The 72,089-nt window shown below is 43.0% G+C and overlaps 2 protein-coding genes across 2 annotated transcripts; both read right to left on the minus strand.

Annotated features, from left to right (window-relative positions):
* Positions 1-14,049: 14,049 nt before the first annotated feature.
* cspg4ba (chondroitin sulfate proteoglycan 4ba) lies at positions 14,050-42,156 on the minus strand (the record flags this gene model as incomplete). The annotated part of the gene is made up of 10 exons (XM_079269606.1): positions 14,050-17,829; positions 18,634-18,817; positions 19,334-19,506; positions 22,526-22,657; positions 24,182-24,380; positions 30,387-30,563; positions 31,094-31,567; positions 32,150-35,722; positions 38,063-38,226; positions 42,069-42,156. The coding sequence occupies 10 exons, from the start codon at positions 42,154-42,156 to the stop codon at positions 15,770-15,772; spliced, it is 7,224 nt and encodes a 2,407-aa protein (XP_079125732.1). The 3' UTR covers positions 14,050-15,769.
* A 2,701-nt stretch (positions 42,157-44,857) lies between these two features.
* Positions 44,858-51,070, minus strand: LOC306779136 (uncharacterized protein). The gene is made up of 9 exons (XM_079270924.1): positions 50,993-51,070; positions 48,586-48,613; positions 48,338-48,487; positions 48,123-48,243; positions 47,708-47,920; positions 47,439-47,522; positions 46,456-46,597; positions 46,076-46,238; positions 44,858-45,991 (listed from the first exon to the last, which is right to left on the minus strand). Coding segments are annotated over exons 2-9 (1,110 nt in total). The 5' UTR covers positions 48,588-48,613; positions 50,993-51,070; the 3' UTR covers positions 44,858-45,756.
* Between the last annotated feature and the right edge of the window lie 21,019 nt (positions 51,071-72,089).

A 72,089-nucleotide genomic window follows, 5' to 3' on the forward strand; every position in this document is an offset into this window, starting at 1 on the left:
ATGTAAAGGACACAAGAGATTGAGTGTGATTTTATCGAGGCATTTCAGCTCCAATAAGAAACATCACATGTCCAAAACAAAAGGTGCACTTAGTGGAGTGCAGATCTCCACCAGGTGGGTCTGCATCGACCATTGCTGTATCATGTGATTAAATAATACTCCCGGATTGTCCAACCCCGTAGACACTGATGAGCTGTAAGGTGTCGTAAAACACTCAAAAACAAACTGATGGATGTAGGCAATCGGCTCAATGTCAAAAACATTGCCAAAAACAAAATTAAACTCATCAATGCTGTCTGTCCACCCAGCAGCGGCTGAGTGGTGGTGATGTACTCAACAGTGCATGTACTGGCAGTTCCGTTAGCTGCATTAACTTTGTGGCGGAGATAACTGCTTGGTCCTCATTCTTTTGGACTTGCAGTGGCTCTCTGGAATTCACTGATTGTAACCCAGAAGCACACTGTACCTTTGTTGTCAGTAAGGTGATGACCCAAAAATGAGAACATCTGGCAGAACCCCGCCTCCCAGCTGTTCTCACACAAGTAAAAAGGTAATAATGCGACTGTATGCTTTCACCTCGATCATAGCTGAGAAGCAGTTTTCAATCAGTTTTTTCGACTTCTTCTAAGAAGTGTTTACACATTACACCATCTAGAAAAGGGTTTGTTTTCCCTTTGTTTCAATGGTTGGCACTGAGAGGCAGTTGAGAGCACAGGGTTTCCCCCTCTAATGACCCGGCGCTGACGCCACATCCAACCACATTGTTTTCATAAGGACTGATTCAGCGTCTCGAGATTCTCGTCTAGAATTCCTGTTGCACTCTCCCTGTGCAACACTCACCTCTGATTCCTCAGCAAAACCAAGAAACTGGGACTAAAACCTCTTGAATTGGGAGTTGATGCTCATTTCTGTTTGTAAAAGTGAACCTGCTCCTTCAAATCAATCATCTCTGCTGAGTTCCTACCACAACACCCATGCATCGTTTCACATCCGCTTACTAATACACCCTCAGCTCACCACCTCGGTGCTTAGAGCGCTTCAATTCCCATGACATAATTTCACACTTACAAAGTTTGACCCCGAGTTCCTCTCATTGATTCAGCTGATTAAAGCCTTCCAAATGTCACATTATAATGCCAGGAAATGCCCCGAGGCAAACCACAAAGATTTCAACCCTCATATTTCTTCATGTAATATTACTATGCTGCAAAAGGAAGTGCAAAAACCAAACACAGGATTTCTGTTAAAAGGAGATGGTTTGTTCTAGGTTGCAGTCACTTATTTCAAGCCAAGGAGTGACTAAAAACAGGACATGTTGGGTTTTTTGCACGGTGTGTTGAAACAGCTGCTGTCCGGTGCTCCCTATGCACCGGTAGGAAAGGACTCATTAGTTGTTCAAATGTAGATTTATAGTTGTACATTTCAGTGGTAGGCTACATATTTGTACTTTAGCTTGTTCAAATTACACACTGAGGATTTTGGCTCATTAATGTTGAGCCAAACATTAATAAGCCATATGATTTCATGACAGCACTCAGGTTGCAAAGTAATCTACCAGCAACATACATTGCACATATTTGATTGGCCACTGGCAGCTGTGCCTCGCCAGATATCATCGTGTTGAGCTACATTACGTTTTTTGGCCCGGGCGACCCTTTTGCCGGGAAACCCGTGTGTTGAGGCCTTGGCTGGCCTCATTGAAATCAAAAAGAGGGCTGCATTGTTTTTTTTCACGCCAAAGGGTGTTTAAACGCTACCGTAAAGCAATAGTTTACCATTTTTGGGAAACACGCTTCTTTGCTTTCTTGCCAAGAGTGAAATAAATAGGTTGCTCCGACTGTCATGTCCGTATGCTAATTTGTAAGCTCGTACCAGTAGCCAATCAATCTCGCAATCCCAGAGCGTCTTTTCTTCAGGCTTCATTCTTGCTCTTCGGTGTCATGCTCTTAATCTTTCGTGCATAGAAAATCAAACATTATTATGATCCCATTTCAGGAATTTTTGTTCTTTATTCTTATATTTTTTTACAGTGCCGGCAATGAATAGTAACACACAGGTCAGAGTGCAGTTGATGAGACATTGTGGGACCAATTTCTACCTATATGCCGTGTCTTCGCAGGTGTGAACAAGGACATTCTTTTCTGTCACATGAGACCTGTGTTCATATTAACTGTTAAACCTAGCTGTCTAACTGGACAGTTTGGTCTGTGTTGTTATCGGCAGACGGCTGATGATTTGACAGTGGCTGTTTTTTATAAACAAAGATTACGTGTATCATGTATTTGGAAGAAACCGAAAGCACCTGATTGCTTTAAAAAGCATGCGTGGAAGGTACAGTGTGTGCAGTGTGTGTGTGTAACTCCTGAAGGGTTACATTGCTCAGACAGAAGTTTACAGCTCACCACTTAACTACACTTTACTCTCTGTGAATATCAGTCAGGGGGTTTCGTCCAAAAATATTCTGTTGATTTTGATTTCTGCAATGTTCTTGTTCATGATTTGTTTGTCTTGTCGTAATATTTTTTTTCTGTGTGAAACAACAGAAAACCTGCTGAAAACCTGCTTTTAACTGAGTCAAGTCCAGATGATATTTCTCAACTTCGTTTTGAGGTTTATATCTGTTGAAAATGAACCTCCTGTAAATCTACAAGCACATCTGGTGTGTACCAAGAGCTAAATCTTCTTTTTCTATTTTCTCTGTTTCCATATGATATCATGGATCTGATTTTGCTATTACACAGTGGCCTTACAAGCACTTCTTGGTTTTGCAGGAAGCGTGATTCGACAAACGTTGGCCTGGTTAGCAGCTCACATGAGATCATCCACTGACCTCAGCACAGCAGCACCCTGCCCACTGTCGGGGGCGAGGCCCTCAGTACGTGAAAAGGCTCAGACATGCTACACCCTGCTAATAAAACATTATTTTTAGGCTAAAATCACATTTGCCGTGTCTTAAATTGTGCACTGGGCTTTATCTAACTCAGAATGAATACAGCACAGGACACTTTTTGTAGGTGGCTATGGTTTGAAATAGCTGAAGAAGCACAGTAAAAGCAGCTACTTAAAAATGTTTTCTTTCAGACAAAAATTGTTTTCCAATGAATTAGCTGTTGATATTGGTAGTCCTCAGACGCTATCGCTATCATCATCTAAAATATTCTCGTGCTTAAAATAAATATCTAAATCTAATGGCCAGATTGCTGTGGCATTTTTGTTGGTATTTTCATGCTCCCCAGAGGATGGATCTATTCCGTTTTGGACACTCCATGCTTTCCTCTTACACCCCTGAACATTCAAATTCGCATGCATTTGTTAGAGCAGTGGTTCTCAAACTGTGGGGCGGTGGTATTACAGGTGGGGCGCAGGGGGAAATGCAGAATTTTTGTATTTCAAAAAAAAAGAATATATATATATATATATATATTTTTTTTTTAAAGTAATTAATAAATAAATGGCGAAATGCCTGTACTTTCGTGTAAATGTTTACGTTACGCCGTTAACAGGTTACACTTGCGCATGTGCCACGGCCATGATCCTTGGCGACTCACATGTGTGGCTTAGTGTTCCAAATGAAGAGACATTTGTCAGGCGGGAACAGAAAAGCAACCGCAAGCGACGCATCCGAGACGAACAGCAAGCAGCCAAGAAGAACATGTGATGAGGCCTCGCTTGCTCTGGGTTTCACAGGGAACGCGGTAGGAGATGAGGAGAGACCAGTCTGTGCTTTATGTCTGAAAACTAGCTGCGGATAGTATGAAACTTGTTTTGTTTAGTTTTTCACAGGTTGCACTTTATTGTTATCTTGAAAAGATGTTCAGTGCGAAACAGGTTAATTTCAGCCAATTGCAATAAGCTATTTTTTGCCAAATTGTAGTTCTTTTTTGCACAGATATAACTTTATTTGCATTGTTCTAACAAAGTGATTGCACATTTTATTTGTTTTTGTCTGATGGAGCAATCTGGTTTACTTAAAAGTGATTGCAATTTTATTTATTCTATTTGAAAAAGCACAGATGGAGGAGTCACAAAATGTTGTTGCAATAAAAATTCAACATGGACCATTTTGTTACAATTTTGTTGGGGCGGTCGGGCATGAACATTTTTCTTCCTCCAAAGTGGGGCGCGACAGAAAAAGTTTGAGAACCACTGTGTTAGCGGCATGCATGTTCTTGAGGGGATATACCAGTTTGAACCAGATTTTTTTTTTATTGTGGGATGTAATGAACAGGACACCACCAGCAGGGCTACAAACATTTAGTCTTAGATGGAGCTTTTTCCTTTAGAGACATGCATTTGTATGTTTTCTCATTTTCAATCAATGGCTGTGCATCATGGGAATTGTTGTATTGTTTTCAAGTTAGAAGAGGACATGCTGCGAGTCCTATACCTGGCAGTATGTTCAGGAATGTGGGAGCACACTGCATTGTTGAGCCCCGGTTTTGTTTTTATAGCCCTGACACAGGAAGCTCACTCCGGTGGGGCCTCATTCATGTAGCCTGAAAAACGCTGACTGCCCTCCCACCCCCCACCTCTCTGGCTGCTCTCCAAGATAGACACACACAACACCAACACACTTTTGTTTTTTGTCTTTGTGGGCCAATGTGCATTCTCCCCTCCCCCTCCCCCTTCCCCATCAGAGAGGTTCATTTATAGCTCAAATTACAATAAACAAGCAAGAACAACAACTATAGGGAAGAGGCCACCCCGCTCACAGTTATTTTCTCACTCAGGAATAGAACCACCTGAACTTCTGTCAATCACATATACCAGCCAAAATGAACTGTGCATTAGAGTTTTAAGGTTACTTGTCAAGGCCATCATATGAAATGCGAGGATCCCTGGAAACATCTGTGTTTCCAATCTGCATATGCTAAACTGATATTATAATTGTGAGATATTTAACTGTATTCTAAAAACAGAATGACTAGTTAAGTTATCTGGAGTGGGAAGACTTCCTCAAGGTTACGCAACACTCACGCAAAAACATTCATATTAATGTTTCTTTTCCACCTCGAACACTTGTTTTGTTGAATTTTAGTTTTTCAATTTCGTCGTCAATAAAAAGCTCTTTTCAATGTGTTTATGTCACATCAACATAAATACTTTACTACAGAATGCCTTTGTTTTCTTGGAGTATGCACATTATAACCTTAAAAATAACCTCTTAATGAAAATGAGACCAGAGAAATGATTTCAAAGGATTCCCTTCATTTTTCTCTCTGTGCTACTTACTTGTCCTCATGTCCATGGATAGATGAAAGGGCCTACAGGCCGACATGTCTGTGCCTATAACACAGAACCACACATTGACTCTCTCGTACAACATGTAGTCTAGCACACTCACTCTCTCTTCTCAACACACAGCGTTGACCATCTCACCGCCCTCCTTGTCCACTGCCACCCACAGACCGCAGTCGAGTAGTCATCAAACACACCAGCTGACATGGACGCTGGTGGTCTGACCTCTCTTACAGCGACAACACACACACCTCCTACTCTTACAGGTCCATTGTTCACAGGCTCCATGCAGGGCACAACATCAGGCCGAGCATCTGACTCATGATGTCTGGTAATGACCACGATGTGGATGAATCTATTGACCGCCTATGCCAGGGAGTTGCCAAATCCATGGTCAGCGGGACATGTGGGAGTCGACTACACATGCGTTTGTGTATGTATGTTGTTGCTCTGTGAGAATGAGTGTGCCTGATGCTGTTAGATATTAGATTACACTGATGCACCTTTACGTCCCAGATGTTATTTATTCTGAAAAGCAACATTTTGAAGGCCTTGTTTGCAGCAGAAAAACACAATTTGGATAATGTTGTAAAATGTATTTCAACAAAACAACTTCATTAACAATGTTCCAACCGTGTTACCTATTAGAATGGATTTGCATTCATATAGCACCTTTCTACTCTTCCAAAATACACACACACACTCATATACTAATGGCACAGCCTCTAGGAGCAATTTGGGAAAACATTTTAGAGTGTTGGGTAATCTTAAGAGACCAAAAATAGGGTTTGTATTCAATTGTATTCAGTTCCAAATGGAAGTACAGATACACAGTATATGCTAGAAATTGTCATCATATACCATTTACCAAAAGCAGTCCTAAAACTTACAGATGAGAGAAATCTATCCACCAGAAAACCTTACACTAATGAAGGACCATTACCACACTTACATTTGCTGAATAAACATAGTTTTCCAGGCCTTATACTACTTTGTGCATGACCTGTTTCTCTTGCAGATCAGCCATGTGCCGAGCAGCTCACAAAGAAACAGAGAAAAGCCCGTCTATGAATCAAGCAGCTAATCCTTTCCCCAGCAGATGCACCAGGACCTAGTTTAGCAGCAGATAAAACACAGCGGCTGATACCGATGCCACTTGGGTAAAGAGCTCTGGGGGAAAAAAAGACAAAAAGAAAGATGCTAGATTGCAGAGTGGCTTTCTGTTTTACTTCATTATCAGCGCCACATCGCTTTCCCCTAAAAGTCAACCGCCGTGGCTTTCAACGCCAGCACGCTACATTCTGAAACCCTTTGCAGTATTTTACGTGCCGTGATTAGCTTTTACGAATAAACTAAATGACACTTTGTGGACGATACGTTAGTGGTACTTCAAATGCACAAGAGTTGTTATTCCTTCAATGGTTTAGAACAGGGATTCCCAAAGTGTGGTGCCCCCAGGGGTGCGCGAGCTGCCTCTAGGGGGTGCGCGAGAGGAAAAGTGTAATGGCGTCTGATGGTGTAATAATATTAAATATTTAAAAAAGTGGGATTTTTCATAAAATAAAAACATGAATTATAAAAATCCCCTTTGTATATTTAAAATTAAAAACGTACAATTTAATAAATGCACTTGAGCTCCTTCCGGCAGTCTTGCAGCCTGCCGCCAGTGTACACACTTGCCAGCTTGTGCGGCTAACGTCAGCTAACAGCGAACTTCATGCATTCAGCAACATTAATTTAAATATGCTCAACTGGCTGAAATCGGGGAAACTGTCAGGTGGGACATCTGAAGCCATCAGTCGTAAAAGAGGAGCGAGAGAGAGACAGAGAGAGGAATCGGAGGCGAGGGGAACGGAGAGGTGCGTTGGGGAGAGACCGGGAGAAGAAATCGAACTGGAGTCAGAGGAAGATGAGACGGAGGAGACCGAAAAGGAGGAAGGGATAGCACAGACAAATCGGGAGCACATCGGCCCATCGCGGAGTCAAGGTGAAAAAAGAGGAAACGAGAGTGAGCATCAGACTGGGAAAAAAAAGAGGAAATATGATGAAAAGTATCTGTGTCTGGGCTTCACTTGGATTGGCAACGCAGATTGCCCAAAGCCACAGTGCGTGGTGTGCAGTGAGGTTCCGGCTAACAGTCTGAAGCTCTTATTTACGTCGCCACCTGAACACCAAGCATGCCAGTGCAAGTCAAAAGCCCCTTACATTGTTTATATCGAAATTGGAGGAGTTACAAAACAGCCAAAAACAACTGGAGTCTCATTCATGTGTTGGTCTATAAATGACGCACTACGGGCTTCATATCTGGTTACAGAATAGCGAGAAAGGGGCTACCGCACACAATCACTGAAGACGTGAGCTTGCCAGCTGCCAGAGAGATGGTGGAATGTATGATTGGGGAGAAAGAAGCAAAAAAGTTGGACATGATCCCGGTGTCCAACAACACTGTGTCGCGCCGCATCGATGCTTTGTCCGAAGACATCCTGGCTACATTAGTCGCTCATTAATTGTAAATTAAATGTGATAATCTGCCTCTGAGCCTGTGCGTGTGTCCTCGCATCCGTATTGCTCTTTAAAAGTGACGCCTTGTGTCACTGAAAGTTATTGAAACTTTGTTGCAGTGTTTCAGGGCGTTTTCACACCTTCAGTTCGTTTGCTTTGTTCTGATTCAGGGATTAATATGATACAATGTTGCAGTTTGTGTTCACACTGCAACATTTAACAGCGGACTAAATATTGTAAACTAACGCCACGCGCGAGCAAACTGTTCTCTCATTGGTCAGATTTTTATGCGGCTGTAAATGGGCTCTGTTGCTTTTTTATTTTTTTGTTAAGGGGGGGGGGGGGTGGTGCGCGAACCCGGTCGGGATGTAGAAGGGGGTGCGCGGCCTAAAAACTTTGGGAACCGCTGGTTTAGAAGATGAGAGAGAGACTTTTTTTGAAGTCTTTGTAAAATACAACTGGCGGTTCGAAGTGATCTAATTAACCATCTGGGTTTGTCTCGGTGGAACCTTATTAAACTAAATGAGCCAAGACTGCTTTGTCTCTCCTAGTCTTGTCTAGCAGGTTGCTATTGTTCTGTAACCCTCTGCCCTACAATTACCAACCCCTAAATTACAATGATCACTCTGAGATCTAATATCTGAGGGCAAGAACTTATCTCGACGAATTATCTCTCGGTTCTGGGATTCTCTCACACACCGGCATTAGGAATTTGCATTCCTTGTACTTCAACTGTGTCAAAAGCCCAGCACTAAAGCTGTGAGTGCGTAATATCGCAGACAGCTAGCGTAATGCTAATTTAAGACGTGACTGAGTGTCCAGCATGTGACCGCTTCCTGCCAGAAGTCCACATTTGGTAACTCCCATGATGTCAGCGTTTTTCTCTACACCAGTTTCCTCTTTCTGAGACTATAATTTGACCTTTTCATGGAAGTACAAATTACTCATGCTTGCACTGTACGGGCCGAGTGCCAACTCAGTGTCAATTTGGATCAACATTATTTACAGTTTTCTTATTTATTAATGTACACGTTGCAAACAATATCTTTTTTTTAATGAGCTGTAATATTACAGCTCATTGAATGAGATGGATTGAATTCTGTACAGACATGCATGGTTCCCAGAGGATACAACCTGATGACTTTGGTGACCCTGTTATATTTTAGTGAGATTCTATTAGCATTTCAGAAGCCAACAATACTTGTTATACCTGGACGGAATGGTAAATGTGGCTACAGCCAGGTAGCATGACAGAGACAAGCACCCAGGTGTCCGTTAAACAATGCTATGTGCACCCGACCCTGGCATACTGGCATCGTGTTTATGTAGTGTGTTTATGTAGCCTGTAGGTTGGCTATGCATACAGCTAACTAGCTAACTATTTTGGCTAGCTAACAATTAAATAAATAGGGGAGCATATTTATGAATCAGCTGCAGCTTTCTGACAGACTTTTTACAGAGACCTGTAAACACACCGTTACAGTAGTCCAGTCTGCTGAAGATAAATGCGTGGACAAGTTTTTCCAAATCCTGTTGAGACATAAGTCCTCTTATCCTTGATATATTCTCCAGGTGATAGTAGGCTGATTATGTAATTGTCTTGATGTGGCTGTTCAGGTTGAGGTCTGAATCCATAACCACACCTAGATTTCTGGCTTGGTTTGTGGGTTTTAACGTCAGTGATTGAAGCTGAGCGGTGATTTTCAATTGTTCATCCTTGGTACCAAAAACAATTACTTCTGTTTTATCTTTGTTTAATTGAAGAAAATTCTGGCACATCCAGTTGTTGATTTGTTTAATGCAGTTACCCAGCCCTTTTATGGGATTATAGTCCCCTGGTGACATAGTTATGTCAATTTGTGTGTCGTCTGCATAATTATGATAACACACTTTGTTGTTTTCCATAATCTGAGCTAGTGGAAGCATGTAGATGTTGAACAGAAGAGGCCCCAGTATTGAACCTTGGGGAACACCACATGTCATTTTAGTCAGCTCTGATTTGCAATTAGCTACAGACACAAAGTATTCTCGGTCCTTCAAGTAGGATTCAAACCAGTTAAGTGCTGTGCCTGAGAGTCCCACCCAGATTTTTAGTCTTTCTAGGAGTATGGCATGGTCGACCGTGTCGAATGCAGCACTGAGATCCAGTAACACTAAGACTGAACTTCTGCCATTGTCTATGTTTAAGTGGATGTCATTGAAAACCTTAACAAGAGCAGTTTCAGTACTGTGGTGCTGTCGAAAGCCTGACTGGAAAACATCAAAACAGTTATTTACGGCCAAGAAGTTGTTCAGCTGTTGGGAAACCGCTTTTTCAATTATTTTACTTAAAAAGGTTTGATATTGGCCGATAATTTTTCATTGTTGCGGAGTCTAAACTAGCCTTCTTTAGGAGCGGTTTAATAACTGCAGTTTTTAGGGCTTGTGCGAAGACACCTGAGAGAAGGGATGTGTTTACAATTTGTAAAAGATCAGTGGTCATGCAGTTTGAAATATTTTTGAACAAGTGTGTTGGTAGAATATGCAAGCAGTAGGAGGATGATTTCAGATGTTGTATAATGTCTTCTAGGCATCTACGTCGATTGAATGAAATTGTGTCATGATATTTGAATGGAGAGAAGGGGACAACACATATCCTGTGGTTGGTGTGGAGGCACTGACTGCTTGTCTAAAGACATTCCCGACAGCCTCAGCTGCACTTTGTGGTTTGTGCTAATCAGAGGATGTTAGCCTGCTAACATGGTAAACTAAGGTGGTGAACACGATTAACTTTATGATCATCACACACATGATGATGTCAGTGTTGACATCGTGAGCATGTTAGCATACTGACGTTAGTATTTATGCCCCCCCGCGCCTTAGTACAGCCTCACAGAGCCGTGGGCATGGCCGCAAACTCTGGTTGTTGAATGGGTCAACAAATAAAAGAGAAACTGTGAATGCAAAGCCTCTTAATGTTTTACTCTACTCTACTCAAAACTGTCCACATCAAAAGAAAAAGTCTCATAAACGCCATCATTCAGTCTACTGGATTACATCAACCTTGATCACTTGTGTCACTCGGGCTGTTTGAGGTGAAACAGTGGTATTAAAATCGTGACATTTTGATCGATAGGCCGCTTTGTCAGACCCCTTGGCTTCACTTTCTTACGCACTGGCTAGCCTAGCACACAGTAGCAGCAAACACAAGGTCCCGTTGTGAATTCAAACAGAAACATTTGCTTCGGTTTAGGAAACAAAACCACTTAGTTAGGTTTAGGATCATGGTTAGACTTAAAATAAGTAAACTAAATAAAATGTAAACAACGTGACATAAGTACGGAAAACACTTCACAAACATCAACAACTTCAAAACAACTCAACTACACTTTGATACACGAACACCGGTCTCCTGGTTGAAAGTCCCGTGTTTGTTTGACCCATATGTAGGTTTCTTCGGTCTTCATACTCATTTTCACTGATGGGTTTACATCGTAGTTACCTGAAAGCCTGGTGTGTCTCATACAGGCACTAAGGGTGCCTTGTGCATCCGTATCAGTTGCCGAGCAGCGCGACAAAGCGTTGTTAGTTGATGCTTTGTGAAAATGGGCTAGAGTAGTCTCATTGCCTCTTAAATGAAGAACTCTAGTCACCATGTAATATTATAGTGAAAATGTGGCCATTAAATGATGCATTTGCATCTAAACTAGTTCACTTTTCCCTCCGTGCTGTGCCCACCTCTTTTTCTTTTACGGCCTGTTGTGCTCCACCAGACAAAAGACTGTGAATGTGACATGACTAAAACAAACCATGCATCTCTGCAAATGATTCCAGGTGGTAAATAGAGAGTGAGCTGGCTTGTTGTAGTCTCTGGATAATTTTTCAGAGCATCGGGATTCCTAAACACAAACCGGCCCAACTCACCATGTGTAACAGTCGTACATGACTTCACCTCTACGCTTGTGATGATGAAAGAACCCAAACAAAGTTGGTTTTTGCCACAAAATGAAAAACAATGCTGGTTTGACAGTTTGTGATTGAGGTTGGAGCTCAGTTTTGGATTCAGACGGGAGAAGTACAGGGGAGTACAAAGACCGTCTGTCTGTCTTTGTATTTGTGTTTGTGTGTTTATTTGTGTTTGTGTGTTTAGGGAGGGAGTGGGTGATCTTCTAAATCCTGCCTCACAGAATCCCTCTCCCTGTCTGCTCCTTAACACCTCCTTCACATAGGCCGACTGTCTCAAAATGTTCTGAGAAATTGTGATTGTGCGGTGGAAGAACTACTCTATATTTTACTTAAGTAAAAGTAGTAATACCACAGCATAGAAATATGAGTTTCAAATTTTTTATAAAAAATACAAAAGAATTAGCACCCAAATATATGGAATGTATCAAAGTTGAAAGTACCGGTACTCATTATGTAGAAGAAATTATATTATTGATTTATAATCCTTGATGCATGAATTTGAACATTACTTTAGTGTAGCGGCTGGTAAAAGTGTGGCATATGTTTTACTATATCCTTCAATAAAGTATTATCTTAGGCAACAATAATACATCATAATTCATTTGTTGATTATATAGCCGAAGTATAAAGTAAAGCTGGCGGGCTACAACTGGAGTAAAATTCTTTGTACAGAGCCTTGTAAAAGTATTCACCTCCCGTGGTGTTTTTTCCTATTTAGTTGCATTACAACCAGGAATTAAAATGGATTTTCATTTGGATTTCATGCAAGTGTTCTTCACAAAATAGTTACAATTGGTGAAGTGAAATAGACCGTAAAGAAAAGACATTCATTGAAAACAAAAATAAGAAAACACATTTGGAGTTTGCCAAAAGGCATACGGGAGACTATTTTTATTCTGGCCCCTCTTCCATAAAGCCTAAAGCCTGTGGAGAGTACAGTTTAAATTGGTGCTCTAGACAGATACTCCAGTCTCCTCCAGCTCCTTCGGGGTTATCTTTGTCTCTCTTGTCTGCAGTATTGGGTCCTCTTTTGGCAGCTTGGTTTCCATTTTGTTACATGGATGTAATAATGGATTTCATGGTGCTCCTTTAGATCATGCGACACTTCTTAAGATATCTGAAGCACCAGATCTCGCACGCACCACTTTTCAGTTTTTTTAGCGTTTAGCAAGCCAATAAAAAAATCTATTTTAATTCCAGGTTGTAATGCAACAAAATAGGAAAAACACTAAGACCAACACCACAAAATGAGACTTGACATCTTGTTTGTAGCTGGTGGAGATGGGATTGGTAAAGAAGTTCGACCATTGTATGCTCATGTGAGAAATGCACTTTTTTATATTTTGCTGGTTCCCGTTAATCTCTTTCTGCACAAAGTGTGTCAGACTGCACGCTCATCAACAACTTGCCGACATTTGTCCCGAGTTGTGCTGAAATTTCCCCTCAAATAACTGACAATATTGTGGTTAACAGCAGTATCTCAGTGAAGTTCCTCCTGGTGAACTCTGTGGCCCCCCGACATCATTGTGCCAAGTTTGCACCTCGCATGTGATGCCGTGGCTCACGGTTCCCATTAGCTCATTTACTGTCAACAAGACCGTTTAGCACACCGGCGCCGATTGTGTGCGAATCCCGAGCTCGGTGCATCTTTTTGCTGAAACAATTTGCATTTGAGCGCCGGCTGTAATCTTAAATTAAAACCTGTGCACAGCACACGAGACAGACTTCCTTAATGTCCCCCGGCATTCTGTGCGTTTGCCATTGGGAAAAACTAAGTTGGTGCGATACCATCAATCACGGGGGACTGACTCACAGCAGCGAAGCTTCAGCTGCAGAAAAAGGATGCTTTGTGCTTTTCCCAAATCACATTACATGTTTTAACTTCTGGCTATCCACTCGGGTTCTTAGCGGACATTTGGAAAACATACAACACCTCAGTGCCGATCACGTCCTGTTGATTTGAGTGTTTATTGTTGTGAGGAAACCACGATTACAGTAATTGCAGGAGACTATAGGAGAAGTGATGATGATAATTAATCTTTTTCTAATTGGTCCTCTGGCACAGAGCATCCTTTGTTGCAGTGAGTGAAGTACTATTAAGAGGAGGGCAGCAGGCTGAAAGTACAGTTTAAATTACAGTGATGGGGAAAACTGCCAGAAAGTCATCGAAGCAAAGAAAATAAGGGGCAATAATGAATCCCACGCGCACGCGCACGCGCACACGCACGCACACACACACACACACACACACACACACACACACACACACACACACACACACACACACACACACACACACACACACACACACACACACACACAATAGCAGAAAGTGATTCCTTGCAAATGTTTTAAAGTGGTTTATTAAAAATACGGTATAAATAAATATGACTCTTCTGTTACATAGTAGGTTACATCATTAAGATGAGACACTGGAATACACTTGATAGACATTTTTTTCTTCAGTACAAAATGATTCCGTAACATTATTCGTGGTTTTGTGTGACCGCATTTTCTCGTCTCCCATAACTTGCCAGAGCGGTAGCTTTCATTTACAGTAGATGCATCATTACAGTGTCAACCCACCGAGGCCTACAGTAGAAACAAGTCATGTAAATACCACAGCACTCATCTCAGTCAAATAAATTCTCAGTTTCTTTTCATTTTGTCTACGAAAGACCCGTCAGTATTTATCAAATACACTCCTCGTGATTGTATGTTTTAGGGTTAGTTGCTTAATCTTCTTAAAGGTATGTGGACCAATTAGATCTGTTCGACTGTAAGAGGAACCTGTGAATGGAAAACATTAACACCTGCTACTGGAATTTGAATCACTGAGGGGAAGCTGGGTAGAATACGGAGTCGATTTGGGTCATTTTTTTAGATCAGTGCCTTGATTGTTTTCTGTACGCTCTTCTTGAAAATATATAAATACTGTGCATAGTAAAATAATAAAAAAAACAGAAGAAAAAACAGTGCTATTATTTTAATCGGTGTGACTTGATCAGGCCTATAAATAACTGTTTTTATGGTAGTACAAAAGCAGCCTTCTCAAAGTCCTGTTTCAATATACAGCCATGCTGGGATAATATTCAATGCCGCTATGTTAAACAAAGACCTCACTTATGGACGATACATGCAACCCTCGTTTAAAGGTAACATGGAGTAACTGACCATTAACAAAATACCTGAGTTACAAAAAGTGAATGTACTATAATATACATAATACAGAACAACAGTATAAAATCTGCACAATCAATTGAAATGCTCAGACTGTACAACTTTGTGCCAGTGTCAGTCTTAGTAATTCACAGTTTGAAGCTGTTGTTAGCATCACCCTCCCCTCCGACGGTCTTAACCCATAATGGAAGGGACTTCGACGTACATGAGGACCAGATAACAAGTGTGAGTGATGAAACGTACGTTTGGCACCAAACACAGGTGAAGGTTTAACCACGACGATGACCGCTTTGTAAATGCTCAAGGGAACTAAATCTGTCCCACCAAACTCAATACACAGCAGTGGCTGTACACCAGTGTTTGTGCAGATGCTGAATAACGTACTGTGGTGGTTTTCTGCTTTGACCATCCTTAAAGCTGCATCAGTCAATTATTAACAAACAGGTAGCAGAAGAACATAAGAGCAAGCTGACATACAGTATCACGGCCTTTATAAAGTTTTAAGCAAACAGTTGCCTCGTTATTGATCCAGCAGACACAGAGCAACATTACCATCCTGTTGGAGCTGTTTCTGGTTTAGCCCTCTCCAACTCTTGACAAGAAATGTCTTTAGTTCACTAAATGTTTGCCGTTATGCAGTAATGTGCGGTGAAAACCAAAACAATGAGCTAAATGAGACAGCAATAATCTCCATAGAGCTTCAGAGCCGGGTGATAATAAGTCAGTCACGTCAAGTGAAACATTACAAATGACAACGTAATTTGCTTCAGTATTAATTCCAAATATTGATTCATGCAGCTTTAAGCTGGTTCGTTGCAGCCTCATTTAAGTACAACCACATTATACTTAGGTAGTTATCAGAACCTGTAACAGCATTCTCCAACACATAATGGTTTGTGGAAGATCATACCCAGTACTGGTTCGTCTGCAGAGTGGGGGTGGCGGTCCTAATCATTTGGGAAGATGACACAGGGGAACCGTTCCTCCAACTACTCATGAGCATGTTTGAATCAATGGTGTCGTAAGGTGAGGCCTGATTCTGTACGATTAACCGATCAAGAACAGGGCTGCCTGGGCAGCTGGGGTTCAACGGAGTGACAGTCACGGTGGGAACGGTCGTGCTCCTCTGGGGCTGACCTTGGTAGGACGGACCGCTTGCAAGACCAGCGGAGGGTGGCTCCTTTGGTGCGGCAGTGCTCTGCTTCCTTTGTCTCTTGTGTCGAAGAAAGACAACCAGGACTACGAAGATGACTATGAGCAGCAGCAGGGCCAGCAGCGGTAAGATGACCAGGAGCGGACTGGAGGTTTTTTGAGGGTAGGACTCTACACGTACAGGTGTGTTCCTAAAGGGAAAGTCCTCTGTTCCATGCGTTGGTTTGCCAAGAGTCGTGCTGAAAAGGCTAGTTCTGTTGGAGTTCCCCCAGCGGTTGTGTGCCTTGAACTTTTGATGGTTTTTGCTTGGTTGCTGGGTGGAGAGGAAAGTTGTGGACAGGACTGGCGAAGCGTTTCCGGTTCTGGAAGTCTGGATCGGTGTCTGAGGAACGGATGGTGTGGTTGGGACAGGGCTCTTCGTGGTTGGAAAAAGCGCTGGATCACATGGCACGACTGTAAAGTGGAACTCTCCTTTAGCAGGTTGGATGTTCTGAGCTTTCAGTACAAACACCAGTGAGTCGTTGAGCTCTTGAACTCCGGTCATGTTGGCATTCAGCTCCAAGGCTACCGTCTCCTGCATCAGATCCTGAAAGGTGAAGGTCTCGAGTGGTACAGCTTTCCTGGACATTTTAGGGTTTGTCCGAACCACCTTCCCATACATTGGATGGGAGATCATCTCAAACACAGGGTTACTACCACTGATATTGGCCAGTTCAGAAGCGTTAAGGAAGCTTGTGTTGAGTTTGAAGGCAATCCCATTGGGAATCCTCAAACCTTTCCCAAATTGGATCAAAGGTCTGACGGTTATGTTGAACATTTGGCCGCTCACATTTGCCTCTGAAGTGAAGGCAGTGAACTCAAAGCTGTCCTCTGCCGAGGTAAAGGAGATCATGTGGTAGGACAGCCTTCCAGCCCGTAGATCCTCTTGTTCGAACTGTGTAGCCTCTTGGTTGTCCTTCAAAAATTTGCCAAAGTTAGGAGGCCTTGTAATCTGGTAGCGAATGGTGATGTTTTTCCCGTTGGTCTCAGCTGCAAGGTTGTCTTGGGTCAGTGATACCGACGTCTTGCCTTGCTCCAGTGTCAATCCAGTGTAGTTGACCAGAGAAATGGTGATTTCGGTCACTTCTAGGTTGAAGAGTTTATATATCGGTTTATGATGGCCATCCGTGACACTGAAGTAGAACACCCCCGAGACAGAGCTTCCATCATGGATGAAATAGACGCTTCCGTTATTGATCTGGGCCTGGGTGAAGGCCACTATTGACTCATCCAAATTTCCTTCAAGAGCTAAGTAACCATTGTTTGGCTTGCTAATCACAGAGAACTTGATGTCCTCAGGAGGATTGTCTAAGTCTTCAACTTTGAGATTCTCAGGACCGAGGGCTACTGTATCCCCCTGTACCACCCTCAGACTGGGTGCTTTGGTTTTTAGCAAAGGTGACTGATCATTCACAGGCGTGATTGTGATGTTGAATTGCTCCTCAACGACATCGATGTCACCCTGAGGGCGTTGCGCAGTTTTGCCTTTAAGATTCAGCCATGCACTGAATGAAAAAGAATCGCGAGTTGTCTCAGAGTTGTCGTGCTTGTAGGTGATACCATACTTGTTCACGATGAACTGGGAGAAGTTGGGTTTCTCCTTGGTGAGGTGTCTCTCACCAACCACTATGACACCGTGCTGAGGCAGAGATGTCACCTGGAACCAGACCTCATAAGAGCTCCGCTGAGGCGTCGGCAGCTTGGACATCAGGTTGGTGGCATCCAGCTTGGATTCGTCAATGACGACACTCTCCCCTTCCGTCACCTCAGCACCTAGCGTCAAGCAAACATTTCTTTAATCACCGAGGACAACATTGTTTAACATTTTAAAGTAATAACTAGAGACCATCTTGTGATGGGATCGCGACAGCTGAGACACCAAATACGCCAGGGTTCGTAAGGTGGGGTGACCAATGACGCCTTCCGTACTTCTTACCCTCCTACTTCCGGCGCACTTGCTCTGACCACACCCATCTTCGACCACGCCCTTGAATCTGATCTCAACGTCACACCTTTGAAGTTTTGAGACTGCATCTTGCACGGTTGTGATGCTATTGTGGTCACAAAATCTGTCCACAGACATAAATATAAACACCTTGCAAAGTACTTAAAACCACTTCTGTGGTAGTTCCTGCTACGGTAAGTGTCACCACATTTTGCCATGACGACACACTCACAAAGACTGACAAGGTGAAAACAATACGAGCGTCGCTGTAGCGCCTGGTCAAAAAACATAAACAAGAGTGTAGGTTTTTCGCCATGCTAGTGACTTGGCTCAATGTATAAATCTGTTGGTTGATTGGCTCGCCGCTTTGGTCCAGACTGAAATATCCCATATTGGACGGATTGCCGGATGAAGCATACCCACTTTGGCGATTCTCATGACTTTACCTCTCGCGCCACCATGAGGTTGATATTTGTAGTTTTGAGTGAAACGTCTCAAAAATCGGATGAATGAAAATTGGTAAACATCTTGTTGTATCACTCAGCATGAATTTAATAACTCTGATAAAAAAATACATATTTATTGATTCATTTCTATGCAACAACGTACTTGTGCTTTACTCTTGTTCATACCTGTGTTTGCAAGCAGGACTGTGTTGTGTTCAGGTCCAGTATTCTCATAGGAAATGTCAATTTTGAAGATCTGGCTGTCCAGAGAAGTAGGCGGTGATGCCACAGAGAAGGTCATGGAGTCCATTGCTTCCCAGCCCACGGACTCAATGGGGGTTTGAATGTACACAACCTCTTTCCTGTCCACCTGCGGTGGACAAACAACAGGGCACCTCAGGGCAAACCGCCATCCAACAATAAATTCACATCAACAAATTTGCACAACATGCAGATCAGCCACCCCCGAAAGTGAACTGATGGTTTATTCAAGTGCATAAACAGCTCAGATCTGGCCTACATAATTCTTCACCACTGTGAAAGACATTACCACGGTGTGTGTAAGATTTCATCATTAATTCAAATCTGCTATGCTCAGCAGTAAATAAAGTGCACCGAGCAGCACAGCTTTAAATGTGTCGTATCATAATCCATCAGAAATAATTGATTACGTAAAAGCTTTGCATGTTCCATTCAGCTAAAGAAGCGCAAAGGCATTTCCTAAATGAGGATGCAGAATATCTATTATTAATAGTTTGGAAATCTGGCAACTTTCCACATGAATGGAGGAATGCTTATTCTTAAACTGGTTCACATCCATTGTTTTTGAATATTCTTATGTAACCTGAGGGGAAAGTGTTGCTCTGACCTTCAGTTCTTCACTCACCATGTCTTGTGTGAAAGTGGAGATGTCCACCGTCAAATTATCCGGCTGCCTCGTCACCAGGCGCCCCAGCTTAGGATGCCGAATCACACTGAAGGCAACGACGCGGGCCGAGGTGTTGCTGAAGTCATTGGTCACTGCTTGTAAGCCCTCGTTTGTGATTGGAGTGGAAGAGCCTGGAGGAAAGGAGTGAAATTCAATCACGGTGAGTTACTGGCGAAGTGGCTCGTCGGGAGTTTTTCTTTATTGTCTGGTGTTCAGCTGAGCTGTCACCACACCGTTAAATCTCTCGTGCGGCCTGCATCCGATGTTGAAAGTTTTTCCCCACTCCAAAGGCGTTGCACATCTATTTGACACCAAATCATGCAAAACAAGCGCTGCGATGGGCCCACGAGAGTCCTTTGATGTGTCAAATTAGAGCTGCGCGGCAGACATCACAGGCTTTTCTTTTTACAGCACCGTCCGACTGCAGTTACATAAAAAATCCGAAGAAGAACTTAAAAGTGGATCGGCTCATTGCAGGCGCGGAATGCTTCCGCTCGGGGAAAATGTAAAGAGAGACATCTCTCATGTGCAGCATGACGGGGACCGAATCGTTCTTTTCTTCTCAAGATGAATGACGGAGACTTCCATAGATCAAGATTGTGAGGATCCTAAAAAAAGACTGCTGATAAATGATGGAAGGCAATGATAGAAGGGAGGAAGAGGGGTCAAAGCACAGTGAAACTCATTCATCGCATGTCGTGAGCACCCCCGCCGTCATTATTAGTCTCTCATGGGAAAGTTCCCTCTTAGAGGGAGAGACGGGCTTTCTTGTCTCTTTACAATGAAAACCTACCTCTCTCTAACTTTTGCACAAGATAGACAAGTTTTTGCTGTATTGTGAGATATTTGTGCAGCTTTTTTCGTGTAAAATGTAGAAATGCTGTCAGGAATTTTAACAAAATACTTAAAACAATCAACGTATGTTTCAAAAGCTCCTGTGAGCTGTTCAGTCGATGCCTGAGAGATGAGAGAGAGACCACACACTATAAACATTCACTCTCTGCTCATTCGTGTTTGTGAGGCATGTGGGATAATGATAAATCTATAAAATGATCATGACAGCAATCCTGAGAAGACGTGTTTCTTTTCAAAATCCTACATTTTCGGAGTTGCTTTTAATTAATAATGTGTGCTGAGAGAAATGAGCTGAACGAGCAGCAGCGGGTCGCACGGCGAACTGCCCTCAGGACCCCACAGGACCACCTTAAAGGGACAGTTGTGGGTGACGGTGGCTCAGGTAGAGAAGAATCGTCCTACAATCAGAGGATCGGCGGTTCCATCCCCGATACAAGTATCCATCTACCATTCACAGTTCACCCAAAAATCTAAACTACATATGTTTCCTCTTACCTGTAGTGGTATTTATTAGTCCAGATTGTTTTGGTGTGAGTTAAGTAATTTTGGAGATATCATAAAGAAAATAGTTCGGAAATGAAACTGCTCACAACAAGGTCGATGGATTATCTCAAGTAACCGCGTCATGATGAAAGAGACGACGCTGTTCAGTTTTGCCAAATGTCTTCTTTTTTTGCGCTTTGAGCATCGCAAGCCGAGCGCCATGTAGTCCCATCGTGTTGGAGAGAAGTGACGTCTCCAAAACTAGGCAGCTCACACCAAAACTATCGAGACTGATAAATAGTGCTACAGCTAAGAGGAACAATATGTAGTTCTGCTTTTGGAGTGAACCGTCCCTTTAATGGTGAAGGTTGTTAGAGCTCTATGGGGCCTGAAAGGAGGACTCACACACGGTAAAAAACGACACCGCCCACTTTATTTTCCAGATTAAAAAAAGATTATTTGATATATAGATATCTATATATTTCATTGTGTCCCCACCCTTCTGAGACCAGACCTGTGCCCTTTCTCATCCCCATATTTAAAGGATATCACATTTGGTTCGATGTCTGAAAAAAGTCGGTTGCTAACAAGTGGCTAAATGAGACTCCAAAACGTCATCATGTCTGCCCTCGCAGCCTCGTTGTGTAAACTCTCGCTCATGCGCCCGTGGTGTTAGTTTGTGAACATTAATCCTGCGGCGCAAAACGTCATAAACGTTTGTTTGCCTTATTTTCTGCAAGAATCCAAAATCGAATGGGAAAAATTCCATCGGCTTTTCATCGAGGGAACCGGTGTGATGCTAACTTCTTCACCTCATCCCTGCAGCGCTCTATATTCCCACCGTGACCATGTTAACAGTAACAACACGTCGCATTAATAAAAGCTTGATGTAATTCGAAGTAAATGTCCTCTCAAGAAGTCCTGTGTGGTATCAGCAGGCAACACCACAGCGACTTCCTGTCAGAACGCTTTCAGGTAATGAGGCCCATGCAGCCATTTAGAGGGGAGCCTTTGTACGGTTTCACCTACACGTTTAAGGGCTTTACTGGGAAGAAGAAAAACATCAATCTCACCTCCACGGAGTGAAAGGGTTTCACGTCACCCCATCAAAACCCTTCATTGTCAGCTAAAGCCCCCCCCCCCCAATCCCTCTGCCCTGCCTGGCACAAAGCACAGGGCTGCCTCAGACAGACAGTGGCACAGCTTTTCAAGTACCCACTCACCCTGTGGCCGGGGGAAGCTCAGCAGAGCGAGCCAGTTGGCAGTCTGCTGCCCTCACGGTATCCTCTCCTTCTAGCTCAACAAACCAGACCGCTGGAAAAGCTCAGAAAAGCGTTCGCAGACACAAGCGACGTGCCGTACATCGAGACGTTTCGCAGTGTCAGCTGATTCACTGCTGTTTGGGTGAAGTAATAACTTGGCTGTTGGAAAGGTGCTGAATTATTCAACCGAAGGAATTTTGAGCAGAGACTGCAGTCGGGTTAGGGTTAAACCTTACACGGCGTGTCACAAACACTTCAACTGAGCCCCAACAATAGAGACAAGAAAAGAGGAACTCAATACTTTGCTGATGGATATTATGAGTACAAAATGTGTTGCTTCTGTTCATTTCCAGGAAGCGCGTGTGTAGTTTCATCATGACACAGAAGCATAAAAAAAGAGGAATTGCACTTCAGCAATCGCATATTGAAGAGAGGACGGGAAAAAAAAGGCTTAAAAAAGAAAGATGATGATGCTGCTGAGCACAGGTAGGGGGTGTGGTATCGAGGGACACAGCAGCACATTGTTGGCTCTACTCAGAGGGAGAATTACCTGGAAACACCTTGAGCGGGCGGTTTGTCTCTAAACTGAGAACTAAGGCTCTGGCAGTGATGCTGAAGATCTGCCTGGGAGTGAAATTCACGCCATCGTTGGCTTGGAAGTTGAATCCTCCAGACATGGCACCTGGAAATGCAATAAAAACAAAAAATAAAAAGAATCAAAAGCTGTCTAAAGGACTCTGAGGCAAATGTGTTGGATTTGGTCTGCTGCAGAGCATAAAAGTTAGCATTGTGAGCACATATTTTCACTTTGTTCATGGCAAATAAGCTGCCTCTGGTTTCTGCTAAATATACATAACAGGGACTGTACGGTCAATCAAAGTGAAGTGTCTATACTAGTGCTCGAGTGTGTGCAATGTGTGTGACAAAGAAGGACATTCTTCAACATATAGGGTGGGATGAGTCCTTTTACACACTACCATTGCTGCCTTTCCTGTTGGTACAGGTACAGGCTAAGAAACAAGTAGATAGGAATCAGAACAGTGAGCAGACAGCTGATCCCAGACTGACACCGTCTAACGTTGACATCAGTTTCCAGACTGTGAAGTATTATCAGCTCCAAGCAGTCTGTATGTGTCGTGGTTGCGAGTCATTTAACGGGCAATAAAGAGAGTTTCACAGTGCTGCTGCGGATGACTAGGATTTCAGTTGACTCAATAAGAGAGCAACTCAAACTGCCAACAACACCCTCTAGTGGACGCCGATGGAACAACAACAACAACAAGTGGACTGGAATCTACAAAAAACAAACACATGAATCACATGAAACAAACATTACTGCATTGAATCCCAAGCATGATGGACAATAAAAAGATGCTCATCACCTTTGCAGCAGTTCATTACAGGTTATATTTAGGTATTATTGATGAAATCAATGTCACGATATTAAAAAAATGATCTTTTTCCAATGATGCATGCAACAGTCCGACTGCTGCTTAAAGGGACAGTTCACATACGTTTCCTCCCACCTGTAGTGCTCTTTATCAATCTGGATTGTTTTGGAGCTATCGCACATAAAGACGACTGTCTTCTCTCAAATATAATGGAACTACATTGTCATTTGGAGTTTTTTAAATGTTTTTTTTTGGTGCTTTGAGCACCACAAGCAGAGTGCCATATATTTACATGATATTGTAGAGATGGCCAATGTCTCCAAAACTAGACAACTCACACCAAAACTATCTAGATTGATAAATAGCACTACCGGTAAGAGGTCAACTGTGTATTTTTGGATGTACTGTCAAAAACTTCACACACACAAAACAACAGCTGTTTTTGATTACAATTTGCTTGGAATGACAACATGATAGGACCGAACTATCCAAATAAAAATCAAATGAGAGTCGATAAATGATAAGTGCTGAATTATGGCCCAGCACGATTTGTATGGCAATAGTATTTTCTTCTTCAGTATCCAGCTCCACAGAAACAGATGAAGGTTTAAATTATCACACATTATTTTTCTGATATTTTGCGTCTGCTGTTATTTTATTAATAGTTTTTGTAGTTTGTTATTTGGGGGGGGAGGTCCACTATATACGTGTATGGCTTCTGTTGTCTGTTTTTATGCTGTTTGTATAAATGCAAAATAAAAAATGAAAGACAACATTTCTGGCTTTTGTTATTCAAAAAGAAAGTAGTCTCTTACCTCTGTGGACAAACAGCAGCTGTCCGTGGTCTACGTGCTCCTGGGTGAAGTTGAGCACCGCCTTCATGGGGGCACTCTTCAGGGACAGGTATCCGTTGCTGGGCGGGGTCAACATGAAGCGCACCCCCACTGGGGGGGTGTCCAGGTCCTGCGCTCTCAGATCCTCTGGCCTGATCTCCGTCATGGAGGACACCCACACCTGGACACAAGGTGGACCCAACAGGTTCCATCTGTTATCTCCGTGACACCATGGACACATCCAGAGACATGAGGGGGGCTCATGATGGAGGGGGGGCTAACAGGATTTTGACGGCCAAATGCCAGTTTGACATTTATTTTGAGAGATGGAATGAAATGTGGTCATATTTTGTTGTACAAAATTACTTGGTGTGTTAAAGTTCTCCATTTCTTCTATTCTACATTTGGGGATGCCAGTCTTGGAAGAAATCCCCCTAATTCAAAAGTATCAAACAAGATTGTCTGTAGGACAGAACAGGGTCATGCCTAATGAACTTTGCACTTTCTGCTCAGGTAGAATACAACTGAAAAGGAAGCGAGACACAAGCATGAGTCCCTGTCACTCATCGTCATCACGACCGATGGACCAGGATGCTGTGGGTCCAGCTCAGAGGCTATTTCACATCTCTCTCTCTCTCTCTCTCTCTCTATTTCACATCGCTCTCTCTCGCTCTCTCACTCTCTCTATTTCACATCTCTCTCTCTCTCTATTTCACATCGCTCTCTCTCTCTCTCTCTCTCTCTCGCTCTCTCTATTTCACATCTCTCTCTCTCTCTCTATTTCACATCGCTCTCTCTCTCTCTCTCTCTCTCTCGCTCTCTCTATTTCACATCTCTCTCTCTCTCTATTTCACATCGCTCTCTCTCTTTATTTCACATCTCTCTCTATTTCTCATCTCTCTCTCTCTCTCTCTCTCTCTCTCTCTATTTCACATCTCTGTCTCTCTCTATTTCACATCTCTCTCTCTCTCTCTCTATTTCACATCTCTCTCTCTCTCTCTATTTCACATGTCTCTCTCTATTTCACATCTCTCTCCCTTCATTATCCACTCTGCACTTCCTCGGCCAACCAAGCAGCACTGCTATGAAAATCCTCCCCAGACTGAGACGCCTAAAGGCGGCGAAACCATAACAAACCCGTGGAACGTCGTCACTCAGGTCCATGTTCGTGTAGGACATCTCAAACGTAGGACATCTCAGGACTAAATATATCCAGGCGGGCTGCAGTGAGTGTCGGCCAGGCCCCCCGCTCCCATGTAGATTCAAAAGCCTCGAGCTAACGCGAAGGAACAGAGGAACTCATTGACGCGCGGAGCACCGAAGCTGCTGGACCGTGTAGACACAACAAAAGGATGAGCCTCTCCACTCCGGAGCAAACTCTTGCATAACGCGCCGCCGTCCCTCATGCAGGTTATGATTCCACAGCTTCTAAAATGTGATTAGTTGAAGAGGCTTTTATCACAGGAGACATTCTGACTCTGGCCTAATAGGACAAGCACAGGTGTTACTAATAATATGAATGTCTCTGTTCTACAACTGCTATTCTACTGTTACTGCTGTTATTACAGTGTCCCATGGCACTGAGCCAGCATTAGCTTACAATTGGAGTTTCTAGCCACCTGGTGCAAATATTCACTCTGCTAAATGCTCCATTATGTTCACCAGATAGTCGCTAACTCTGTCGGCCGCCTGCTGCGGCGGGAAATGAATAGTGAGCGAGCTAAGCTACCAGCTACTCTGCATTAAATGAAGCGTCACTACACTGAAGATACAGAGACATGTAGCAAGCTAAGTTACATTAACCTCCCCCCGTGCTGCTACCTTGATGTGGTGGGGAGGCTTGCGTGCCTCAATGACCCTGTGAGCTATACCGACGGGGGCTTAGGTCCCTGGCAGGTTTAACCATGCCGGGCAGGTTACGGGTGAGGGGTCTGACAAGAGGCGGCACCTGGTCCTCCAGGTTTGGGGGTTGGGCTCAGGGTTAACAGCTCTGTCCTGTAAAATAAGTATTGTTACGGAAACAGCAACAAAAGTATCAAAAGCAACTAGATGTGATGGGTTTCCAGGTGTATCAATTGATAACAGCATGAATGGCAGTGGTCAAAGCCATAAGGAAGCCACTGACAGGAAGTTGGAAGTTCTTCATATCAAGCACAAGACAAGGATAGGCTATGAATACTGCACATTTTCTGGCCAAACACCATCTCAAATCATGAAAGCATGGAGACCATCCAAATGAGAAGAAGATGGAGATGGATAGGACATGTGTTGAGAAAAGATCTTGTTGATATCACAAGAACAGCCTGACATTGGACACCAGAAGGGAAAAGAAAAAGAGGCCGACCAAGAAACACATGGAGAAGAACTGTGGAGAAGGAGATGCAGAGCCTAAACCACTCATGGGGCACCATCCAGCGACTCGCCCAGGACAGACAGGAGTGGAAGACTTTTGTTGCTGCCCTACATGCCAAGAGGCATAAAGGGAAATGATGATGAAGTTACATTAAATGAAGCTTCACTACACTGACGATACAGAGACATGTAGCAAGCTAAGCAACATTAAATGAAGCTTCACTACACTGAAGATACAGAGACATGTAGCAAGCTAAGCAACATTAAATGAAGCTTCACTACACTGACGATACAGAGACATGTAGCAAGCTAAGCTACATTAAATGAAGCTTCACTACACTGACGATACAGAGACATGTAGCAAGCTAAGCAACATTAAATGAAGCTTCACTACACTGACGATACAGAGACATGTAGCAAGCTAAGCTACATTAAATGAAGCTTCACTACACTGACGATACAGAGACATGTAGCAAGCTAAGCTACATTAAATGAAGCTTCACTACACTGACGATACAGAGACATGTAGCAAGCTAAGCAACATTAAATGAAGCTTCACTACACTGACGATACAGAGACATGTAGCAAGCTAAGCAACATTAAATGAAGCTTCACTACACTGACGATACAGAGACATGTAGCAAGCTAAGCTACATTAAATGAAGCTTCACTACACTGACGATACAGAGACATGTAGCAAGCTAAGCTACATTAAATGAAGCTTCACTACACTGACGATACAGAGACATGTAGCAAGCTAAGCAACATTAAATGAAGCTTCACTACACTGACGATACAGAGACATGTAGCAAGCTAAGCTACATTAAATGAAGCTTCACTACACTGACGATACAGAGACATGTAGCAAGCTAAGCAACATTAAATTAAGCTTCACTACACTGACGATACAGAGACATGTAGCAAGCTAAGCAACATTAAATGAAGCTTCACTACACTGACGATACAGAGACATGTAGCAAGCTAAGCAACATTAAATGAAGCTTCACTACACTGACGATACAGAGACATGTAGCAAGCTAAGCTACAGCAACATGGTAAAAGTAGTTGAACCACATCAAAGATAGGTTATTTTGAAGGAACCAACTTCATTCCAAGTCGATGCTATTAATATGAAAATAAATACTATTTAAAATATATATATATATTTTACATAAATTATATGTTTTAGATTTTATGATATAATTAGAGATGAACAAATCACGTTTATACAGCTGATGCAGTTGAGCCATATCAGTCGATATGCAGACGATACCGATAGCAGATGCACACAAGACTCCGGACTGTTCGTCCCGAAGTTAGTCTGCAAACCGTCAAAAAAATCGAAACGATATCCCTGTACTTTGTTATCGTCGCCTATCGATGAAAATTTGCAAAGGAAATGTACAATTCCAATTATTCCAATTAATAACATTTTTATTTAAATAATTGCTTTGATTAAAAAGGAAATCTTGGCATTAGTAGTTTTAATGATGTATTATAATGATGATGCTTAGAGCTTGTGTTATGAAGTTAAACAGGTAACACACATTTTGAACACATCATGATCGCGTTATAATTTGCCTTGGTCAAATAAAATAATGTTACAGAATAGAGCTTGACCGCCTCATAATGTAACTCAAAGCAACCTTAGAGGAAGCAAAGAGAAATGATTATTATGTTTGTCACCATGAGGGACAACTTTCACAAAAATGTTGATTATAGCAAACAAGTTTCCTGTTCGAGCAGGTTTTTTTGGCGGGCCGTGTGGAAGAGCAATGCAGCCACAAGTTTTGCAGTTTTCTTTGGTGTGATCACAGTTACATCTCTGTGTTCACAGTTTACTAGCATTATTGGAACTTTCCCACCGCTGCTCTATGACAGTTGGTTAATGAGAGAAATGTCAGTGATCACAGCAATGCAGAAGTGAGCAAAAAAAATAAAATCCCTAAAATCATACGATACATGATGGCCATGAAATGACCCTAAAAGGCCATGAATTAGAGGCCGGGGTGTAACTGCCAGTGAGCTTGCCTCTCACTCGGCTGGAGGTGTTACTTACTGGAACAGAAGCACAAGGGTACTTTTTCAATTAGCACCTGCTAACCCCACATCCACCCACCACATCACAGCGGTCCCACAGCATAACGTCCTCCTACGTGAGAAGACTTGCCACTTGTGTAAGTATGTGTGTGTGTGTGTTCATCTAGCAGGAAATGACTGCACCTCCGATAATCCCCCCGTTTAACAGGAAGTCACAGCGGGATCAGTCTGTGGAACAGCATCAGTGTGACTCAGCGAATTCAAAGAAGAGACACGTGAGAGCCCCCTGAGGGGGTCGAGATCAATCGGGACGCTTTAGTGATGGAGAGGATGGTCGAGTTGAAACAAACTTCACCACACTCGCATCTTTGATCCGCTGTAATTGAAGGCTTGACTGCCAAAACTCAGCTGTTTTGATGTTTGTGGAGGTGCTTTAATATACTTGTGGTTTTCACCTACAGTAGTAATTTGGAAGAACAGTTCGTTTGTATTATTGGGTGACTTAAGTCTGTTCGGATTCACCAAAGTCTCACATTAACACAAACTGAGGAACCGATCGAGTCAGAGGAAAGCCAGCAGCTCCTGTGTTCTGCCAGGTAAAATTACGATTAGTTTTTTAATGGAGTCTGGTGGCCTCGGTGAGAGCATAAATAACCATTTCGGTTCAGAAAGCGTCTGACGGCAACGTAAAGCAGTGGAAATATTCTGAATTCGTACACTCAAACTGATAGTGATTTTATTTAGGTGGGCCTTTTTGAGGTGACTAGCACACGTTTTGCTGCCGCCCCTGTCCACAGCAGTACCACGCTTTGCTCCTGTGCTAGTACTCCTGTCGTAATACACTGACTATGGAGAAGTACCTCATTCAAAAGTTAGTTAGTGAGGATTGTTATTGTCATATACATACACATACACGAAACTTGACTTCTGCATTTAACCCATCCCTGTATATAGGGATGGGTTATATGGGTATAAGTGGGTATATTCAATATATATGGGTATATTCAACCCCACTTCAAAACATCCAAACAATCCCTTTAAGCTCCCTTCCTGTTGTCAGGAGGTCACATAAAATAAAGACTAAATTTGACTTTAGGGGAGACTCTGCTCTCAGCTTTATGTGACTACACAATAGCTTTTACAAAGCTGTTACAAAACTAGCTCTCCAATAAACATATTTTGGAATAGGAGCAGGAATCTCTCAAAACAGGTTCATGAAGAAGTGCAGTGGCAGAGAGCCACCTTGTGGACAAAATCCATACCTTTCACCTAATATCTAGTGAAATAATGACTGTATGAATGGAATCATGATTTCTAGTGACAATCGGCAGAAATCATGAGAAGTTACCCTTTTAAAAATATCCACAGTTCCAAATTAAAAACGACTGTAATTAATCCGGCTTCCTGATGAACTTCAGCAGGATCCCAGAGGAATTTGAGGCATTTGGGGCAAAGCTGCACAGACAATAGAGAGCTCTACTTCAGCCTCTCTTTCTGACCGACCCAGCAAGAAAGTAGTGCTTTATTTTAATAGCAGGATAATTCGGTTGAAAGCTTAACACTTTAGCACCACAACAGGCCTTCCTACAAATCCCAAGCACCATCAAATGTCTGTTCTGTGCTGCCAGCTTCTCTGGACTCTCCTCCACATAGCAAACATAGTTTCTCTGATCCAGCCAGCCAGCCATGGCAACTTGCAACACTGCCCACATGAAAACTGTCTGACAGTAAGTTATGGTGCCAGACGTGCGAGTAAAAAAAAAAGAAGTTTAAATATAGAGCAGTGCCGACTCACCCTGAGGACCCTGTTGGCTGTAATAACAGGAGGCTCGTCGTTGACAGCTGAAACCTGGATGTACACCGTCTGGGCCGCGCTCTGCTTCCTCAGGCCCGTGTCGTTGGCCGCCACGGTGAAGCAGTCGGCTGAGGTTTCGCTGCCGTCGTGGACGTAGTAAATTAATTCGTGCTCCACCTGATTAAACAAACCACGGAAATGATTGGGGGAGAATCAAAGCAAGACCCAGAGATTTAAGTCAGGTTAGGGTGAGATGAAAAGGGGGTCAACACGGGCTAACTTTGTTCCTTCGTTCAATGTTGTGAACAGGCTAAATGCCTGCAGATTAGGTTTAAATTTGAAAAAATCATTGTGTAAATTGGCAGTGGACATGACAAAAAAATGCAGAGGTTACTTACCGCAATAACAATAAAAAAGCAGTCTAATCACATTATTATTAATATTGCTATACATCATTTAGTTAATAATGAGTTTAGGTTACAAAATGCCTGCACTCTTGTGTTAAATATGAGAAAACAAATGCTTGTAAAATAGCAATGTTTACAGCAAAAATGAAACAGACATGACCTCTGTGTCCATATGTTAGTTACCAGCATAAAAAATATCACCACCACCACACGACATCTAATTATTAATCCAGCAATCAACTGCTGCTCTATTGCTATTTTTCTGTAGCAACCATAGGAGCGTCCGTCATGATCTCTCACCTGCCTCCTGGTGAAAGCGGTTAAGGCCACACCGGGATGTCGCGAGTGCTCAACGTGACCGTGCTGCGGGGCCTCTGTCAGACTATACAGGAAGTTGAGTCCTGAAAAGTGCCGGTTGGCGACTTTGAGCACGTCCTGGGTCAGCGCCTTGGACGCGCCCTCGTTCAGCGTGAAATTGGAGACCTGCAGCGGGATGAGGTGTGGGATGATGTCGACAGACATCCTGATGCCGGTGACATCAGTCACCCCGTTGGTGGCGTCCAGGACGAAAGTGTCGTTCACTCTGTCGGGCTCCGCCTGCACGTACTGGATGTTCCCGCCGTTGACGTCCTCTTGGGTAAACGTCTTGACAGGGGACTGCTGGGATCCTATGTAGCTCCCCTCCGCTTCGACGAAACGCCGGAGAAAGCCATGAGACGGGGCCACCTTGACCGTGAATGTAATCTCTGATGGCAGGTTGTCCTCATGAGTGACCTGCAGCGATCAGAAAAGACATATTCACTGGTTAAATTTGAAATGCTACACGCGCCACGACCGCTTAGTCTTCATTTTGGTCTTGATGTAACGTGGCATCTGTGTAAAACAAAGACTGGTCAGCATTCGGTTTCTAACCTTCCAGAGGCCTTAAAAAGCAGAGCAGTAGATTATCTGACACTGACTACACCGCAACATGCAGGTTGTTTAAAGACAGATTTTAAGAATCTGATTTTTAAAGTTCTTAACATAAAATGTTTCAAATAAAACATTGTGCTCACATTCCACAAGTATACACATCATTGTTATTAATAACAAAATTATAATTCTTAACATTATTAGCCTCTGTAAAGGTGAGGATAGTGACAACTGGTTAAATAATAAAGGAAAACAATATTAAAATTCACTCTAATAAAGTAGATTGTTGTGGTAGACAAATTCTGAAGATATTTAGAACATACATTGCAATATGAATTAAAAAAATGATGGTATTGGTCTTCAAAATGGCCATCATATAATTGGAACCAAAATATAAATTGATGATTAACTACTCTCAGTCTGTCTCTCTTCTGAAACACTCACCTCTAGTTTAGTTCCGCTGATCTTCACTGGTTTTCCCTCCTCCACCAGCAGGATGTTGTGATGCAGCACAATGGGTGGCCTCTGATGACTTTCCAGGTAAACCTTCACGTTGATCCTCACTGCCAGCTGAAGACCTTTAGCGTTCACTGTTAGGTTGAAGGAGTCTGCGAGGTGCTTGCTGTCATTGTGCCGGTAGGCAATCAGCCCGGCCTTAAAGTCAGATTGCGAGAACGACTCTACCTTTGTTTCATTGCGATACAGTGCCCCGTACCTGGGAGTCCCATCCAAATTGAAGACGACCTCCTGGTTGTCTCTGATGTCCAAATTTGATACGACGCTGAAGTTACTTGTGGAAAAGGTTACGGACCGGCCCTTCTGAACCAGCAGGCCGGTGTTGTTGCCGACCCTCAAGAAAGGCTCATGCGCGCTGATGTCTAAAAGGCTCGATACGAAATGCTTTCCGTCCGAGACGAAGAGCACAAACCTGCCCGTGCTCACACCCTTGTGAATGAACAACACTCGCTTTTCTTCCAAATCCTTCTGTCGGAACTGAAACAGCCGATGAGTGGTGTCATTAACCAGCACTAGGTCTCCCATCGGGATTCCACGCCGAGTGTATATCAACTGGCCGTCATCAAAATCTGAGTCAGCATCATGATAACGCAAATCCTCTACATTGAGTATCTTCTGTCCATCCCTTACTACATGGAACACTTTATCAATAACACGTACGGGCTTCTGGTCATTGACTAGCTGAATAGTTATGTTGAAAAATCCTTCTTTGGAGCCGATATCATCTACTATGATCGAGGATTTGAACCCTTGGCTGGTGCAGGCTATGAAAGTGAACTTGTCTTGCGTTGTTTCACTGTCATCGTGGATGTACATTATCCGTTCCTCTAATATATCCTGGTTACTAAAGGTTAAGATGTTGTCGTAGCTGGCATTGGAATTTGACTGGTTAATACGGGCCAGCTTCCCATGCTTGGGGCTGCTTATTACTGTGTAGTACATATCCTTTGTGCTCAAAGTCTCTGCAAACAGGTCGTCTTTCGTGATACGTTTACTTTCTCCCTCCTGTAGTGAGAGTCCGTCATTTCTCATGAACAGGCTGTTGACATCAGCTTTAATGGAAAACCGAAAGTCATAGTACTGTGACTGAGCGTGTTTGGAAACCAGCTGAAATTTGAACCTGTCATTTGTATCTTCATAAGGCCTGTCGACGAGCGCGTAATGCACTTTTAGATCGGTTACATCTTTTTGGCTAAAGGTTGAATTCTTCCCCAAGACTGTGGCGTCGAGCAGGAGCTTCCCTTTCTTTGGAGTGGCGAGAACACGGTAATGAATGTCTTCCTCTGAGAGGGTCACGCCTTCAGCTGTGGCAAAAAGATGCTCAGAGTCCAGTGTCACTTTTCTAATTGTATCCATGTCAATCATAACATTCCTCACCAGGTGGTACTTTACCCACTTCACAGTGATTGGAAAGAGGATTTCAGTGGTTGCCCTAGCAGCCACATTAACTTTGCTCTTAAAATAATCAGTGGCGTTGGATGTCTGGATTTCTTGATAGGTGCTTACATACCTAAGGCGCTCTTTTTCGAGAAGTCTTTGGGAAAACGAGTCAGTAGGCCTCCATTCACCGCTGGAGTGAAGTCTTTGGAGTTCTCCATACTGAGTGGGTTCAATGATATCAAACCGGATGTCTACGATTTGTTTCACAGTATTGGTTTGCACAGCCAGCTGCTTTGAACCAAGTATAGCCGCCTCTCCTTGAATGATCTCAAGGCCTGTGTTGTTGGCAATCTTATACTCCAGCGCTACAGCCATGACCCTTAGGACCACAGTGTTGCTGACCTTTTCCCCATCGCTAACTCTAAGAACTATCCTTGAGTTTCGAACCCCTGCGTGAACATAGAACACCCTCAGTTCCTCCAAGTCTAAATATGAGAATGAGGTCACTGCCTTGCCAGGGTTGTTTTCAATTTCCAGATATCCTGCATCAGCATTTAGGTTCCCAAGCACAAAGAAGACAAGGTCGGTGTAGCTGCTGTCAATGTCTGTGGCTTTCAGGACATCAGTGGTGAGGCGTTTCTTTGAGTTCTCCAACAAGACAAAGAGATTTCCTTCAGGGAGACTCAATTCAGGTGCATCGTTGGTGGGTGTCAAGGTAATATTGTAGCGGTACAATTTGCTGCTCTTCAGATAATCAGGAACTTGCTTTCTACTGCTAGAATACATTGAAAACATGAATAAGTCATCTGGTTCCTCTGAGCCTCCATGGATATACATCACTCGTCCATGCCAAAGGTCCAACATGCTGAAGGTGTTCTCCTCTTGGTCCTGATCGACATCAAGCCTTATCTGACCACGAATTGGTTGCTCCCGGATTCTGAAGATGATCTGGGACTGTCGAATGCCAAGCTTCTTGAAGTCTAAGAGTATCTTGATGTGTTTGGCCTCGAGAGATGCTCGACCGCCTTCCTGAACCACAAGACTTTTGAGCTGCACAAAATTCGAGCCGTACTTTTTGTCCAAGCCCCTTGCGAGGGTGGACGTGTGAAGTGACGGTGTTGGTGTCACCAAGCAAAAGAACGGTACCGGAGCACTTGTTGGACTCACAGTGGTCGAGGGTTCTGGTTCTTTCTCTGGCTCACAACCAACCGAGATATCCTTAGTGACTACCGTGTTGGAGAGACCGGTTTTCACTCCATTGACTTCAATATTCTTCAAACATCCTTTAAAGGAACCTCCTCTGACACGCTTTCCAGACACAGAGACAAGCCCCACCTTTCTGACTTCGGATCTAGTGCCATCATCGATACCTCCAACAAAAAGATTACCTTTAAGCTGAAGCCCCTTTGAACCAGAGCTAATGCTGCTTTTCACTATCTCTCCATCAACAGTAAGCTCAAGGCTTTTGGAACTGAAATGCAACTTGACAGAATGCCATTTCCTGTCATTGATGAATGTGAGGGATCGAAGCTCGGTTTTGGTTCCACCTTTCCCAACAATGGCCACTGGCAAACCTTCCTGAATCTCCACAGCAACAAAGTCCCCCTCTCTGGCGGAATTGTAAAGGATAATTCCCTCTTTGGCTGAAGTGTGCACAACACACTCGAATATCGCTTCCTGCTGGGCGTTCCAGGTTGGAACAGAAATGTAAGCCCTGGAGCTGAAGAAGCTGATAGGGTCCTCCTCGGTGGCAAAGAATTGGGGACTGCAGCCTAAAGACACTTCATGGACATTCTTGAATCCGGTATACGGCCTCAGTGTTGACAACAAGTCGTGTTCGTTGAAGACCACCTCGTCCATGCAGCCTCGGAAGCCGATCAGGTCTCTGGGGAGGTAAAGTCTGTCCAGGCCTCCTGCGCCTCCAACATAGAGCCCATCCAAAATGTGGAGCTCGTGATGGGAGCCTGGCATCTTTATATCTGTGTGAGAGTTCTTGTCGACACTCAGAGTGACGTTGTGCAGCACATGGCGGACCTCCACAGAGTGCCAGGCCAGGTCGTTGAGCTGGGTGCCTCTTTCTGACTGTAACACCACCTCCCCCGATCCAAGGTCCAGTTTCAGCTGAGGGAAGAAACAAAACAACAAGATTACAAATGATGCTACATTGCATGAATAAAAAGGCAAATGTACTGATCCTAGAAGTAATTCCATTGAGAATCAGGCTCATCAGTTATGAATATATATTTTTTGTTATGTCCCACATTCAGAATGATTGCTGTTAGGTTAGCGACGTGCCTCTAGGAATGGTAGTGTTGGTCAGATAGTCCACCACTTGAAATACCTCAAGAACAATTGGATGATTTGCCATGACATTTTGGTACAGACATTCATGGTCCCTAGACAATGGATGGACAATGGAGATTTGATCCCCTAACTTTTCCTCTTGCACCACCACACATTTGTTGGTGGTATTTTTGTTTTTTAGTAACATTTCATAACTGTTGCACGGATCGCTGTTAAATTTGGTACTAAAATATCAGTTTTGTCCAGAAGAGGAATCCTGATGGCCTCTGTGATGCCTCAACTTTTCTTGATATTACCGTTAAATGAATGTTGAATAAAATGTCTTGACAACGACTGGATGGATTACATTTTGTAGACATTCAGGATGAATAGTAATTACGTCGTGATCCTCTAATGTTTCATCTAGCGCCGTTATCGGGTCACGCCAAACTACTATGGTGAACATCGTAAACACTACACCCACTAAACATCAGCATGTTAGCAACCTCCCTGTAAACATGGCTGACATTAGCATTTAGCTAAAAGCAGAGTACAGCCTCACAGTGCCTTTACCATAGCTGTAGACTCTTGTTTAAAAATGCATGTACAGGTTTGGTATGATTATGAAGATTGTTAAAAAATAATATTTTAACATATATTTATCCATCATTACAAATTAAATTATCTTAAAATATGTTCATTGTATCAGATGAAATAACAGTTTGTATAACCATAAGACATTATGGCTCAAAAGACTTAAATGACTAACTGCAGACACCGTGACACCTGGAAAGGGAAACACAGTACTTAGACTGCTTGTATTATGATGTCACCTGTTGTTGTAACAGTGAGCTTTGTCTGCGATTTGAAGCAGGAAGAGAACGATCACCTCCTTGCCTGCAGCTATGTCCGCAGAGCATCATGTCACCATCTCAAACTAACGCTGCATTTAGGTGACGTGCTTGTTGGGGCTTGCTCCTGAGTCCCTGCTATTCATGCGTGGGCTTCCAGGGGCCGACGCTCACGTCTGACTCACATGGAATGAGACCCCGAGCCCGAGAATAACTTGTGCGAGTGAACAAAGCAACGTTTGGTGACCTGTGCCAGTTTAAGGAACGGGGGACGAGCAGCTCACTCCTCATGCTCACTAAAAAATGCAACGCAGTTGTGAGGCATTCCCGGTAGCGCCAACAGAAGCATTAGCCACAAGGATTTCTCGAGTTTTGATACACAAAAAGATATGATGCATATCTCAGGACTTCCTGTGTTTCATATGAAAGTATCTGCACATTAAATAAAAGGCTTCCCACAGTACATCTGTACATTCTGTACATGTATTGCATGTTATGTTTTAAAGGCAGATGAATATTGTGGCAATATTAGTATTATAGAAGCAAAAAACTACAGTACTTCTTTTATAATATAGCATATATAACTATATAAAGATATAGGCTATAATTTTTCTTGTCCATTAAATCAGAGCTCAAATGATTAATAAATGAGTCAAATTAATATTTTCATACAAACGTGTCTTCTCATATATGAGGAGTTGCTGCTTTACTTTGTTCTATATTATTCTAAATTGAACATTGGACAGTTGGTCAGACGTAACAAGACATTTGAAAATTGTAATGTAATAAGGACAATTACTCAAAATATATATATATTAATCTTAAGTCTCAGCCCTTTATTACATTATATTATTGAGTGATTATAGTTGCTAAAAAAACAAGCGCATACAAGCAGTACGGATGGATGAAGAAAGAGATTATGAAATTGTTGGGGGAGGCGGTATGAGGCAGAGCAAATCACCTGGAGTACATGTACAGTATCACCACACAATGATCACTCCATTACTCAAACACAACAACACAAAGATCTGCTGCTTTCATAATCTCTTTAGTTTCCACTGTGACAAGTGACTGGTATAGAGTTAACACTCAGCTGACACCAGGCAGGCTTGTCCGCTTGTGTTACAGTGTCGAGAGAGTGACACGGCCATGGAGCCAAGCTTAAGGCCGTTATAGTGTGTGTGTGTGTGTGTGTGTCTGTCACGTCTTTCCATACGTGTGCATGTGATCAAGCACAAAAGATGATCTGTGTGTATTGCATGCATGTGTGCGGTCATGTGTGCCTGAACGTATGCGCTCATGCGCTGGGGGCCACGGATGTACCCACCTGCAGGCGACCGGCGTGGAGCTCCAGCAGGAAGTAGTCGGTCTGGCCAGTGGCCAGGAACAGCAGGCCGCCGGCGCTGGAGGTTCGGAAGCGGATGCGCAGCGTGTTACGGTCGGACGACTCGGTCGCCTTGAGCTGCACGAAGCCGTCGCCGTAGAAGGAAGCTGGAGAAAGAGACATTAAAGAGAGGGGGGGGGGGGGGATTTAAAACAAAAAGACAAATGACAGAGGACAAAGAGGGAGAACATGTGTGTGTTCAAAACGTGGTGCTCACTGTCTCTTGCAGCCTGATGAATAAATACTGAACACTAGAAAACAGAACAGAAAGTACAGTAGCACAACACACAGCCATTGTGGTCAAGCATTGTGGTCTTAAAATAGCCAACATATGACATTTAGATGTAAAAGTCAGGCTATTTATCATCCTGCTCGTTCTTTAGAAGTGGCGTGTGTGTGTGCGCGGGAAGCACACACACACAAACACACACACACATATTTAAACACAGCACACTGCACAACAAATTATACCTCGCCCCGATTTAAAAGAATGCTTGTAAGATTCTCTGCTGGGCCTCGCCCTTCCTGGTGGGCCTGCTGTGTTTGCGGCCTGATCATTTACACGCATCACAAGTACGACAAGAGTGCAATTATGAAGTGCTTTTACGTGCAGAGTAATAACCTCCTCTGTAGGAGGACACAAAACATGGCGACAGAATTGCAGGTTTTGTGTGTGTCTGCTCGAGAAAGTTGCTCGCGGACTGTCCGGATTGGTAGGGATGACATAGCTTTTTTCACATTTTAATTGAAAGGTGTTTGACTTTAATGCCACAACAGAGGCGGAGGATGCGCACGGGGGAGCTCGGAGGGGAAGTGGGACGTGTTCGGGCCTGCCCTGCCCCGACAGGAACCTTCAGACTGAACTTGAAAGGCCCTGACGTCCCCACAGCGCCTCGTGTTCCAGAAACAACTGTGGCGGACGGACCCAGCTGTTTCTCCTAACCTCACCTCCCAGCCACCTCGTGTTGCCCTGTAATCTGGCCCAGCACGCTCTGAAGGGCGCTCTGAAGGGCAGCTCTGAAGCGCAGCTCTGAAGCGCAGCTCGTGCCCGAGCACCAGCAGCTCGCTACTTAACGGGAGCTGATTGAGACAGAAGACGATATAAATCAAGCTCAGCTGTCAAACATGACACGCATCTTGTGCTAATAGGAAAAGAAACACGTTGTTTACAACATGCACTTAGACTTTGAAATATATATTTTAAGTGCTAAATTAAAAAAAACATATATTGTATACCGATTAGCAGAAGAGAGAGTGGTTTGTTTCCCTCATCTCCCTGGCCTTCTCAACATAATTGGCTGATTTGACCCATTTACGAAATCAATTTTTGTATCTTTGAGACGAACAAATCAGCTTTTTCCTCCTCCAGACTGATATATCGCCCAGTTTCAACAAACCAAATCTCAACTGGGCCTTTGAAGATCTTCTCAGATGAATTATAAACAACATAATTTTACAAATTGCAAATGTATACAGTTTAGGTTTGGTTCGGTTCATCTTAGAGGAATCTTTTGGAGGATGCAACTGCTTTTATTATCAATTACTTTGACAATTGTTTCTTGATTCGACTATGAATGCCAGAAAATTGTGAAAAATCGCAATTTCCTAAATCTTGTTTTGACCGACCAACAGTCCAAAACCTAAAAACATTCAGTTCACCATCAGACAGGACAAACATGCAGCGCATTGTCACAACTCAGAAGCTGGAACCAGTGAATATTCTGCTGGAACAGTGACTTAAAACAATAAATCAATCGTCCAAATTATTAATTTTCTTTCAACTGACTAACCCTGGCAGCCCTCTAATCTTATTTATGATTAAAATAATAAAAATTGAAATACCTCATCAACCCCACAGCTGTAAATCAAACTGATCTTGTCTTTTGATTAAGACTCATTGAGTTATTAATCACAATAAATACATGTCTAGTCAAACAGCCTATCAAGTGACTACATGTTCTCCAGCTAACCGCACACTGGTGCTCCCATCAGCCAGCTCTGGTGCGTATTTGTGCTCAGTCAGAAAGCAGCACTGCTTTGCACCAATTCACACAGAGATGTGAATAATCAAGTAAAGGGCAAACACAAGCTTAACAAAGTTTGGAATATTTTTAAAAACATGTATCCTCCAGGTGCTTGTTTTTAAAATTTTATTTTTTGAAACCAAAGACAAATAAATATAGTTATTCCTGCTGTTTGTTTAAATGAAATGAACTTTAATTAACATAGCAGTCAGGTGTTAAACAAACGTATCGACTGGCCCACAGAAACAGCATGCAGCGTGACTCGTCCTTCCTCTGACCCAGAGTCAGACTGACTGACTGTCCTTTCTCACACATCATGGTCATTCATCTGACTGGCTCTGCTCAACGGGGAAGGGAGCATTTCCGACAAAAAAACAACAAAAAAACTGGCCAAGAGGAATGCAATGCCATTTGTTCCCTTAGATTCACAGGGATGGACATGGATGCTCAATTGTATTTCGGCGGTTGTCGCGGTGACGTTAAAGCCATATGATTGAGTGTCATGTTTGGTTAGAACAAAAACAACACAAAAAGGTCTTCCCCACAGTTTACTGGATTCTTGAAAAGATGGAGAGAGAATTTTAGCTTTTTGTTGTTTTCGACATACTTGGCTACTCACATGCTGAAACATGGACATATTTAGGAGGGGGGGGTGGGGGTGTAAATGAAAGAGCAGTGTGCACTGCCGGAAAACAACACCCACACATAAGCAGAAGAGGTGTTTGGAGGTCGTTCTGTAATGTAATGCATGTTTCTGGGGGGGGGGGGAAACTTCACAAAGAACAAAGCCAGTGACCTTTCAGCAAACACCCGCTTTCATGTAATTTGAGGGCTGAGAGCAGCGCTCAGCACTGTGTGCTCAGCTCTACACAACACATCGGACCGACTGAAGTGCCTCTTTGGGTGTTTTTGTGGACTTTTCATGCCACTCTGGAATGCTGATGCATTGAGGTGAAACAAATGTCTGTACTGTAGTTATTGTTTTTCAATAAAGGATATGGTGAGACTGAGTCGTGAAATAATTCCTGATTATCCCCGGGGAGGGAAGGCAGAGCCTGGATGAATGCTGAATTCAGATGACACATGCATGGATCAAATCAACCAGAGGCTAATGAATGCCCACATGGATGCAAATAACATACATCTGAAGCTGTGACTCATGAAAAAGCTCCCACACACCCACACACACATACTGAGTTCTCTCGACGCCTGTCCATTACTTTAATTTCAACTTGAGTGTGCTGTTGTCACACAGTCAGATTGCATCACAGTCCCGTTTGCGCCGCTCCCTGTGATAAGGTAAGAAGAGGCAGTGCACGTACTGCGCGTGCACCGCGCACCCACAGATTATCCCAAGTCATTTATCTGAGATGAACACTGACGTTAATGGCCTCATTAATTTGAGAAAATCATGCAGAATCAAGCTGGATTAAAAAAAAAGCTAAACATGACTATCTGTGGTTGCTGTGTGAATGAACCCACCAGCCAGACCTCATTCACAATCTGATCGATTCTGTTGAGGTTAACATTTGTAAGACCCGTGCACCTCTAGTCTACAGCAACTCAACAGGAAACATGTAACAATCGTCGGTAAGGTGATACAGCGAGCCTGCTTTTTGGAGGCGCTGCTCGTGATGATACAGAAATAGTCTGCTGAAGCCTGCACATGAAGGAAATCACTGTCAGCCATTAATGATCATGTGTACTGACCACTGAAGTGGTGGTTATAACAAGTCGCATTCAGGGTGGACGTAATTCCTCCGTAAACAACAAACACCTGAAGGAAACTCGTCAACATTAGCCACTATAATGATATGGTTTTGAGATTAACACATCGGCATTGAAAGCACCATCAAATTAGATTATCCCTCGTTTGTTTTCATTGAGAAAAAAAAAGAAAATTAAAAAGGTGTAAAAGTTGTTACCTCCCGACGCCAGCTCGAGCAGGAGCGACCACCAGAGCAGACCGCGGAGCCACAACTTCTTCTGGGTGTTTTTCACAACAGAGTCCATCTTTGTTCTCCCGGTGGGAACGCGAACGTTACCGGACATGTGCGGTTACATTTTAACAGACATGTTTGTCACTTCTTCACGCTTCGGCACCGTCAGACACAACAGTTGAGTCGTGCAGCTATGCAGGCTGAAGTGGACTGGACTGAGGCACCGACAGAGGTCCTCGATAAACTCCGCCTCGTGCGCGTGTGTGTGTGTGTGTGCGTGCGTTTGTTTGTGTGCGGGTGTGTGTTCTGCTCCAAGAAAAAAAAGCATGTAAATCTTAGTTTTCAAAATAAAAGCCAGAAATATGAGTGGAAATATGAGATTTTAACTAACCGTATTTGTATTGTACGTATTTGGATGTATAATTGTGAAATAAATCAATTTGAAAGAGATATTTGTGTTGATCACATTACAGGTACATTTTACTTGGCATTTTTTATTTAACTCTCCAGGTTTCAGTTTAATTCAAGGACAAATAAATTAGGATTATTAAAGGTGTTTGGTTACCTCCTCCTTTCGTGTTGTTTTTTTTGAAACCCTCAAGAACTTAATTTTTTTCCGGCTTTTAATTTGAGCCAATTTTCCTATTCGGGGTATTATTATAATTTAATATCTGCAATATGTAAGGGGCATTTACGGGGTGACAACCCCTAAACGAGACTTACATTTTTCAATGAAATCCAAAGATGTAGTTATCGATAAATCAAAAATGTTATTCTTTTTTTTGTTCAAAAGATCTATTAATATGTTTAACGTCATGGAGACATGAGTGTGACCTCCATCCACGGCTGGTGACATGTTCAAACTTTCAGCTTAGATATGAGTCACTTCATGTGAAAAGTGGATATAGTGTCTGCGTCCTAAAAGCTCTGAAACCTTTCTCGAACAGCTAAACATGTAGTTTCCACGTGTATAGATAAGCATCAAAAAGATAACTTTTGTGTGGGCACATGTAATAAAGGTGATACAGTGGAAAAGAGTCCTGTCTCTGTATTAGGTTGTTATTTTTTCCCTAAAAAACGGCAGCTAATTCCCGGTTCACTCATATGGTGGTGGTTATAACATTTATTTAGCAGCTTTTTAATTCAAGTTAGATTAAAATGACTAGTCGCTACATTTTCAAGTCGAAAGAAAAAATGAATAAAGCTGAGGAGCGTCTTGCTTTCATACAATATTCTTCCCAGGTGGTGACCTCCAGATCAAAAAAAGTGATGCCAATTTTGAAAGTCCCGTAAACTTGCATTCTTTCCACTGGCCAGCAGGGGGCGACTCCACTGTCGTCAAAAAGAAGTCTGATTATATAGAAGTCTATGAGAAAAGAACTCTACTTCTCTCTGGATTTATTCCCTCAGTAAATATTGTAAACATGAATTTATGGTCTCAATATCTATAGTTTCCAGTCTTCTTCAATACAGCATTATGTTCATTACGTAAATCATGGTCCATTTAGAGTGAAATAGACCATAAAGCATTGGCTACCTTGTGACTGACATGTCGCTACCACAGAGTTATCTGTGTTTTTGTCCTGCAACTTTAACCCTTTCACGGTGTATTTGCAGTTCATGAAAGTTAATTGTATATTTTTGGTCACTGTAGGAGCCATTAGTTATATTTGTTTACATTGGGAGCCTACCTCTGGTTGACCATGGGACGGGTGGCAGTGTGGATTAGTGTGGCAGGTAATTGGTATGTGGGGCACAGGTGCAACAGACAGCTAATGATGCATGGGTGACGGGGAGATCACACATTTGTTTTACAGCACGCAAGACACACCAGAGGGAGACCAGGAAGACAAGTTATATCATATCGTATTATCATCTGTAAACGGAAATTCTAATCAAACGCAAACCTCACCCAAAAGTGAAAGAGCCTGGAATCTCTTTATTGAAGCGAGTAAAGAACACGATCTTCTCCTGCACCCAGCCGAGTGGCTAGTTGCTGGAATCAGTCACTATAGTCACCACTATAGTCATGAGTAAAAATGTCTTACTCATGTTTTAGTTGTACTTCGTGATGGTTCCAAAAACCAAGATGGCGCGGGCCAAAATGCCTAACTCGAGGCTTCAAAACTGCATGTGTGACGTCACGTAAACTTTGTCCACTTCTTATATACATGATATGATTCTGCCTTCCTGACTCAGTCATTTTCACAAAGTCCAGTTCATGCAATAGATACCAATCAATATGCATGAACATTTTATGGTATAGCCCACATGAAATATGTTGTAGCTCAGTATAATCTGGGCACCACTGACACATTCTAACCTCCAAAGCAACATAAGGAATATTGTAATTTCCAGTTTATGCCGAGTCCCTGCAGCAGAATGTAGCCATGGAAACATCTTTCATTCCTTTTAAATGTGTATGTATGTATATTATGTAGATAAATGTGTAATGAAATGCTCACATGTTCAGACTGCATGCATTTGAATGTAATCATGATGTGCATGTTGTCTTGCATGATATTGCCTGCTTCAGTGGAGTTTTGTACATCTCAACCATGTATATTTATTATTTATTATTACCTTACTGATGATATATGTTAAAAGTATGGTATGTATGGAACATGTCAGATACAAAATTTTAAATACAAGCATATTGTAAAAACAATGTACAATTGTGCAACTAACAATATACATGATTTTAAAGTTGTTTATATATATTAGTACTTACTGCAAGTGCTGCTGCTTGGCAACAAATACAAAACAATAATCAGTTCCTTCACGTGGGTTTAATGTGTCTGAGATGAAGAAATCGTTATTCAAGAAAATATATTACAATTTCATTTAATAAAAACATGCAGGTTGATTGATCAAAATGTTGGAGTGTCATTACGACATGTCGGGACCACATGTATAACCAATAAGCATTACTGATTTTGTTGTCATTGTTATTCTACTACATCCACTTCTGCTGTTATTATTATTCGTCGTAATTTTTCCATCATTATATTGCTTGCTACTCTCATTACATGAATAATTTATGTCATATGCATTGAATGTGTTGTAACTTTGTTATGTTGTTCGTTCTGTACACGTGACATCTGTCACACTTGTGTCCATCCTGATAGAGGATCCCTCCTCTGTTGCTCTCCATAAGGTCTCTTCCTCTTTTCTCCCACTTAAAGGGGTTTTTGGGGGAGTTGTTCCTGTTCCGATGTGAGGGTCCCGGGACAGAGGATCTCACATGTGTACAGATCGCAAAGCCCTCTGCGGCTATTTTGGGCTATAGAAAATAAATTGAATTCTCGTAACTGTACTCCTATATAAGTATTATGTATTAGTGTGTTTTTCATAAGACTGTTATCGATTGATTTCACTTTACTCTGAACTGGCTAACATCTCTCCAAGACAATAATAGAATGACGTCATCCAGACTGCAGTCCACAAGGAATGTCCTTTTTCAAGAATGTAGATCAAAAATCAATCAGATTGGATTTACAAAATGATCATCTGTTCAAAAACATAAATCATGATCATGTAATCACAACCGAGTAGAAATCAAGGCTAAATATGATTCATGTTGCGGTAATAGAGCAGGTGATGTAAACAAAGTAAGAGTATGGCACAATCAGTAAATACTAGCGATGGATGGATGGATGGATCCGATGGGTCGTCAGCAGGCCCCCAGCAGTTTCCTGTACTCCTGTTTGATGCAGCTGTAGATGGGATGGTAGAAGCGGCGGTCCGGCACCATGAGGTCGGTGACGATCTCGGTGTGGTCCACCCTGGGGAGCAGGTAGAGCGACACCGTCACGGACAGCGAGGTGAGGAGGTCGCAGAACTTCACGGAGGAAGCGACGGGCACGATGATGTCGTCGGCCCCGTGGAGCAAAGCGAACGGAGGCACTCTGGCAAAACCAGAGAGGATCATGGGTGTTTAAAAAAAAAAAAAAGAATAACAGATGCAACAGGTTTCATAAAGATAATTTCACCTGTCCAGCTTGTCCCGGCTCAACTCCTTCAGTAGGTGTGTTGGTGAGTAGTACGGGAAGTTGTCCACTCCATTCATGGCTTTATGCATGGTGGAGACGTACTCCACTGCTCGCTTCTGCTCGTGCTCGTAGTGGTCCATGACGTTGTACACGCCGCTCAGACCTGTCAGAAATATGGCAGATTACCATTAATAAATCCAGGCAGTGAATCCAAGGAAAATAAGTAGATTGAAAAATGATTAAAGCACTTTTGTGTTTGAAGACCTCGGGTCATAGAATACATTCATGCGACGAAAGCATCTTTGTGGCATGCATGATTGTATTAAAGTTGAGTTTACATAAGCTTAAAACACGGTCAACACTGAAACAGTGATGCTCACCAATGACTCCTCTTATGGCCAGCGTGACGTCCCACTGCTGGCTCGCCTCTAAGAAAAGCTCCTCTCTTGCATCGATGAGAAACAGCGTGGTCAGTGCGCACAGATGAGCACCCGCCGAATGGCCAATTAATACTATGTTGTCCTATAAATGGCAGGAAAAAAAAGACATGTGTAATGACATATTATCTACAGTGAACACTGAGCGACTGAGGATCAGGGCTCCCAAAACATCATTATTTTGTGAGTTAATTAGAAACTGAATAGAATGATTGGCTCAGTTTAGAATGTATTCATGATTTGCGTTCAAACTGTGAGAACTGCACACTTAAAGGGTTGCTGGTGTTGATATTGTCATTTCTTATCAAAATGGCAAAACCATCGCCATCAACTGTTTAAAAGTCAGCCCTGATCTTTCAGGGCCAGTTCTGAGATAGAGCCGACCATTTGGCACTAATCTACGCCATGAAATAAAATAACGTGAACAAACAAAACTGTGACTTGAGTGTGTAGATGAAACATTAAGTTGTTTGATTTGACTCATTTAGCTGCTGACTAGTTAGTGTCTTGTCTCATTTGTGGTCAAACAAACAGTAAATCCATCAAATTCAGTGCCTCGTGCAATATCACTATTTTCCAAGCTACCATAACTGTCATATTTGGCTTTTGACATAATGAAGTGGATGTGGTTTCATCTCTCAGCCCCTCAGACCTGCGGGTGAAGTTACACTTTAAATTTCCCATGAAATTGATTCGTGGTTTTCATTGTACTCCGTGTCTGGACAACATTTATTTTCCTGCATGAAAAGGGATTTTGATGATTGGAAAGGATTTAGGAAAATGTAAGCTACCTGCAGGCTTTTATATGAATTTATGACACCTATAAAAATTCTCCTTTATTTGGTTTATAATAAATGGTCAATGTTACCCTCATAATCTGACGGTTTTCTTCAGTTTTCTCAGCAATACGTGAACATATTTCTTACTTTATCAAAGTTGAACTTCTGTCCACTCTCTTGGGCCCAAACCAAGCAGTCGGCAATATCTTGGACCATGCCTAAAACGTTCGCCTGGATCAGCAATCAGATGGAACCAGCAGTCAGTCCCGATACCACAGTAACATTTATGAAATTTATTATCTGCAATTCCTACCTATACCTCACAAAGTTATGAGAAACCGTTCACATTCCAGTCATTCCTACTCTACATATGTGCTGCAACCATCCAATAAGACGACGGAGTGTTGCTCTCCTACCTGTGGATAGACGAAGTAATCAGGACAAATGACAGTTGCGCTCAGTTCTTCGGCCATCTGCCTCGCCAGCAGACAGTAAATGGATCGATCTCCGGAGCCCCACGCGCCTCCGTAGATGAACACCACCAGCGGAGCGGGCACGCCTTTGGACCTGTCCACGTTGGGAGGGTGGTACAAGTCCAGCTTGTTGCTTCGGCGGCCAAATGTGATGCCCTTTGTGTCCAGACAGACAATACGGTGAACTTTGACACAATCTTTAGGGTGTTGCACAACACATTTTCCAGGGACCACATCGAGTCAAGCAGTGAAAGCCGAGACAAACATAAAAGTAAGATTATTTCATTTTAGATGTTTACTAAAACGTCTGCCCCCCTACAGTGGAAAGACACTTCTTCGTCACTCGTCGTTAACACACCTTCTCGTAGTGCTTGCGGTTCTCCTCATTCTTGTACCATGACTTCCACTGAAAGTAAAGTCTCCCGTATTGCAGGTATTTGAGAGTCTCCAGCACAGCTTTGGTCAAACAGTATATTCGTCTGTAGAAGAGGCCAAAGATGGAGGTGGATTAATAACAGACTCTTCTTAACGAGTGAGACAAGAGGAAGAGATCTGGAGTATTTTACAAGTTACCGTGGTTTCAGAGCTTCTATGTACTTCTTATATCCGGGCTTGTTGGGCCAGCCATAAAGCCACTGGGCCGCTAGAGAGATGGAGTAAGGGAGGCCCACCAACAGGACCCCCACCGACACAGGCAGCGACATGTGATGTTTCAACCCTGACCTTCAAAAGAAAAAGATATACATATATATATTAGTATATTACTCTTTCAAAAGTTATATCACCCAATGCTCTTCAGAATGTGGTTGAGAGGCTCTTACATGTTCTGGTTCAGTCCGTCTGTCTTGCCTACAACAAAGAAGAGAGAAACCTTGAAACATGTGTTACGTTGTTATCAGACAAGCAACAGGTTGAGTGTAAAATGTTCAGTTGTAACTCCTGGCTTCATTAATGCTTAGTAAATAATTGACTAATGTTTTATAGTTCACAAATGAGCTATTACATGCAAATGTGGGGCTGGTAGGTTATAATCCTCCAGATATTTTACTTTTTATTTGACCAGGTAAAAGTTCTAATTGACCTCTGACCTTGTAGAAAAATACTGCAGGGCATCTGGACCAAAATAATGGTGTTAATAACTTATTAACATTCACAATCAAAGATTTGATGGATTGTCAAAAATAAAACGTTTTGACATTTCTAATGACAGATGAAGTAGTTTTGCTGTTGGCTTATTAGAAAGTGAGACACACGTGACCTTGTTATTAGTTACTTATTAACTAATTAGAGACACTTGTTACCCATAATTCATATTTGAATATGTTAATGACTTACCAGCCAGAGAAATGTGTCACAAACTTGAACCCAAACGTTTTAATGATTGGCTTGTGACGTATCTCTAGAGCAGCGGTTCCCAAACTTTTTAGGCCGCGCACCCCCTTCTACATCCCGACTGGGTTCGCGCACCCCCCCCCCCCCCCCTTAATAAAAAAAAAAAAAAAGAAGCAACAGAGCCTTTTAAGCCTTCATAGCCGCATAAGAATCAGACCAATGAGAGAACAGTTTGCTCGCGCGCGGCATTTGTTTACAAGATTTAGTCCGCTGTTAAATGTTGCAGTGTGAACACAAACCGAACAAAGGAGCAACTGCAACAAAGCAAACGAACTGAAGGTGTGAAAACGCCCTGAAACACTGCAACAAAGTTTCAATAACTTTCAGTGACACAAGGCGTCACTTTTAAAGAGCAATACGGATGCGAGGACACACGCACAGGCTCAGAGGCAGATTATCACATTTAATTTACAATTAATGAGCGACTAATGTAGCCAGGATGTCTTCGGACAAAGCATCGATGCGGCGCGACACAGTGTTGTTGGACACCGGGATCATGCACAACTGTTTTGATTCTTTCTGCCCAATCATACATTCCACCATCTCTCTGGCAGCTGGCAAGCTCACGTCTTCGGCGATTGTGTGCGGTAGCCCCTTTCTCGCTATTCTGTAACTGATATGAAGCCGTAGTGCGTCATTTATAGACCAACACATGAATGAGACTGCAGTTGTTTTTGTCTGTTTTGTAACTCCTCCAATTTCGATATAAAGAATGTAAGGGGCTTTTGACTTGCACTGGCATGCTTGGTGTTCAGGTGGCGACGTAAATAAGAGCTTCAGACTGTTAGCCAGAACCTCACTGCACACCACGCACTGTGGCTTTGGGGAATCTGCGTTGCCAATCCAAGTGAAGCCCAGACACACATACTTTTCATCATATTTCCTCTTTTTTTCCCAGTCTGATGCTCACTCTCGTTTCCTCTTTTTCACCTTGACTCCGCGATGGGCCGATGTGCTCCCGATGTGTCTGTGCTGCACCTCTCCGTTCCCCTCGCCTCCGATTCCTCTCTCTCTCTCTGTCCCTCTCCTCTTTTACGACTGATAGCTTCAGATGTCCCACCTGACAGTTTTTAAATTAAAATTACATTTTTTTTAAATATTTAATATTATTACACCATCAGACCGCCATTACACTTTTCCTCTCGCGCACCCCCTAGATGCAGCTCGCGCACCCCCAGGGGTGCGCGCACCCCACTTTGGGAATCCCTGCTCTAGAGCATTAGTAAATGGTAAAAATATAAATAATTTATAACTCTATTATTTATAAAACCTTAATGATGGGTGACTTAGAAAGTGGTACCCGGCCAGCTTTCTCTAAGTGTGTACCGTTAACATGGCACCCTCTAGTGGGTCTCTATACATTAACACCGTCGCTTATCAGAAGCTTCATCTGTTGAAGAATAACACAAAGAAGCACATAACCCTTTGACAATGGCCACTAACGTTACTTTATAAATTGGTATTAGCTAGCTAGCTATGAGCTACAGTGAGGCTACAGTATTGTATGTGAGGAAACATCATTTTGCGTTCCTCTGCTTTTCACAATTCCGTCGTAAAGCTAAGTAAAACGTGACCTATCTGAACACCATGTGAACGGAAGGACTGTTCCGGTGGCGTGAGCTACGCTAGAAGTAAAGTTTACTTCACGTTATATAAGATGTTTTTGTAGCTTAACTTATTATTTGCTTCGAGAAACAAAGGAAAGGTCAGGAAAACAAACGTAAACATAGCAAAATATAATCATATGTAGCACTGAATGCCTATGTCCCGGGTTAATGTGGTCCGGTATTAAACCCTTAGATTCGGATGAACCGATGCCGCGGATAACCTCGTTACCTGTCCTCCAGAAGCCGGCGTCGGCCACACACGTACAAAGAACAAAAGTATCCGGCTAAAGCAAGAGGGAAATCTTCCTTAACTTCCGGTGCTGCTCCGAAGTATCGTATGCCAGGTGATTGCAGGTTTTTTCTATGAAAAAAACAGTAGATAAAATACAAATAATACAGAAGCCATGATCGCTACATTAAAACTTAATTTATTAGAGCATCTCTGGGTGTACCCAAATAAATAAACAAACAAAGCGACATGCATCTGTGAAGTTAATTCAGGAAAATACGGATTTTTATCTTGTTGTACTCAACAGCTCCGCTCTGATAACCCGGAAATACATCCACGAGAATGACCCCCTTTATGCAGATAGCAGAAAGCCAGACAATGGAAACCGTAGTTTGACCCCCCCAAATAAATCGTAACTCAAGGTCAATCTACAAATTTATATTGGAGATTTTTAACTAGATCTCGCAGTCGTCATGGATATAGCTCAATTGCTACCTGCCCCCTGCAGGTATTGACAGCTGATGGCAGCATAATGACGCCAACCGCTGAGGAAGACCATGTGATGTTGCTGAAAGCACAAAAAATGTCTAAAAAATTTCTAAAAAAATCAGTCAATGGACCTCGATTTAAGATTACTATTATTTTTTAACTGGTGAATTTAAAGCCGCTAAATTGCACTTATGTGAAATTTCAGTTAATGGTCCCATATGTTTTTATATAATCTCTCTCCAGCAGGGACGGGTTGTGTAATGTTTACAACTCACAGCTGTACTGAATGGTAATAGAGCACTGAAAGATAAAATAAAAATAACTCGTGTGAATAAAATTAAAATATATTATATTGAAGAGAAAATAATTCATATTTCGCTCTGTCTTGACCAATCACGCGTCCCTAAATGCCATGGAAACGGACCTGACCAAGGTTACTTAAGGCCGATCAGAACTTTCTGACTGTAAGTAACTGTACGGGACTGCATGCGCGTGCACCATCTCCTCCACGCGCTGTGATATGCAACTCATAAACTGGGAGAATAATGAGTTGTAGACTAAAGCGGGTACTGTGGTCATGTTGGATTAATGTATCCATGTTTCACTGTGCGTCATGAAGCACGTAGCTCAATGCATATTAATTAAACACGTTCACGCTGTTTACTGCAAACCATTGATCGTTTTGTCCACACAAACATTGAAGTCCTTACAATTGTTTGGTGCAGAATAACTAACTGTTAACTGAACTAATGTTCGGACTAACAGAGGCATAGCTGCACTATGTTTGATATTATTGTTAAAATATTAAAAGGCACAGCCTCTTGTGTGTTGGTGACTTGGTGACACGTGTAGTGCGGTCATCATTTTTTCTAATTTAATCTTTGATTATTCTTCAATGTTATCCAGAAATATTTCATGTTATGAGAAATCCTTACATTAATTTTTCCCTCTCAGCTGGTGTGAACTACATCATGGAACGTCCTGCACAAGAGGGCTACAGGGTCGTCCCGTACTCTTCTGATGACGGAGCAGGTGTAGTATGTGTTGAATATGTTTATTATGTAAAGGGTGAGTAGAGGTCAGGCTTGACTTTTTGGTCCCAGTTAAACCAGGAGGAAGAAGGACGAGGAGGAAGACGTCAGGTCCGACTGGGAGACCTTAGATTCCGGGTATGACTCCATGTTCGGGGATACAGAGGACGAAGAAGAGGAAGAGGAGGAGGAAGAAGAAGAGGGGGAAGAGGAAGATGACCCTTTCACCCAGCGGTTACCACCTATAGGAGTTTCTGGGAGGGGTTCTACCGAGTGCCGACTCCTCCTCCCTTTCCCGCTGGTCGTCCTCTCTCCCTCCCTTTTGGTGTGGAACGTCCTGAAGAGGCTCCGCCCCTGGTCCCCCAGAGGTCAGAAGAGTCCACCAAGAGGAGCAGGGAAGAGGACCGCACGGAGCAGGTAAGTGTGAAGAGGCAGAGGACCAGGAGCAGGAAGAAGATGAAGATGACCCCCTCACCCAGCGGTTACCACCCAGAACAGAGGTCTTCAACAGGGGAAATGTTTGGTTGATTAGACAATTAAAAAACTTTATTTTAATAGTTCAGTATTGTATGAAATATAACAGGTATCTTTATGCATGGCAGTGGCACTAATAGGCCATCACTCATTTTTCATTTCCACATTTATGTTTAAAATGAAAACATCATTTTGAATAGCTATGCATGATTATCATGCAATTGACAGACAATGTGTCACGGGGCATGATGATGGACTCAAACGCAGACCAGGGCCCCGTGCCACGTAAGTGGTTCAGCAAAGTCGATCAAATGTCCTGTTAGCCAGCCTACATTAACGAGATGATTGATGTCAGGCTATCTCGGTTCCTGCAAGGCTGATCCGCTCTCAAACAGTCTCGTTAATTCGAACCAGACGATCGGGATCAGGATGATTGCGCGTGCTCGTCCCACTTCAAAAGGGGGAAGCGTCGATCACCGAAACCATGATCTTCTAACAGTACAATGTTAAATAAAGTCAAAGAAAGAGCCGCTTTTTACTCCGCTGACGCGCAGGAGATGATCATGAACGCATATGAGGATTTCAAGACCATAATCACGGCAAAATATAACACCGTCACCGCTGCGAGGGCTAGACAGGAAGCACGGCAAAATATCACAGACAAGTTAAATGCGTAAGTGTTGGGAAAATGTATCAGCACATTTTAATGCCTCATCACCCCAATCAATCAGATATGTCTTTAAATGTGCCTGCTGGCAGTAGACTTCATGGAATGCATCATCGAATGAGATCTTATAGCGAAAATAATTATCTCAACTCTTTCAGAATAAGTAGATAAAAACAAGCCCAAAGAGTATCTAACTGATACGACTTAATATGAGGATATATGTACTGTATGCCCTTGTGTATCATGTAGCCTACTATATATGTGTATATACATGTATGTGTAGATTACCATATATAACTAGTTTGAATATATGTGTGTGTGAGAATCTGTTTATGGGCGGATCAGTATGTGTATTATTCATAATCAGACATTCAATCAATTGAAGCAGTGAAAAGAAATAGTGTGTGATTCTCTCTATTCTTATCATGAGTCCACCTTAATCATTTTCTACAGTAATGATATGCTGGTGTACTAATAACACTGTCATATCATTGTGAGTGCTTTAACCTCATGTATGCAACCAGCCATCAAGAGGACATGGGAGCAAGTAAACACTAAGCACACACAATTCAGAATGGTTAGTCAATACAATATCTGCCATAATGTAATGAACACATCCATAAGTTTATTAAGCGCCAAATGAACTTTACGAACAGCACGGCATGCAGCGGCTTTCCCCATGTTCTCCGCATCGCCGACACTGTACAACAACGTAGCACTCGCACAACAGCGCAAGGCTGCATCCAGTCTGTGGGGCAGTCGATGCTCTGCTGCGGCGTGTGGTGTTCAATGTATGGCTCAAGAAGGTCTTATAAATACATGATTTCTTGTCGGCAGAATCGATAGCGCTCGTATAGGAAGTCATCATGATGTGATAACGGATCTTGGCGATGTGGAAGAACTCTCTCCCTATAAAACGCTCATCTAACTAATATCCTCCTTCATCAGTGGATCTATGAGGAAGGGAGCTGTACATTAATGCAACAGAGGCTTCTTAGTTTGCTCAGCTGCTTTTAATGGATCACCGTGTGTCTCACTTTACATGCATTTCATGCATTTCATGAACTCCCGTATAATCCCCAGTATATGCGCAAGCGCATTAGATTACCGTATATGACAGGAGCTGCCATTTTTTCCGGGGGAGTGACAGTTTATCCAGCTACCTTCACTGAGCCTGCGCTGGAGCAGGTTCAAGCTTTTGGATGTGTTGCCATGGTGATTTTGCCGAACTTGCTTCGTGGAACCGAAAAGCCTGATCTGCGTCATCTTATCCTGAAAAGTATCCGGCTGACTAAATTAGACACGTACGTGGAACGGGGCCCAGAAGTAGAGTGAAATGGGAATTTAATAAACACTTAAATCAGAACGTGAACACTACAAGAACACACGCAAATCCAGCAGGACGAGGCAGACGAGGGGAACAGGACAAGACAAACGGGCGGTTAGAACACAAACAATGACCTGGCAGTGAGAGACTGAGAGACAGGGGTTTATAAAGTGACTTGAACAGGTGAGGAGAGTTGTGCTGATGAGGGAGTGCTTGATCAGGGACAGGTGAAGGGAGTTGGACTGGTGCTGAGGGAGTGGCTGACAGGTAGAGTGAGGAGCTACAGAAAAACACACACAGAACACACAAGGCAAAGCCTGATCGGGACACAATGTTGATATTGGCATTGGTATCAGCTGACTGTTTATAAATGGCAGTGGCACGGCCACCCTACTCACTGTACCTTGCACATGTTTAAAATCAAAACATGAATATATGAACCTGTGTAACCTGAATATATGAAACGTTGAAGACCCCTGACCTAGAAGTTTCTGGCAGGGGTTTCACCGAGTGCTGACTCCTCCTCCCTTTCCCGCTGAAATGGGGACTAGTACATACTGTATAACCTGTTACGTGAATTGGGGGGTGACCCCTCACGATTTTAAATTATTTTATTCGATAATAAAAAAAATTGAAAAATTAATTAATTCATTTTTTTTCTTTTTTTTTTTCTAATTGGGTTATTAAAACTAGATTCCTTATGTAAATGTTTTCAATTTATCTGGAAATAATTAGTAATAAGCAAATAGGAGGCCTTTCGTGTTAAACGCACGAAAGTTTGAACAGATCTTGCTCGGTGCCAACACTGATGCGCAGATGACAGGAGGTATCTGCCGGCGATGGATCAACCCTTGCGATCCACCAGAGGGACCCAGACTCCACGTGACTCTTGCCCGGCGGAGTTGGCCCCTCTCTGTATGAACCCCTGGTGCCGTAAGATGTGGCTTGAAGGAGGGGAAACGCTTTTTTAATTCGCTCCCTATATGATTTTCACACCTGGCCCTGCGGGAGATATTCGGGAGGAAGGGTTCCCGAATTCTCAGTCCCTATTTTTGCCTCGCGCACTGCTCTACTTTAAGAGTGACTTTTACCAGACTTTAAGTTTGCACTAAAATATTCTTCAATTGCCGACACAAACCAGGTCGATGGCTTGCTTGCTGTCCCGTCTGAATCGACCCACAGTAACTCACTTTGATAGTGTAATTCGGTCGCTCAGACTAGCAGTCGGTCTTATAAAAGTATTAACTTTTTCTTTTAATGTACATTGTTCCTTAACCCTTTCGAAATTGATAGGACCCTGCTTTAGAGCCCAAACCGTTATAAAGCTCTTTTAATACGCAAGCGGGCCTCTTCCGGGTGTCATTACTTACACTAGAGCGAAACTAATTTGAATAAGTATCAGTGTGGTTTGTGCATGTAAAGAATGCAATCAGTAGTGTGCCGAGCTGGATCAAACACAACTTACCTCAGGGGCTGAAGGGGATCTGCTGAGGCGTAACCCCCCTCTGGGCTGGTTTCTCAAGAAAATATGAAGAAAAGGATTTGGTCGAAGAAACCGATTCGTTATTTATTTATTTGCATTTAAATCAAAGTATAATCTCTTGGTCCAAAATACAGAGAAAAAAATCGTTAATCAAAGTATAATCTCTTCAGAGCAGTTTACAGACAAATTATCTTTAAAAGCACTGACTCAGTCAGCAGACTGGCTGGCTGTGTAGTCTACGGAGGAAAAAGTTAATGATTCACCCAGTGCAGGAATAGACCGAGTGAGCTTTCTCTCCTGACTCAACTTCAAAAAATCTTCTAAGTATTCTTAAAAACTCTGACTCTCAAAGTCCGGAGATCTGCAAAAAGTTAACCCCGTGCAGGCAGAAGCCCGCACGGGGTTCGAGACTGCTCACACGACTCCGCAACACTCCGCACAGCTCCTCACAACTCCTCTGCTGTTTCAAACTGTCACTATTTATACTCTTCTGGGGCTGGGGGCCCCTAGCACTTCACACATAACTTGATTGATGACACATAAATTCCCCCTTTCTTTTTATGTAATTCAATCTAAGTCATACACAATTTAACTGGTGATTATGAACTGTTGTTGAGAGGCAAGTAAAAGTTCTGAGTTTCAGGTGACATGTCTCGGCTTCAGGGCTGGTGTTAACATTGAAAATGGGGTCAAGGAGAGTGATATTTTCTTAAAGACAGCTGGTTTCATTGATAAAAACCTCCATATTTCTTGGCTTTTAGTGATACATAGATTCCACTCCACATTTAAAATTGCTGTCCAGACTCAATAAAAGATATGACGAGATTTCTGAGAGATGCCAGGTGATCGGTTAATGACCTTGATTGCTGATTGACAGCACCTGTGAGGAGGCTGTGTGTTGAGTCTTGTGGTGTATAAAACAGCATCTTGACTGTTGTTCTAGAGCCCTGTTCCCCGTCTGATCTCCAGCCTCTGGAGTTCAGTTCCCCTCTTGATCCCCAGCCTCTGGAGTTCAGTTCCCCTCTTGATCCCCAGCCTCTAGAGTTCAGTTCCCCTCTTGATCCCCAGCCTCTAGAGTGCAGTGCACCTCTTGATCCCCAGCCTCTAGAGTGCAGTGCACCTCTTGATCCCCAGCCTCTAGAGTGCAGTGCACCTCTTGATCCCCAGCCTCTAGAGTGCAGTTCCCCTCTTGATCCCCAGCCTAGAGTTCAGTTCCCCTCTTGATCCCCAGCCTAGAGTTCAGTTCCCCTCTTGATCCCCAGCCTCTCGAGTGCAGTGCACCTCTTGATCCCCAGCCTCTAGAGTGCAGTTCCCCTCTTGATCCCCAGCCTAGAGTTCAGTTCCCCTCTTGATCCCCAGCCTAGAGTTCAGTTCCCCTCTTGATCCCCAGCCTCTCGAGTGCAGTGCACCTCTTGATCCCCAGCCTCTAGAGTGCAGTTCCCCTCTTGATCCCCAGCCTAGAGTTCAGTTCCCCTCTTGATCCCCAGCCTAGAGTTCAGTTCCCCTCTTGATCCCCAGCCTCTCGAGTGCAGTGCACCTGATCTCCAGCCTCTCGAGTGCAGTCCCCCTGCAGTACCTCCGTGGACCCCCTGTTGAAGACCTCCTCTCTTATTCAACACAGCAGCTATCTGTAAAGTTGTAGCTGACATCTGTATCCAGAATAGGTGAGTTATCGCCTATCTTGTATTTGCTGAGGGATTTATGTGTCATGTTCTGAGTAATGTTGCATCTCATGAACTGTAATGTTTAATTTGTGAGATTTCTGCCCTGATGTGTGCTCATTTCCAGTCTCTAATCCTTGGTTTAGCCACAAAGAAACTATTACACATCTTATTGCACGCCAAGCTGTAAATTGGCGTGTGGGAATCACAAGCATTGTCATTCTTTAACTGTTCATAACAGATTCAATAAATGTAAAATGATATTACTGTAAAGGACCAAAGTGTCTTAAGATAAGATAAGAGAATCCTTTATTAGTGCTGCAGTGGGGACATTTAAAGGATTACAGCAGCATAGTGGATATTGCAAATGGAGACATAGTAAAAAAACAAGTATTTTAAGTAAATAAGTAATAAAACAGTGAAGAATATTAAATAAGTAAAAAAATCCACATTAACTAAGATATTTTATTCACGTTCTTTTGATTAAACAAAATTGCGACTGAATTTTAAATGTCCCAGTCTAATTATATGCTGGCATGCAGTAGCTACTTATTAATTGTGTGAACCACCTTGAAGCCTAATCTGTTTTTTTCCACTCATGAACTGAAACTGTTAATTATCTTGTGATTTTCCACATAGCTCTCAGGCCTACAGCTTAGGTCACTATTTGGTGACACATACACGGACGAATTTTCTTGTTTTTAACAATTCATTTCTACAGTTCCCTTGGTCTAACTGTTACCCAATTTCTTGTGTTTTATCCAATGGCGTTTTTTATAATGGTCTCCAGTAAAAATACAACTGCTGAACCTTTACTGGAAGTATGTAGCTCCACAACAAAGTTATCAGTTTAAATACACTTTAGAAAAAAATATGGAGACGACTTTCAGATTCCTCAATGTAGTTCAAAAGACTGAAAAACCTCACAACCAAAAAACATATTTGTTCATGTTAAAGACGGCCGTAGAGAGGGTGGTAATATTGTAATTCAACTGATCCGTACAAACCAGTGCTGCATGTTGTCCTTAAATCATCAAATGTTATTGGTGAGTAAACAGATGTTTTTGTTGTTGTTGATAAAAGGTCATCCGTAATGCAATTAGTAACATGTAGCTGTTCCTGATGAGGCATCAGTGTGTCTTTAGAAAGCAGCACTGCATGCATACGTCCAGCAGAGGGAGGAAGAATTCTGCCACTTGCTCCTTGAACTCATTTCTGCAAGTGACATGCAATAATTTATCCAGACGGTACACATCTTCTACCATATTAAAGGAGAATACACACGAGACAAACATTAAGATGTAAAAATTACACATTTTTATTCACACTGGACTGCACCTCAATGTGTTAGAAATGGATTGATCGACCAATCGTTCTGCTAGTTTGAACCCTTTAAGACAGGGGTCTCAAACTCATTTTCACTCTGGGCCACATCAGCATCGCGGTCGCCCTCAAAGGGCTGGTTGTAAATGTAACTACTCGTAACATATTGGTAAATAACTGTCTCTGCATTTGATTATTGTTCATTCAAGTGTAAAAATATTGTACATGCAGTTATATAAATGTAAAAATATATTAAAGCACATTTCTGTTACAACTTAAATCCTTTTAATTTAGGGTTAATAAACCCACATTAGTCTATCAAAGATCAAACTATTAAAGAAAATATCAAAGACAAATATCAAACACAAGTTATTACATTAACTTTGTTCAAAGCTTAAAATCCTTTCAAGGGTGCGTTTGCACAATCCCACATGAAGTATTTCATGTGTTTTAAAGACACGTTTAAAGTAGTCTTCAATGTACTCACAATACATTTCCATTTCAAATGTACAGTAACCAGCCAAAGAGCTGCTTCTGTGACTGTGTTTAAGTATCATCATTTTGACTTTCTATCTCAGAATTATGACTTTCTATCATAGTTATGACTTTCTATCTCATAATTTCGACTGGGGATATTTCAAGTCTAACTTTAAAAACTTTTGCTGGAGGATTCGCGGGCCACATAAAATGCCGTGGCGGGCTGGGAGTTTGAGACCCCTGCTTTAAGAGAAGAAAGAAACATTCCTTTATTAGTCCCACAGTGGGGAAATTATTCTCTGCATTTGACCATCCCTGTGTATATATAGGGAGCAGTGGGCTGCCAATGACAGGCGCCCGGGGAGCAGTTAGGGGTACAGTGTGTTGCTCAGGGACACTTCGACACAGCGCAGCAGAGGATCGAACCGGTGACCTTTCGGTTGGCGGACAACCCTCTCTACCCAGTAAGCCACAGTCGCCCCAAAAGAACTTTAACTTCCGTACATCACAGTCATGTCACATTACTGGGCTTTGCAAGCTCATCCTCATACTGTGATTGCGTGAATAAAAAAAACAGAGGCTGCTATTTGCGCTGCGCTTTAAAAAACTGCACTTGTGATGTGAAGGAAATTGGCAAACCACTCATACATCCCTGTCTGGATTTATTACCAATAAACATTGTAATTCAATGTTGATTTGTCCAATTATCACCACTCTGTGCTCCATCAACGCCCACCTAGCACTGAAGGACTCTGTAGGTTCACAGAGGGTAGAGTGCGGCACTGGACAGGGGTTTCGTTGGCCGCGTGTGAGGAAAACCTTCTGATCAGACACCGCAGACTCGAGGAAAGCAGTGCAGCGTACGAGCACTAAACCGGCCCCAAGGGGTTATTGTTATGTTTGGCCCCACCGAGCGGAGAACTCCAGCTCCTGAGTGGGCGTGTGGTTTGCTCCTCCATCTGCCACGATGTGGGGAGGCCCAGGTGCTTGCTTTTTCTTTTTCTGGAGGCCGCAGTGGAAACGGAGTCGTTGAGCGAGCCCTAAGTCAGGCATTCAAGCAGTCAGTATGAGCCGAGTCAGCCCGTTTTGGAACGCTGTGGTGAGTATTCACAGCATTTTCCCTCCCCGTGCCCGTTTAAGAATTGTATTATCCTTAAGGGAATCACTGTACGCGTAGTGGTATTAAGATAATAATTGACGAGCACGAGACCGTGTTCTGTGTAGGCGTAGAGGAGCTTTTCATCCTGGAAAAAACTGCGTTCTTTGTGGAAAAAGGTTTTTAAAGGTAATTTTATTAATAAGAAAACATATCTGCCCTTAGGTCTGCGTTAAAGAAGAGTGTACAGATGTTGAAAATCAGTCACAGCCCCATCTTTTCTTTTCTTTGCTCTCTGAGCTGCTCAGATCAAATCAGAGCTCGGTGAATGCTGCAGGGAAGCACAGTGACCCGTCACTCCGCATGTACTTCAATATGGAGATCCCAGCCGCAGGCCATCACATGTGGCCGCAACTGACATACTGACACGACCCGGAGCCAGATGCTGAGTCCTCACCAGCTGCAGCCATGCTTCTCTGAGCTCATGGAAAAGATACAAACACGGCCTTTCACGGCTCCGTTTGTGTTTTGAATTGTTAGGGTTTTATTTTCTTACAAATTGACTGCAATTTAAATAAAGGAACTGACACAGAACAATAAACACCTAAATATTCTCAGGGGCCCAGCAGGAAACAGGCAGACGGCCTTTCCGTGACACAGTTCTCTGAGATGATCGCTATTTCATCCTGATTGTACAGCTTGAGCTGCAGAACCAGGAAGGCTGAAACACACAATGTGATGAACACAATGGGCTACCTCGGAGGTTTTCATGTTGGTGGTGCCGCTTCAGAACACGGATCTGGTGATCAAGGGAGAACTTGCGGTACGAAACCTGAGATACAGTTCGAACTGTATATTTAAACACAAGGTGAGGTCGTTGAAAAGAGAAAGTGGAATTTCAAGAAATTCAGGATAATTGTCTTCTGTATTAGTACAAGGTGTGAGAAGCTTCTCACCGGTGTAACTGACAGGTTACCAGCATCCGAAGGCAAATACAACTAGAGAGGCTGGTGATACTGGTTGGTGGTACTGGTTGCCTCCAGTGAGTCATTGTGGGTGTTTCACATCAAACAGAAGCCTCCTACCTTGTGTACATTGAACTTCACCTCTGAAAAAATAAATGAGAAAGCAAAGGGAGTGCCGATAGGATTGCAAAGAGGTGAGTCATGCGGAAACTACACTGCAAAAAATATAGGTATTTTGTTTGTGTGCGTTCAGCGTCGTTTCAGATCATAAGAACATGGGGTTTGTTTGTTCAACTTTGTGATTATGGTTGAAAACTTTAAAAGGTAGGAGGTTCAACATGTTGAATGCTTGCATTTTTCTGTTTGCATCTTAAATGTGCACACACTGGCCTGTTTACTTCCCCCCCACCGTGACCCAGTCTCCCTTAGTACCCTAACCGATGCGTGGCGCTGAGCCAGAACCCAAACATGCGTCTTCTGTGTGTGCCCCCCCCCCCCCCCCAACTCAGCCAGAGCCACGGAAGAGTTCTGCTGTCGCTGGGGCTCGGGACCTCAGGACACACAGAGCCATCTTTTCACGGGGGACTCCGCAAACACACCAAGCCCAGAGAGACCTCCCTTTGACGGCAGTGGGGGAAACCATGGAAACTGGCACCGACCACAAGGCCTAGTTTCTAGGTATCCCTGTGCCCGGAATCGCACCCCGAGTCCTGCAGACGCCGGAGGAGCAGCGGAGACAGAGGTGTTGGCGCTCTGAGGGCGATGCGTTTTTGTATTTTTTTCAGGGGGGCCCTCTGATTGATCGGCGAGAAACAGAGCGGCCATTCTTGTCAGACGTGCCGTATGAATGCTAACAAGCCCGTGAGGATGCACTCTCGAGCATCCTCACGGAAAAAAATAAGCGGAGTGGTTTGGTGAGATAAAGTAGTCGACGGGGAAACCGACTTAGCAAATATATGGTGAAGGTGTGCGTGCACGTCGACAGGTTGAGGGGGTTCAGAGGTGCACTTCCGTCTTTATATAGTCCAAAGCTCTCTGCAAGAGCGACGGATCGAGTTGCAGTGCTTCATGTCTCTTTACAGCACTGACTGAGTCAGGAGAAGGTAAAAGCTGCCCTCAAAAAATATTAAAAACCTGACATGACGGATCACTTTATAGAGCAGTGAGGGTAAAAAACTTCACAGCTATGCACTGTCATTACTGTTATGAAAACATCACGTCCCTGCACATGAGTGTACGTGTTGACATTTGTGTCCTAAAACATAAATGAGGAGAGAGGACGGCGTCTTGTTTAGACCACGAGGGAGGAAAAAAGCACCTGTTGTCACTGTGATGGTTTACAAGCTTTTCTTTTTACTTCACTTCCCGCAATCCGGCAGGCCCTCTGGGGGCTCCGGCTACTTTTAAATCAAAAAGGTGAACGTACTGTAACTGTGTATAAATAGACTGACACTGACAGTGCAGCCGTGTGTGTTACGTGTCCGAGGCTGTGCTCTCAAAGTGCCACATGTCCCCCCCCCCTCCCCCCTGTGGCTGCATTACATTGTGTCCCACACATTGAGACCTCTGTACCTGTCTCTTCTAGGAATTCCTGTTTACAAGGATTGGAGGTTGATAACCTCCTGAGGCCTTTCTCCGTGGATTATACAACATGCCACTTATTTACTCTGTGTTTGTCAATCTGCATGTGCGCACGAGAGGTTGTTGGCCTTCCAGTGTGTCTCTTTTAGGTTAGTTCCGGCTCCCTGTGTCCTTGAATTCAAGGAAAATCATATCAGTAATATGGGGTAGAGGTAGCCCAGGTATGTTTTAATTCAGAACCCTTGTGTTTGCTTTTCATTTCGTTTGCGTGCAGCGTACACAGCTAGGATTTAAGACATTCTTTCCACAGCCTGTACTAGTATCAAATACTGTGAAACTGGCATGCATAAATGTTTTTTTTACAGATTGAGGTATGGTATTTTATAGATTTCTTTTTTTTTTTTTTTTTTTTTTACACACTAAAGTCTGTTTAATTCCAGCATAAACACCGGTGTTCCTTTCAGCCAAACTATTCCAGGCTTGGCCCTCAAACTGCCTCGTACAGATTTATTTCAAACTGGACTTTTCCGTTTGTCCAGCGACTGGATTCCTCGTGAAACCCCATGGGAACCAAATCTTCAGCGAAGTGTACAGCGGGTGTAATGACTCCGCTGCCGGTGTCTCTGATCTGCATCGTCATGGAGCGCTCGCTGTAAAGGCTAACAGCGAGAGACACTTCAGAGACTGAGCTCTGCCTCAGGCACGTTGACATTTAGGTGCATGAAAATCTCCCGGATGCAAAGAGATGAGCCTCACTTTGTTTCGGCATTTCAAATGTTTCACACTGCTGAAAATACTAGTTCGTCGGACACTATTGATTTCCCCATAAAAAACTAAGTAAGTGCAACCAAATGACTAGAAAAGAACTGTCAATGATGCCTTAACGTGCATTTTTCATGGTTGGATCCTTTGCCTACCAGAACTGGAAAAAGCCATTTGAACACATGCTTTCAGCACCTTAACATGGAAGCATATTGTATGAGATACAATGTCAGGAGTTCAATGCAGCTCACAGCCTTCAATGTATAGTCTGTTTTCCCCTTGGAAGCCTTTATCACACATCGCATCTTGTCACTTACACTAAAACACTAAAAAGCAAAAACCCAACAGAAGGCTTTTAAAAGTAAAGCAAATATACCATTAAGGCAGCCATTTGGTTTTCACCAGGTTCACTCTAACTCTACAGCTCAGCAAAAGTTTGACTTGTTTTTTTTTTCAAGGTCCACTTACTAATTTTTCTCATGACATTTTAGTTCTGTCTTAACAGCAGGAATAAGGAGGATGGAGAAGAGGTAGGTTTGTAAATGCGGAGAGGGATGTAGATTCCAACTTTGGATGGATTCTTCGATGAAATGCTTGAAATTTATGTTATTAAGCAGAACAAGATAGGTACTGTATAATCTTCACCATCCTAAGCAACAGTGTTTGTGTCAGGATCCAGGATCCCTGTCTGACCCGGTGTGTGTTTCCCCTGATCTCCTCTCCTCATGTGTCCTGTCATTCCCCTGTGTGTTGTGGTGTGCCATGTGCTCTGGTTGTCCTCTGCCTCCAGACACCTCCCATGGCCGCACCCTTGATTGTGCACAGCTGAGGACACTCCAGCCGATCACCTCCTGCAGCCTGACACACCAGACTCAGGGCCCACTAATGAGTCTCCTGCCTCTATATAAACTCTGGTCCTGCAGTTTGGGGTTGTCAGGTCGTACCGTCTTTCACCCGCTGAAACCCTGTGGCATCCTCTGCCCTCCTTGTGTTTGTGGATACACTCCGCCGCTCTGCCCTCCTTGTGGTCTACGGATTACACTCCGCCGCTCTGCCCGCCTTGTGTTAAACGGACTACACTCGCCGTCAAGCTGCCAGGCCTCCGGTGTCGAGCCACGGGACTCACACCGTCGAGCTGTCTACTCTCTGGTATCGAGCCACGGGACTTCACGCCGTCAACCCACCAGCCCTCCGGTGTCGAGCCACGGGCCTCACACCGTCGATCTGCCGCTCGGGTCGGACCACGGGCTCCACACCTGCACGCACAGTCTAAATAAAACCTGTTAACATTCACTTCTGTCTCCTGTGGTCTTGCGTTTGGGTCCTACCTGTGAACTCCCGTGACAGAACGACCTGACCATAATGGACCCAGCAACCACAGGAGCAGCTACGCTGTACAGCACTACCAGGCTGCTGGAGGAGATGAGACGTTTCGCTGCTGAGGTTTCTCGGATTGGCTGGTGCGGGCAGGAACTAGCCCGGACAGTCAAGTCTCCACCAGTTCCAGCACCCGCACTATTCCCGCCTGTCCTCGCTCCGCCGTTCTGGGAATCCCCCGTGCCGGCTCCGGATCCCTATGACGGAACACTGGGGAAGTGCCAGGGCTTCCTGTTGCTATGCCAACGGGTATTTGACCGTCAGCCTCAGACTTTTGCCTCGGACGGGTCCAAGGTGTCCTACGTGGTGGGATTACTGCGGGGAAGGGCTTTGGACTGGGCCGCGGGAACTGTGGGTTATGTGGACTTTGTGGCGGATCTGATGAGAGTGTTTGACCCTCTGGGGGACTCTGATTATATGGCCAAGCACCTTCTCAGCCGGAGACGGAGCCAAGCAAGTGTAGCGGAACACTCGGTGGCCCGGCCGACTCCGGCTCCCCGTATTCGGACGGCATTGCAGCCAGCTACTGTTCCTGCCACCTCTTCGCCGCAGCCAGCTCCAGTTCCGACCGCCTCTGCGGCACAGCTTTCCCCAGTCCCGGCCGCCGTCTCCGAACCGCGGCGACCTCCAGTCCCGGCCGCTGCCGTCCCAGAGCAGCAGCGACCTCCAGTCCCGGCCGCTGCCGTCCCAGAGCAGCAGCGACCTCCAGTCCCGGCCGCTGCCGTCCCAGAGCAGCAGCGACCTCCAGTTCCCGCCGCTGCCGTCCCAGAGCCGCAGCTATCCCCGGACCTTGCGGTCTCGGAGCCAGAGCCGCTCCCAGTCCCTGCCGCCTCTACGCCGCAGCCCGCTCCAGTTCCTGCTGCCTCAGCGCCGCAGCCCGCTCCTTTCTCACACTTTCTTAAAACACATTTTATTAAATGTTTTTTATACTTCCATTGACTTTCTGTTGATTCCTCACTCACTACTCTTGCAAAGACAACATTTTAACTGTCCCAGTTTATTTGTACAAAGAATGGGCATGGGCCGACTCTATCCTTGTATTTAGAGATTAACCAACTCACCCAATCTTACATAACATTGCAAAACAAAGAACTATCTGCTAAGTAAACTCATTGTGACATTTTCTCATGACTTTGGAATTTCATCCAGGGAAAAACATTTACATAAGGCCACACATTGTGAGTATTATTGTTAATTTTTTATAATCTCACACCTGACGCTGTACACTGTGTCCTTCCTCAAGAGCTTCAAATCTTTGAAAGACTTAAACATGAGGATTCTTTAAAACTGTTATGGACAACTTTGCAACTGACTCACTGTACTGTTGAGGGAGTTATGAGCATGGACAGACATCATTTGATAAGTATTTTGAAAGTGTGTACAGCATAGCTGCGTAAGCGATACCCCCTCCCCGTGCTCTTGAATTGCTGGAAGACGGCTTGTTCAATAACCTCTGACCTAGGTAACGAACGCACCCCCCCAAAATATACACGCGAGACTGTCTGAGCCTGCTTAGGGAGGTGAAAACCAGGATAACGTAACACCACTAGCCACCGTCGTATCATTTAATTCAGGCTAAATGAAATGATCCCAACTGCTGGATATCAACGGATTTAGATGTGTGTGCAATAGGTGTGGGAGGACTGGATTTACTCCTGGGTGAACTCGCTCTCGGGAGGGACCCCGTGTGGTTGGTTATTAAGAGCAGCTTCAGCACCCTGGCCCTAACCCCCATAATTTAAATACCAATCTAACCCATATTGTTTCCTAATACACCTCAGCTAATGTCTAAACATTACTAACCAACACTGTAACATCACATATGATACATTAGCAGAGATTCAAAATCAATCTGAGCCAACCAAGTTAGTGAATCACAACAATGATGAACAACACCATCTTAACTTTAGCCTGTAACAGGAATGTCATTCAGATCACATGTCTAATAAGTTTACTCCTGTCTGTTTATCCCAGGGGAAGAGCACTCTTAGATTGAGGAGACTACGAGGGCCCCACCAGAGACGAGCAACACCGGACTTTGGCTGGAATGCACAAAATACAAATCAGTTTTATTTGGTTTTTACAAAATTTTTAGAAAACGTTACAAAAATGAATAATAAAAATGAAATAATAGAACACAAGATTTCAAATGTACTAAGTTCTCAAAAAAGCCTAAAAGCCCTAAGAAGAGCGTCCAGAAGACTAAAAAGAACCTCGATCCTCTATTGTCTCCTCTTTTTGTACCCTTCTCCTTGGTGCTTTCTACAACCTCCGGGTCCATATACAGTAAAGTAAGAGAACATTCTTAAATCAATGGACAAAACAGTTCTCATAGTCTTATCCCTTATGACATACCTTTTTAAAGTTAAATGCTTTTCTGCTTTAATAATTGAAACGTCTCTGAACAATATGGGATTACATGCAGCGAGTATATTGATATCTGACAATATAACACTCTTAGGCTGATAATAAGCAACAGATCGTAACTCATCATAGAAATAAAAACGAGAACTAGACAACTTGCATAAAATACAAATAACACCCTGAGATAGGATTTCCTCTTTCTAGAGGCCACATGGGCCATGTTCTTTATACACTAGTTAGTTGTTAAATTATAATGCGCCATGAAGACTTCCCTGTACAAGAGTCAGCCAGATGCTCAAACCGCAAGACGCTGCCTTAACTCTATTTAGGGGCTTGGCCTCTCGCTCCTCAGGCAGAGAGGTGTTAGATAATGTCAAAGTGTATCTGTAGTATGCAGCAAAACTAGTTTCCCCTTTTTGCACGTATTTGTAATCCATCATTTCAATAAATCGATTCAACAAATGGTGTATCAATTATTTTAATTGAACAGCAAATAGGGAGATAGGTTCTTAGGGTGTAGTGTGTCTCGGACATTCATGGAGGATACCTCAACAATTTATTTTCCCACGCTGTTTCCAGACATGAGTCTTTGTTATCAAACCACACATTACGGATCCTAAAACTAACTGATTCATAAAACTTGTTTTGTTGTCAATACCAAGAATGATGATTCTCAGGCTAAACAAGTGAGCAGGTTCTTCATAAAATGATGAATCACTACTACTCGGATTGTGTTATTCTATATACCCAGTACAGGCAGTGAGAGTATCAGAGTTCATCAGGTTCCCATAACACCCTGTGCAGAAAGTTCTCTCCCCACCCCTGATAGTTAGTTAGCCTCAGTCTAGGGTTGATACTTGCTATCAGTTTGAAAACGCTACCGATTTTATCAATGCTTATTTTGTTCTGCACAACTATTGTGAAGTTCACACTGTACAGGACAAATGAACAAAAGCATACATGTTTTCCAGTACGACAGAGACTTCCGCCACCCAGCAGAGCTACGAGTGTGAAAACAGACAATGAAACAGAGAGGAAACGAGTGAGACGTGTGTTGACCAAATTTATTTTCCCATAATCGAGCTAACTTTGATTTGTAAATGTTAATTTTAAAGTCATTTTGATATTTGTGTTTGTGTGTGTGTGAGAGGGAGATATAGAGCAAGACCTGCATGCCCAGTGTACGTGAAGTCATTGTCAGGCTTGCTAGTATGGACTGAAATCATTTAGAAAACAATGCTGAAACGGAGATCGTTTTTTCGTTTGAAAAAAACCCAAAAAGGTATTCGTGTGGATGTAGCCTGAAATGATATCTAAAGTTCTAAAGAGTTTATATTTTTCTATTACCTAAGCAGTAGTCAAAGTCACTGACTAAAACATTTAACCGCCTTTGTTTCCTCAACGTTAAAATAGTTTGTGTTTTGTAATATCTACCAGAGAAACAGAAGTCACTGATGTCTCATCACATGACTAAGGTGACGAAAACACCAATAAAAGTGACCAACTCACTGAATTCATTTTTACTTTTGTTCTCTGGAATAACCTGCCGAGTGGCCCAACTGTGTTCACATTCAAAAAGGAACTGAAAGCTTTTCCGTTTTCTCAGGATTATGAACAGTAGAGTGAGTGCAACCTCGGCGGGGCATTCCCATAAAGCACAGGAACACACACTGTTCTCTACTTCCTCAATGCACAGCTGATCCTGGCTGTTACTTACTGCATCGTTCTCTCCCCACCACTGGCAGACTGCTTAGCCGGGAGAAGAGCAGACGCGACCTCTGCCGGCTATATTGCAACTCCTGCTATAAGCCAAGGCTGGCTAACTAGCTAGCTTGTCCGTCTTCGGAGTGCCTGTCAGCTCTTTGCCTGGTGAAGTAGTCCGCCCCACAGCAAACTGTGTCTCGGTCCACCTCCCTCCCCCCTACTGGCAGACTAACGTTACTTTGCCGGAAGGAGAGCAGACAGGAGCTCTGGAGACCTGCGTCGTAATTATCTAGCTAGCGTGTCCGTCCCCGCAAAGTAGTCTGCCCAACAGTGAACTGGTGGTCAGCTGCACCGCTGTGTTTGGCGTGAAGTTGCCATTGAATCCCATATCAAATGAAAATTTGCCTAACAACGTGCTTACTTTAGCTTGATAGCATGCTGTTATTAGCATTCAGCCAAGTGCGCCTATCTAATGAAATACTGCTTGTACTAGAGGTTTCCAACATGCTTGACTTTGGCTTTAAACAGAGTTATGTCTTCTTGCAGTCGCTTATCATCGGTTGTATGAGTCTACCGGTATATAAGTTGAACGACAAGTAATGAGTCTAAATCAAATTTGATTTAGGTAATACAGTGCCAAATGGTGTTTAATGAGCATCACGAATCATGGAGCTGTTATATATCAGTATACGTGAGTTTATGGTCCCAATCTCTAGTTTCAAGTCTTCTTCAATACAGCATGATGTTCATTTGGTAAATTATGATCATTTAGAGTCAAATAGGCCATAAAGCAACGTATGCTTTAGGGCGGGGCTACCTTGTGATTGACAGGTCACTCCCGCTACCAGAGACGTATACGCCGTCACTACATCACTCCTCCGCATTCCAAATGTTAACTTCTGTTCATTGGTTGCAAAAAAAACAACATGGCTATGTTCGTAACCCAAGATGGCGACATCCACTTCTTATATGGGTCCATGACATGACATGCATATTTGTGTGTCCGAGGCTACTATTTCCTTTTAAAATAATTGTATCAATTCGTGGCATATCATTTCATTCTATAAAACCTATCCAGTTGAGATACATTTTCAGTACAATCAAATAATATATATTATTTTATGTTTTGGCATCTCAAACCCTGAAAATGTCAGGCGGTGCACTTGTCCTAGCAGATGAACAGACTAAGAAAGATATTAAAGGTATTTAAATGATAATAAATAAAAAATAAATTACTATGGCATGCTTTTATTGTTGAAACGATTCAAATAAACCAAATTTTTACAAATACCAATAGTTTTAAGCTGTTGAGATCATTTAAAAACTTTTGTCCAGCAATTTGAATGTTCACAAATGTGAGGGTGGCACAGCTGTAAAGATGGGACTTGTATTATGAAATTAAAGTGGAAAACAGTAAACAGGTTATTGCATCATCAAGAGGACCTCAACTGACCTTTATAGCAGAGTAAAAATGTTTTTATATCTCTTTTAAATATTGATAAAAACAGCTACTTTCAACTTATAGGTGGTTCACTTTCCATGTCAGGATCGTACAACCAATTTAAAACTATAAAAAAAATTATTTTATCATAACTGTCTATTCTATTTAAAATGTTTATGTATGAAGTTGTTGGCAAGAACAAAAGCTAATGCTAGTGTCCTAGTAGATGCCTGTTTAATTTGAAATCAGTTGCAAATGTCAGGTGGCGCAACCAGTGAGGCAGGTGGCATAACTGCAATGAATGTTACTCTATATTATATTTAAAGCTCTAACATTATTTTAAAAATAAATTCAAAAGTTTAACAGTGTTAAGTTAATGTTGTTATACACTTTCAAACTATTTTTTATGACATTAATGAATATTATTAAACTATTAAGGATGCCACTGTCAAGTAAAGCAAAATCAGCAGGACACAGGGAGCAGCAACAAGTCCTGTATGGAGTGTGTGCAAAACGCTGCTACAATGAGGTAGAAGCTGCAACACCCCAGGCGGAAGCGACTGTGATTTTGCCTATTCCAGTTATGTGCTAAACATGATTACTATGAAATATTTACTACTTTTACTTAAAAAGAGTCTGTTGACTAAAAGCATGTTGTATTTGAAAAAAACAAATTGCAAATTTTCTGCATATTTCCTGTGGTTACTAATAATGTCAGGTGGCACAACTGATAACAAAAGTCATTGATATAAACCAACATGATGGTGCGACCAGGTAAAATATTAATTGGAAGAAAACAGGTTAAAGTGATTTTTTTTTGCTTAATATGATGTGAAGAACTATTGTGTTGAATGTATTCATTTGTATTATTTAGT

The sequence above is a fragment of the Melanostigma gelatinosum genome (assembly GCF_949748355.1).
Source record: "Melanostigma gelatinosum genome assembly, chromosome: 6".
Classification (NCBI taxonomy): Eukaryota; Metazoa; Chordata; class Actinopteri; order Perciformes; family Zoarcidae; genus Melanostigma; species Melanostigma gelatinosum.

Excerpts from the sequence above, each read along its gene's own strand:
- LOC306779136 (XM_079270924.1), bottom strand. Across the intron at positions 47,523-47,707 it reads ATTACTTCGTCTATCCACAG|GCGAACGTTTTAGGCATGGT; the intron begins GTAGGAGAGCAA and ends TTGCTGATCCAG. Across the intron at positions 46,239-46,455 it reads GGCCATAAGAGGAGTCATTG|GTCTGAGCGGCGTGTACAAC; the intron begins GTGAGCATCACT and ends TATTTCTGACAG.